Source organism: Diceros bicornis, chromosome 14, assembly GCF_020826845.1.
Source record: "Diceros bicornis minor isolate mBicDic1 chromosome 14, mDicBic1.mat.cur, whole genome shotgun sequence".
NCBI classification, from domain to species: domain Eukaryota; kingdom Metazoa; phylum Chordata; class Mammalia; order Perissodactyla; family Rhinocerotidae; genus Diceros; species Diceros bicornis.
The window spans coordinates 54,910,042-54,982,130 of record NC_080753.1 but is presented as its reverse complement, the minus strand read 5'-3'; the positions used below and the strand labels follow the sequence as shown (position 1 = coordinate 54,982,130).

The window sequence follows — 72,089 nt, the reverse complement described above, 5'->3', positions numbered from 1 at the left end:
ATAAATGTATATGCTTATACATAAATACAATATCTCCAGAGGCATATGCAAGAGATTAGAATTGTAGTTGCTTTTGTAGAGGACAACTGGGTTGCTAGGGAATAAGGGTATGAGAGAGATTTACTTTTTATGCATCCACTATTGTACATTTTGAATTTTACAGTGTGTGCATGTATTAACTACTAAAAAATAATTTTAAAAGTATATTTTTTAAAAAGTATACTGTAATAACCTAAAATGATGGTGCCTTAAGCTAAGCCAGTGTCAATAGAAACAAAGAGAAGTAGAATTGACAAGACGTGGTGAATAATTGGATTGGCAAGTGGGAGAAGGAAGAGTCCAGAATGGTGCTCAGATTCCTGCTACAGGCACCCAAGTGGATAAAAGATAGAGAATCTAAGAGCATGTCTCTTAGAAGAAAATTTATGTATCTGATAAGATGATTAAGTTTTATAGAAAAATCACATTTTAAAATATTCAAGACTATTCTTTTTTTTTTACTTTGCATTTTATTTTATTTTTTTGGTTTATTGTGGTAACATTGGTTTATAACATTGTATAAATTTCAAGCGTACATCATTATACTTCTATTTCTGCATGGATTACGTCATGTTCTCATGTTCACCACCCAAATACTAATTACAATCCATCACTGTACACACGTGCCTAATTATCTCTTTCACCCTCCCCCCTCCCCCCTTCCCCTCTGGTAACCACCAATCCAATCTCTGTCTCTATGTGTTTGTTTGTTGTTATTATCTACTACATAATGAGTGAGATCATACAGTATTTGACCTTTCCCTCTGACTTATTTCACTTTGCATAATACCGTCAATGTCCATCCATGTTGTCACAAATGGCTGGATTTCATCGTTTCTTATGGCTGAGTAGTATTCCATTGTGTATAAATACCACATCTTCTTAATCCATTCTTCTCTTGATGAGAACTTAGGTTGCTTCCAGGTCTTGGCTATTGTGAATAATGCTGCAATGATTCCTCAAAAAATTAAAGATAGAACTACCATACAATCCAGCTATTCCACTGCTGGGTATTTATCCAAAGAACGTGAAAACACCAATGCATAAAGATACATGCACCCCTCTGTTCGTATTCTTTTCTGTACTGTATCATAAGCTTCTTGCGATTAGAGATAATATTTTAAATTTCCTTGCATCTCTCATAGTACCTAGTATGGTGTTTTACTTGTTATAGATGCCCAAAATATATTTGTTAGATAAATGTCTGAAAATTATATTTCTAAAAAAATGTGTTTTATCTTTGTAGAAGGTGAATTAAATATTTGCCCAGATATTTGCGAAGTGTGAGCCTCAAAGAGATTGAAAATAAAATATCTCATCATCTCTTTACCCGAGGGTGAAGGGGCACAGGTGGAAAAAAGATGAAGTTAATGCCGCAAGTTGCTAAATGGAACAAGGCATAGGACTTTCAAAACACAAGATAATCTGTTTTAATATCTCTAAGAAAAAGGAAGAGTCAATTTAGCCACCAGAGGGCTCTCATCATTCCATTTAATTATAGGTCTAGAATTATTCATGAGATAAAGAAAAACACAGTTGAAGACCAGAAGAGAATATATATTCTCCCCAACCCCATTAAATTTATACTACCATTGTAAGGACATCCTGTCAAGTGATCTTATTACAAGATGAGAGAATTGAAACTCAGCAAATGTGCTTTAAATACTCTGTTTCCAAATGTCAAGGGTGGCCTCCTTATCTCTTGTTAATTGAACCATGAATTTATCTCTAGTGCCCTGTAATGCAGGGATTGCTTGGGAGGTATTCCCATATGTTGGATGAGAAGAAGTAGGAGGTTGCAATCGTTTTCTTCCCTTAATGTAAGCCTAGCTGAAGTGGTGATGTTGAAATTTTTGTGTTTTATGAAGACTTAGAGGGTTCTAAAAACTAGAATTACTAGAATTTATGGTATTTACAATTTTTCACTTCCTTCTCCCATTTTTATTCTGTTGGGTCATATGTAATGGTCTCTTATTTGTACTTCAAGTCAGGGAATGATTGGGACACTCTTGTTGATTTTGTGAAGTCATGAGGACAATAAGTTAGTGTCCCTCCCATTAAAATATTCTAACTCTAGTGCCCCCACCAGCTGCTTTGTCCTCTGTGATTTGACAACTAAATCTACCAGGATCACAAATCATAACCTATAAGTATCCCTCATTGGATTAGTAGAGCCTTTGAGTTAAGACAGCAGAGAAGGAAATGGATGTTTATTGAGTGCCAGACGCTGGGCTGTGTTCTAGGTCCATTATCACATTCCATCCGTACATTACCGTTATCCTAACACAAGGTAAGTATTGCACCCAGACTATAAGTGAGGAAACCCAGCTCTGACATGTTGAGTGAGATCCAAGGTGGTAAATGCTGTGGAAATGGGACTGAATTTTGCCTGCCTATAAAACTCATGCTGTTCCTGACACTGCAGTAGCCCCTATAACATGAGCTTACACTCTGGGCTTTCTTTATCCTCTGGCTACCACCATCTCCCCAAGCCATTCAGGGGTCTTCAGAACTGTAGCTCAATTGCGGATCTTTAAGGCAGTGTCTTCTATGGCCCCTGCAATGTCGACTGGGACTGTGGTTAAATGGTGGTTGCAGCAACATCACAAGGCTCCTCCCCATGTGCAGTAGGAATGGGAGGGTAGCATCCCCTCAACCCTCCATCAACCACATTGCATGGGGCAGTGGCGAGACCCTTGCAAGTCTTTTGCAGTAATTGCTGTGGTTTGGCAGTGGCTGCTCTTCTCATTCCAGCTACTAATGGCCTCTGACCCTGGGACAGCCTGCAGGTAAACACAGGTAGGGTTAATGGGCCACCAGATCAGTGATTGTGCTCCTTGCTATGGACTTTACATATTGATGATTTCTGTTGAGTTTGTGTAATAACGGGCCTTGCTCCATGGAGGAAGGCACAGTGGCCCAAGGTCAAGAGGACATATGCTTATGGATTTGCCCTGACTCTTTCATACCTCCTTACCCAATTCACCTGGTAAGCTATGTTATACGAGCAGGATGGTAGCGTGAGGTTGGTTGTAAATTCTGCAGCCACAGAGGGCAGAGGCCTTTAGCACCTCAATCAGAAAGCCACACCCAAGACTGTGGCCTTGTGAGCATCATGAACACATGGGAAGATATGCCAAACCCGGATCTGTGCAGTACAGACCCAGCCCCTTGCAGCCCGGCCTCTAAGGCAGAGCATTTTGAAACATCAAGTCCTCTTACAGTCATGTGAACAGCCTCAGAAGTTAATTTTCAAAGCGACACTCATACATTTTCTCATACAGGGTTTTCTTTCTGAAATCTATTCCACTGAATGGGCTCATCTGAGGGAGGACAGACTGTTTCCTTGATTGGATGACGTGGGATTTCGGGAGACTCTTGAATGAAGAGAAGAGGGAGAGCTTGGCACACGGAAGCTAAGGGCTTATTATAGGCCTATGAGTCACGAAGACTGCAGGCAAATGATCCAGAGAGGGGCGAGCGAGTGAGGGCAGGCAGAGAGAGCTGAAGCGGAGATCCAGAGAAAGGAAAGGAAGCGAGACTAGGGAAGAGGAAAGGTAGAGGAGTGTGTTAGTCAGGGTTCTCCAGAGAAACAGAGCCAATTCGGTGTGTGCGTGTGTGTGTGTGTGAGTGTGTGTACATGTATATGTGTGTATGTGTATAGAGAGAGAGAGAGAGCGATCTTAAGGAAATGGCTCACACTATTATGGAGGCTGGCAAGTCCAAAGTCTGTAGGGTGGGCCAGCAGTCTGGAGATCCAGGAGAGCCAGTGCTGCAGTTCTAGTCCGAAGGCTGACGGCTGGCAGAATTCCCACAAGGAGCCTCCGCTACCTTCCAGCAGCCTGGGCTCTGTCACTGCTAAGGGAGAATATTGAGCTCTGTAGGTAGACGTGAGCAAGCCCAACCAGAAAGCTCTATGGAGCCCTCTGGACCATTCCTAGAGTTGGCCCTGCACTTTGCCTCAAAGTCACCCCTGGTATTGCATCCAAAGAGACCAGACAGTCCATCGTGCCACTAGCTTTGCTAAGCACTAGGATGGCAGGGCTCCAGAAGGCAGCCAGGAAAGAAGGCAGAGGCTCTCCCAGGTGACGTTTAAAACGTGAAACTTATCATATCCAATCAGACCTCAGCTGCTGCCATATCCAAGAAAAATTCAACTCCCATATATCAGTGCTTCCAAATTTGGCTGCACATTGGATTGATCTAGAAGTGCTTTTAAAACTCTCAATGCCTAATCCATAGCCCAGACCAATTCAGAATTTCTGGAGGAGGGATCTGGGCACAAGTATTTCTGTCAGCTCCCCAGGTGACTCCAAATATGCAGGCAAGGCTGAACAGCTCTGCTGTGTCCCCTCCAGCCACACTTTATATTTCCTTCCCCCTCTCCCCACCATGAGACTCCTCTCAATGTCTATTTAATCCGTTTTCATGGCCATTCAAGCTGCTAGGGATTTTCCACAATAATGAGGTTTCCTGGGGGCCTGCACCCTTCCCTCATTGCCTCAGATGGTTTAAAATGAAAATGTTTGACTTCTTGACCTTAAGGAGACAGAAGAAAGGATTGATCTCTAGACAGAACAAAGGAAACAGACATAGCATTTGGTAGAAATCATGTGGTGTAACGGAAGGTGGGCAGGCATCTGAGCTGACCAGATGGCTTGGGCTCCATTCTTCTTGGGTAACTCTTTCTTTGGAAAATCCGTCAACCTCACTGAGCCTCAGTTTCTTTTATTCTTTTAATTGAATAAATTTGACATGTAAAGTGTAAGTTTCAGTTGTACAGTGCGTTACTTTGATACATTTATATAGTGTAATATGATTGCCAATGCAGCGATATTTATCACATTACATAATTATAGTACAATATTATTGTCCATATTCATTATTCTGTGCATTAGATCTCTGTGGCTTATTTATTACCCTTAAACATCATCACGTTTATCTCCCTAATTCCCTGGTAAACACCATTTTACTCTGTTTTTCACAAGTTTAACTTTTTTAGATTCCACATGTAAGTGATATCATGCAGTCCTTGTCTTTCTGTTTGATCTATCTTACTATAATTTGCTTAAGGTCTATCCATGTTGTCATAAGTGGGAGGATACCCTCCTTTCTCATGACATAATAATATGCCACTGTGTATATGTACCACATCTATTTTATCCATTCATCCATTGATGGGCATTTGGGTTGTTTCCATATCTTGGCTATTGTGAACAATGCTGCGATTAACATGGGAGTGCATATATCTCGTCAAAATCCTCTTTTCATTTCTTTTGGGTGTATACTCAGAAGTGGAATTGCTGGGTCATATGGAAAATCTATTTTCAACTTTTTGAGGAACCTTCATACTGTTTTCTATAGTGGTTGGACCAATTTATATTTCTACCAACAATGTATAAGTGTTCCCTTTTGTCAACATCCTCATCAACATTTTTCTCTTGTCTTTTTGGTGATAGGCATTCTAACAGGTGTGAGGCAATATCTCATTGTGGTTTTGATTTGAATTTCCCTGATGATTAGTGATGCTGAGCATCTTTTCACGTGTCTGTTGGCCATTTTGATGTCCTTTTCTTCAGTTTCTTTATCTTTAACATTGGGATAATAGCGTCTACCTTTTAGAGCTATGGGGAGAACTAGAGAAAATAATAGCAAACGGCCATCCCCTAGTGGGCACTCAATAGATGGTATAAATTATTGGTGATTAGTTGAATTAAGACAAACAAGTGAGAAGAATTAACAGCTGGAATTTGATATCCAGTGATCTCTGACCCTCAGTCACCTCATTTGTAAAATAGTGATAATGTGCTGGGTTGAATAACATCCCCCCCAATATTAATGCCCACCTGGAACCTCAGAATGTATCCTTATTTGGAAATAGGGTCTTTGCAGATGTGATTAGTTAAGGATCTTGAAATGAAATCATCCTGGACTTACGGTGGGTCCTAAAACCAAAGACTGGTGTCTTTATAAGAGAAATGAGAGGAAAACTTGGACACAGATTCCAGATTCCCTTTAAGGTAAGAGATATAGAGACACATACAGTAGAATGCCATATGAAGAAGGAAGCAGAGATTGGAGTGATGTGGCGATGAGCCAAGGATTATCAGGAGCCATCAGAAGGAAGGATTTTTCCCCAGTGCCTTCGAGGGAGCATGGTGCTGCTGACACCTTGATTTCAGACTGCTATCCTCCAGAACTGGAGGATAAACTTCTGTGGTTTTTAAGCTGCCTAGTTTGTGTTCCTTGTTATGGCAGCCCTAGGAAACCAATACAGATAACAATAGCTATACTACTTCTAGGTTATTGCAACTATAAATGAATTTATATCATAAATATAATTAAATTCAGTAATGGTAAAATTTTAGCTAAATTTCAATTGGGATATTTAGATACTGGGTGAATAGCCTGATCTCATGATATTCTGTGCCAGGAGCCAAGTCCGCTTTCATTTGGAGGGTCTTGCAAGGATGAGTGAACTGACAAGTGTTGAGTGTAGGAGGGGACAAGGTGAGAGGCAATGAGGCAATAAGTCAAATCAAAGAGCTGCCTGCCCTGGGCACCTCCACCCACCAACCAGGGGAAAAGTCTGGCTGCCCTTTGACCTCAGGCACAGAAGCATGATCCCTTGGAACACACAAATAAGCATGTGTGTTCATGCACAAATAGCTTAGAGCTTTGCTGGCTCTCATTCTTGGAGATCCTTTCAGTGTTGTGCTTTCAATGTCTTCCCCAATAAGCAACCACAGAACCAAGATTCATGTGTGCGTGGCATTTTCATTGAACCTGCTAGAATGCACAGGAAAGTTTCCCTTTATCTTTGTTAATACAGTCATGCAAGTAATCCCCATATTACACGTCCAGCATCTAAGATGGCTCCTAGATGGGCTAGAGAGAAGTTCATCTGTGAGGTATTTTGCAACTGGTTTTTTCTTTCCCTTATTTTGAGGTTTACACAGAAATCTGCATTGCTAAGCAGGGAGACTAGGACTGAATTGGTTGCAGGCAGCTCTTTGGGCCTCCTCCTCATCAGTTGGTGATATGTGAGGGCACTAACAGGTCGCGATGGCAGGAAGAGCCTAGCAGAGGAAAACAGAGGCAATCTATTTTACGATAAAAACAATTTTATTTTACCATGTGACTTTAAAATTGGCAAAGTTGAGTTAATGCATGTACATAAAATGACGATGTGAGTGCATTAGAAAAATTTTCAGATAGAATAAAACATGCCTAGATTGAGAGTTTTCAGAATTGCATACCAGATTCCTGGCAAGGTAAAAGTCATACAGTATTTGTTTTCCTAAGTCTACGTCATTCGGCTTCATAATTTGGATCTTAATAAAATTAAGTGTTGAGTGAAAACAAATCCCTGAAGTGTAACCAAATATATCTGCTCCGGCCAGACTTAAGCCTCAGCGGAAGGTTTTGTAAGCTCTCGTAGTGGAAGCGTTTTTTCTCTTCTTCCTGTCAGCCTCTCAGAGGAGCTGAGTCTAGCAGAGCAGCTGCTAAGAAAGTGGGCTGGAAAAACAAGGCTTGGTTCAGTGTTCCCAAAGGTGCTGCGAGATGAAAGGATGCAAACCCTTAACCCTAAGGCAGATGGCCTGGGCGATGATCACCATGTCCATGCCCTCAGGCCTCGGCCTGCGTATGGCCAGGACCATACACATAGTAGGTACTTCATAATTACTTGCTCAGTGAATCGATGAATCCTACAGTATGATGGAGTGCAGTGTTGTTCAACTTATTGGTTGCAACCCTATTGTTGGATCAAGAAATCAATTTAATGGTCACAATATATTTCAAATAATAGGATAGAAAATAAAGTGATCTATCACACTATTAAAAGCGTATATGTGTTGTGTGTGTGTGTGTTTCTACTGGGCCATGATGTAAAATGTATTTCTGAAGGTATCTACCAGGAAATATTAAAAGCCATTGGTAGAGTGGAAACTACTGGGGCACTTGGGTTGAATAGGTCTAGGTTTGAATTCCAATACCACCATAGACATTGAGCAGGTTATGTAAATCTGAGTATGAAATACGTATTTAAAGTTGATTGTATATTATGCACTGTGCTCTGTGTGGAGGATACAGTGGTGAATAAGATATATTCCTTGCCCTCAGAGAAGCACACGCTATGCCCTTAATGTCAGTCTCTCTTCAACACTTCAGGATCTCTGGGACTGGTTGATAAGATGTTTGGGTAAGAAAGAATCTTGAGGAAGTTCAACTCTGGCTGAAACTCTTCAAGAGCCAATGGAATCCAAATTTTTTTCTTTGCTCTGTCTCATCTCTTCTTAAGAATAGTGACAACCCAACACTAGCTTCTCTCCCTAGCCATAAGGCAAGTTTAAATTCCTGTAGTGCCAGCCAGACAATCAAGACAGTATTCATAAAGAGTGGCATGTCACAGCTATGCCTCCTCTTTCCACTCTTCCAAAGACAAGCAGAATTTTGTTGGCCAAGAATCAGTGGCCAAGATCACTGTCTAGCTCTTTTTCAGGGGTATGCTAACCATAGATTAGCTCTCTCAGGGAGAAGTGGAGAGCCAAGACACATACCTAGTCATGTCTTGGCAATTCACATGGTAAGACATTGTGAACTAGGCAAAGTTTGTCCTCGGAGCCTGCAGCTGGCCCTTCTGTCTTGTTCCTTTTCTCACAATATCCTCATTTTCACTGTGCCAAGCATGCCTCCTCCCATATTAAAACTTTCTTTCAAATCATCAACTATCCTTCACTGATAATTGAACATGAATGAGTGTAAGTCAATAGGTCACCTCATAAGTATTTACACATTAAATTTGTCTCCGTGTAAGATGGAAGGCTTTATGCCTGGTGAAGGATGTTTTTGAACATTAGCAAGATATTTGAGGTGTCGGTAAGAGCAGAGACCCTTTCCAAGGTCACTGAAGAATCCCATTATGGGAGTGGCTGAAGAAGTCTTGGTTATGACGAAGTAAGAGTCAGATTAGATCAGGCCTTAATTATAGCAGATACTATCTGTAAGGAAGGAGTAAGCAGGCACCTAAAGAAAAATAAATTCTGATGTAAACGAGATTTGTCTTCAGTGCTACCATCTCGCCCACTTCTCTTTTAAAGATGAATCTCCCTGACTTGGGGTATCCCACAAACTCTCCTTGGGGTAACCAGGGCCACCCAGTCGTCCAATCTGGAGCTCCCCTGCCTGCAATCTTTATTTTTCAGGCCATCCCTCATCTCCTTTCCTTTTCATGAAAATTTGTCCTGTGTCCTATTCTATCAGTGTGCTTTCCCCTGCCAGGTCACATGAAACTATAATTTGATCATTATTTTTTATAGGATTCTGAGATTTAACATGAAGAGAGTACCTTAAATGAAACAGTAAGTCTAATGTTGGGAATCTCAGCTCCTGGGAGGGGAGGATGCTATTTGGTGATGAAGCCTATATGATTAAGAAGCTGTCAGTAATCCTCAAGTCAGTCTGTAAGTATTTTCAGTACTTGCTAATGGTGTGGAATTAGGCCTTGGAGGGGATACAGACAATAGGCATGACCTCTGGCCTCAAGGAGTTTGCAATCAAGCAGGATGGCATGGGGAATCTTGGATGCCAAGCACTTGCATCCACCACTTTAAATAATCTTATTTAATCATGGTAGGTACTATCATATGACTTTAAGGAACCAAGGTTCAGAAAGTAAACAATTTTCCCCAGGTTCTATATAAATAGTGAGTGCTTTGAATTCAGTCAGGATTTGCATTCAGATCTGGTCTGGTTCTGAAGCTTCTGTTCTTTCCAGCATTCCTTACTTTACGGAAACAGAAGGCAAGAGGATAGATGAAGAAGAGAGTGATGGAATGCTGTGAGGGACTGATGTGGCAGGCTATGGGAGTTTAGAGAAGGGAACAAGCCCAATGCCCTGGAGGGGTAAGAGAAAACTTTCTAGGAGAGTTGGGAAGTGGCACTCCAGAAAGGTCTGAAGCCATGGAGGACAACTTATTTATTTGATAGTAGCTGGAACAAGAGAGGTCTATCTAGGTAGAGTGACCAGTTTAAGGAAAGGCTTGGGAATACAAATAAAAATATGCAGGAGGGCAAAAGGGGGAGACCTGACTAAGGGAATTAAAATCATTCCTTGTGGGCCGCCTTCTCTTTTACCTCGTCTTCATTCAGCTGAGGGAGAGAGAACCAACACAGGAGAGGGTTTCCCTCTAAGGGACAGGAGCTCAGCAAACCCGGCCTTCCCCGCAGTCTTACCTGAAGCCACTGCCTCAAAGGAGGATGTTCAGGGTCCCTAAGGCGAGAGCCGTTTTCTCAGAAGTCCCTGATGACGCAGGTTGCCAGCTTCCAGGGAGGAAGAGCGAGGGAGCCAGGTGGTTCTCCCTTCCCTTTTTGGAATCCTGGCCAGTTTCAATTTACATAACACAGCTTAATCCACAGAAACAGGAGCTGAGAGGCAGGTTCTTTCTCTTTTTCTCCTCTCCAAGACACAGAAACCTTTATTTTCTCCCTACACCACAAACCAGTGCTGTTAAATAATATTGGATAATTGCACCTGTCGTACTCCCCATATTGTGCTGAGGAAAAATAATTGCTGGTTTTCTGCTTTGCAGTTTAGCTGTGACTCCGTCATTTGACTCGGAGCATGTCATTTTCTCCCATTTTAGACTGTGTACAGTCAAACTGTGTAAAAGGACTCACAGATAGCGGCCTTGCGTGTGTGAGTGGGCGCAGGCCTCATTCAGCAATGATTTCTAATTTATACAGCATTGAAAATCCACAGCTATAAATAAACAATTCTGACTGGCTTTGCTGCCTACTCAAATGCTTTATAAAAAAAAAAAAAAAAAGGAACCGCCAACTGCATGAGGAAGGAAAACAATGTCTGGATGTGGACTCTGGTTTCTGACACCTGGGTCTGGGAGGAGGGATGCCCACACTGGGATGGGTTCAGTGCTCAACCAGGTGGGCTTCTGGGAGTCTCGGCCTCATCACTCCTCCCTCAGCCCCCTCTCTCTCTCCACGTGCAGGCGCAACGTGTTTGGGTATTACAGTGTATGAAACGGACTTCCTGTTATGACAAGTATTGCAAATGAGTAGGTGCAGAGGAGCTAAAAATAGCTTGAGAAATGTATGACTCTTTTGGGGGAGAAGATGGGGCTGATGAATTGTTCAGGCAAACAAGTTAATTCTTCTCCCCAAATTCTAAATGGGTGTCACATGTGAGATAGTGCCTCTAGAACATAGGCACGGGTATGGACCGGTCCATGAGGTGGTGGTGTCACTCCTCCCCCTGCCTGTATGGGGAGAGTTTCTGCCAAGTTGGGATCCCCTGATCACCTTCTTTTGTTCAGCCTTGCAGATGTACACGCATTTTTGCTTTTTTAAATAATGGCTTTCAGATAATCACTTACTGCTTTGCTCTGCAATAAAGAGGAAAGAAAGTGGGCTTGGGAATCAACCACCTGTGTGACCTTGGACCAGTCATTTCCCTCCTCTGAATGCAGCAGGATGCTGGAGCCAGCTAGCGCAGGCTCGTGAGGACCACGTGCTTGTGCATAGCTCTCCCCAACTCTACATTCAGCGGCATGTTGGTCGCTTGAAGAAAGCCGTGGTGGAGTGTTTATACCATGGAAATGGGTAAACACTATAAATCAAGGCCTTAATATTGTCTTTCTTTCAGACAGTTGATTTTTAAACATTTACCAGCACATCAATATCAGAAACTCAGTTCACTCATTTATCAAATGAGGACACAATACATTTTCTACTTACCAGATTTTTGTGAAGATAAAATGAGATCATGGAGGTAAGAGTGGTTGTAAATTACATGACACTATAAAAATATTATTGCTGGTTTTCTCATCACTTGGTTTGTATCGTTGCTCTTTTGTAACCACTAAGGGCCTAACCCAGCCTTATGTAGGCAGCAAATACCGTATACCTTTTAATGAATGTTTAATTGGTGTTCATTACAGCTCTTTCCATAGTGCACTAAGGAAGCACTATGGGAAGTGGTTCTGAGGTATTTCTGGTGTTGGAATAGATATTGCACAGTGGCCAGTCAGGCAGCAATCAGGGTTTAATTTGGTCCCAGGGACAGTGAAGCCACAAATAGAAATCTGCAGGCTCATCCCAGCCAGGAGCTTACTATGAATCTGAGACGTAGGCAGCCCAAGTCATCTTTGGGGTGTGGAAAATTTGGGTGGCCCCCTGCGGGCTTCACATTTGGGGAATTTCCACTGTGACAACTGCTCCCAGGTTCCTGCTAAGAGCAGTCAAGAGGCAGCAGGTATAGGAAAGAAGTGGTGCTCCCAGCTCAAGCCAAAAAGACTCAGGCTCATGTTTATATAGCAGGAGAAAAGGAGCAGGGATAGAGCAAGTTTCTTGGCATCTGTCCTAGTCTTCCCTTGGACCACCTGCCCTATTGGAATATTCTGCCCTCTTCTCTAGCTCTTTGAGATTGCTCTTGGTGTTCATTTTAACCAAATTTCTCCTGTTATCATGTTAGGTTGGGAAGCCCAAGTACAATTTACTCCAATGCCCACACCCCAACCTGCATGCACCTGATGACACACCAATGGACTCGAACACATTTACCCACCACTAGACGTTTGTCATTGTGTTCTTTACAAAATGTGCCTGTAAATAAAGACCTGGAAAAATCCACTAGAAAAATCAAAGCAGGGTTCACGAATGTGCTTGTTGATCACCTGACAGTCAGCTTTGCTAAACCACAAACTAGCTCAGCAAAGTGCTTTGTACCAAGGCCATCTCAGCAGGCCTCACAACCACATCACTTCCCGTCCAGATTATTCCCCAAGAAAAGGTACAACATTTATTTGATGAATTAATCAATATTCAAATGGAAGAGATTTTGACACTATCACTATGTTCGATGTTTACACCTGCCCCAAATGCCTGCTCACAAGAGGGATAGGTTTCCCAATACCTTTTATAACTTATTTTTTCATTGCCCCAAATAATTTGCTATCATACCAGGTAGACAGACAACTTAGTAGCAGCCATCTCCCTATATTTCTATTTAGATCGAGGAAAAAAAAATAGATGAACAATCCATGAAAATAACTAGCCTACAAAAATGCTTGTTTTTCGGGAAGTTAGGGTTATTAAAAAATGGCACAGGACTGGGAGTGAGAAGATCTGGGAGACACAAGCTATGGCCTCGGTTCTGACACTAACTCTTCGGCTTCATGTAGGTAACTTCTCAGCCAGGTCCTCAGCATCCTCGTCTGTAAAGTGAAGAGTCTGGATGATCCTGAGTTCCTCTCTCTCTCTAAACATTCTGTAACACCTAGTTTATGAGTTTCTTTGAGTTTATGAGTTTCTTTGGCCTTTGGCCAGATTTTGACCACAGATCATCCTCCACAGATGTCAGACAAAGGTAACAAATTGTGAGACAGCAGGAGTCATTTTTGGCATATCCAGTAAACCTTTCAAAACATCAAGAGTGCTCAAATTAAGCTACCTTCATAACCCTCTTATTAAATTTAAATATCATTCCTTGTGCTTTCTACCTTCCTACGTTGCTCCACCACCTTCCCCCACCAGAAAAAATAATGAAAAAAACTCCTGTTTTCTTTCTCCTTAGTTCTTGGAAAATGGCATGTAATCACTTCCTCTTCTTCCTTGGCTGCATCGTGTCACCTGTACAAGCAAGAACAGAGAGAAAGACCTCAGATTTCTGGGTATCCCTAACGGTTATTCTTGTGTGGGTAGACATCCACCTTGACTTGGAGCAGTGGAAAATCAAGGACACTCTTCCAAGGCAAGAAGAGGTGCTTTAAGGAGTTCTGAAAACCCACCACCACTACCACAATGGCAAGGAGCAACTCTGCTGTCTCCCCTTGGCGCTCGGCTCACAGGTAGCTGGTTGGTCAATGGTGCTGTTTGCCTTCATGTGACTCTGCATATCTAAGATGAGCCACTGATTGCTGTTGCTTTTGGTCATGTGTTTGCAGGCTGCACACAATCTACTGACAAACTTTGAGACTCTGCAGATGGAGATGAAGAGACCACATCAAATTAGAGAGGAAATAGAGGAGTGGATATTCACCAAATTGAGGGTCATTCCGTCACCTCTCACCAAATCAACTTATCATCCTGGGTGGAAAAGTACTAGTGTATTGATTACTTTTTAGTAAGCTCATTAGAGGGGCTTTATTCTACTGAAATTGTAGCATTCAATTTCTAGACTGACTTCCATTCAGCCAACAAGTTGGTACCTCTATATTTAATGATCATAAATCCTTGCATAAGCTTTGAACTTTCTAAAACTTCATTAACTCATTATCCTTCTTGTCTGTTGCCAAATGCTACCAATCCTATTTTGAAAACTTTTTTCAACTCAGCCTCTTCTTGTCCATTCTGGAAGTTAGAGCTCTGTTAGTTCTGATTCAGTATTACCACAGCAATCTCATGCTCCTAATTCCATGCTTCACCCTTCAAACCCTGCCCTCTCCATCAATTATATCCATAACGGTAAATATTAAATATCTTCTATTAATTTTATTTTGCTAGAACTCCCTTTCTTAGAGGCTTTAGTGACCGAAGACTTGAAGTCCTGCTTGCAGCCCCCTCATCACACTGATTTTCTAGGACAGCCAGCTCCTAATCACATAGCCGCCATGGCCATCCTTGTATTCATGTATCACAACATTTTTTTTCCTCCTCAAAGCCCCAATGCATGGTTGTATATCATAGTTGTAAGTCCTTCTAGTTCTTCTACATCCGCTGCTGCCACAGCGTGGCTACTGAGAGACGGGTGGTGTGGTGTGCGACCAGGAAACGAACCTGGGCCCCTGAAGTGGTGAGAGTGCTGAACTTTAACCACTAGGCCATCAGGGCTGGCTCTCTCAACATTTTTAAGGACAGGCCCCTCACTGCTTCTTCTACTCCTCATCAATCCTAACTACCCCCAGTCACTCCAGTGAAGCCTCACAATTTATCCATCTTTACAGGCTTCACGTTCTTTTCAGTTATGCTTCTACTTATTTTTCATTTTTGACATGAATTCTTTCCTCCCTAGTTAGGTCTTTTCTACATTAAGTCTATAAGTACAAACACAGTACCTTCTCTTTTCAGAAGTATACGCTTTGGGCCTCTACTGAATCATTTTTCAGCTAAATAACACATTAATTCCCTCATGTCCAAGAGCTTGATTAGTACAAACTTCTCAAATTTGTTTCCCCTGTAGTCACTCTGAGGGCTCCTAAAACTTTCTTTGTTCCTGCTGTTTATCAAACCCCCAGCATGTCGAGTCTAACTGTAGTCATAACCTCACTCCTTCAACCCCAGGTGGCAATGACTGAAGACTTCTTCTCCATTTAAGAAACACAACCCAACATGAAGGCTTAGAGAGAAGCAGCAGAAGCAGGAGCGGAAGTGGTGGTGGGAAGTTCTTTTAGGGGAAGAGAGCAGGTGGCTCATTCCACTGGATCAGAGTCCCCCACATCCAACACTAAGTAGCTAGATGGAGTATTAAGAAATTCCGTGCCAGAGAAGGCACTGTCCCTAAATGTGTCTCTGTGTGGAGCTCCAACAGTCATTTCATTCTGTAGAGACTTACACGGTGTGAATATCACAGAAATCATATTTTTCTTTTTGTTTCTAGCAGGTGAGGGTGCGTCCTTAGTCCTGAATTCTTATGGGGCTGAACAGTCTCTAGGCTTCTTTGAGTCTTCAGAGTTTATCTCTGACCATGTTTCCATAGTGCATGGCTGGAGATAGGGAACTTCTGACTTTAGCAGTAGATCATATTATCTGACCCAAACAAAGCTTGCAAAATAAATTTTAAACTCTGATTGGGAAATAAGGTTGTGTATCATTACTCTTTACTTCATTGAAGGGAGTGTTTCCCAGTAGAACACCTCCTAGTTGGCAGTTAGGGAATAATTCTCCCCTGACTTATTTTAGTCCTTTCTTTATCCTCTGTTAGGTAGTACCAAAGAGTAGAGATATTTTAGGCCAAACATTTAATGTTCGTCTTGTGCAAGATCCAAACATTTTCTGCTGGCATGGAAAAGGAATCATTCTTTTAATCAACATCACTATGGATACCATATATAATTATATACCTTGTTGTTCCAGGAGTCAGAAAACAGGATAAGGGAAAACATCCTTTTCAAAAAGATTTACACCTATGTATCTACAACCACAAAAGCTATTGCTAGACTTTAAACAGAAAATTTGAAGAACATTTGCCTAGTTTTAGCAGGTTGGCTTGGAAAAGGGTGAGAAGGGTGAGAAGGCAGATGGGGGGATATGAGGTGTTAGAGGAACGAGATTTGAGCATTGATGAGTACAAGTCGCAGTGCAGAAGTAACAGGAAGGAGGTGGAGCTGAGGGCTGGCTGGAGAAGCTCTTGTGGGGAAAGAGGCTGAGGAAGAGGGAGAAGTAATAGTCCAGAGAAGACTCTCTTTAAACTTAGGGAGATGAAGTTAGGACAAGAAAGGCAAAAAGGAGATATATTTTTATTATTCACTAAATGCTGCCCCAGTGGGACCATGCCTTAGAAATACACATGGAGTCAACTCAGGATAAGATTCTTTTGTGATGAAATGATCAGGGAAAACATGCAAGATAGACAGACCTTATATACATTATATACTACATTAAATATGATTTATCTGTTATAAATTATAATAAATTTCTTCATGGATAAAACCAAGGAGGGAGACTAGATGGCCTGTAAGCAGCTTTCAACAATAAAATCTCCTTTAAAGAAAATCTGGTCTACAGCAAATAGTATTAAAGGAAGGTTTTAATGTCATTCTGTCTAAGGCACAATCACAAGGTCACTTGGCCAGACTGGAATTTTCAGCTTACACGCTATCCTTAGGAAGAAAAGGATCTATAGTCTCAGGCCCTGACAAAAGTTAGTCTGACACCTGACACACATCCCTCAGGAACCTAAGGACAGAAGTCATAGGCCACAAGTAAGCTGACTACCTCTCTGGCCACATTTACGTATAAGAGGCCCTCCATTTTGGTCTGCAGGCACTTAGCCTTTCTCTGTGCCTGATATATCTTGTGGGTTGGGTTTCTCTTCCTGATGGACTTGTGTCCTGGTGTCAGCATCCTTGTGTCATATCCAAAAAAAAAAAAAAATTAAGTACATAAGTGGAAGAGAAAGGAGCCTACATTGAGACCCCCTGAGAGCCCCATTCTCCCAGTCAGGGTGGAAAGAATCTGTCTGGGGTATCCCTTGATGCTCAGACATGGTAAGCCAAGCTTGCAATGATCTGCCAGAGACTGCCTCCCCTTTCTGCTTCCATGATTGTTTGAAATCAATGTTCCACCTAACTCTGCCCCCAAAATGGAAACTGAATCTTTCTTGGTGGGTATCTGGTGCCAGTAAGGACTCAGTGCTTATCCAGCAATATATCCCATGACACATAAAAACTAGCACAAGACAGAGAGTGAGATGGTGACAAGTCAGGTAGGTGGCCTCTGGAACCTCTTGAGAGCTTTTTGAGCCACAGCATCTTCTTGGAGGCCAGCAGGACCTTCCTGAGAGCATGATGGCACTTGTCTCCCTAGTACACAGGTCCAGCTCCCTGCATCTATTTACCCCTGGAAAATGTCACACACTTTCCAAGTTTACATTTGATTCCTCATATCACTCCTTATTACGGCCCTTCTCAAGCTTCTCTTCATTTTCACCCACTGAAATGACACGTGAGGAGACAGAAAGTGGGTAGGCATTCAGCGACTGTGGCCGTCACTACCGACATCTTTCTTAGCCCAGCAGCTGACTTGAGCGAACACCACATTGGACAAGGATGCTTGTAGACATGATCATCTAAACTGGGAGGAGCCCAGAGTCCTGTGGCATACAGGACCAGCATCATCAGTCTCGCTGGGGCACATGGTAGAAGGGCAGAATCCCAAGCTTTATTTCACATCTACTGAACGAGAATCTACACTTTAACAAGCTCCTCATTTTAACAAGATTTGCAGGCACATACAAGTTTGAGAAGTGTTGCTCTGTAGCAGTGGCTCTTGACCCTGGCTGCAAATTAAAATAACTGGGAAGCTTTTAAAAATATCCATGTCGAGTCCCCATCTCCAGAGATGGATTTAATTGGTCTGGGGTGGGCTCGTGAATTAGTGTTTTAAAACTCCCCTAGTGATCTTATAACATGCAGTTAATGTCGAGAACCACTGACCGAGAGATACCTGCACGTTAGATGGGTCTTGACTGGTATTTCTTGACCACTCCATACTTGGCTGGTGACTCTCAGCTAGGCCACACTGTGTCTCAAGATTTCAGACACAGACATTCTAATTAATTCTAGCCTCAAGTAGCCTGACCTCCTATTTCACTCTGTTAAGTTTGTCAGGAACTGCACCGTATCTGTCAACTTGCATTCAGTTGGGCTGTTGTTACTTTTAATCACCTTCAGCTGGGGAAACTGGTAATTTATGCATAAAATTGTAGAAGAGGATTAGAATATCCACATAGGCAAAAAGGTTACTGATTTTTGCTGGGGGAGAATGAGATTAACAGCAATAGTGACTAACCCTATGTGCCAGGCCCTATTCTTGGCACTTGACACTTCCCAAGTCCTTTACAGTCCTCTAGGATCCCAGGAGAAGGGTACTAATATTGTCTCCATGACATGTATGAGAGAACACTGGAACACAAGACGTTGAGTGCCTTGCCCAGTGTCACAGGTCTATCATTGGTAAGAGCAAGGTAGGAACCAGGCACTCTGGCACAGAACTTTTCTAACCACTGCCTCCCACTGCATCACCAAAGCACTCCTTTGAATTTCTGCTCTCATCCAAGGAAGCTCAGGCTGTGGAAGGAGGTGAGAAAGTAGGATTAGCCCTAGATTTGGACAAAGTAGGTAGCTACTTACACGTTTCCATAGATCCAGAACAGAAGGTTTGGAGAGGAACTCAGAGATAGAGGAACTACATAATGGATTGTCCAATCCTAGACAATGCTAAACTATATACACCTGGCACAGCAGGCATTAACCAGGACTGTTCTTGGCAAACTGAGATGTGTGGTCTCCCTACTTAAAGGTCATCATATCACTAAGGAGTTGAAGTGTATTGACACAGGTTACATGGTTGATTTGTGGCCAGGTGAGGGACATATCCTAGTTTTCTTCATTCCCATTCCAACTTCTTCCCACTGTTTTGTACTGCCAGCCCTAACACACATCTCTTTTTCAACAGCTCTCCAATCAGTGTACCATACCATCACCCTCCTATGCTCCTCAGACTCCCTGTCCAATACTTTAGTTTCCAACCGTCAGAGTCATTCCTTGACCACTGTCTCCAGAACACCTTTGCACAAAGTTCCATTTAATACCTAGAGAGAAGAGCCCTTGGATATCCTGCCTGCATTGATTGATCCATTGGGTAAGCTAATGGAAATGGGGGATTCAAGGGTGGTTAAGACATACACCTAACCCTTAAGAAAGTCAGGGTCTAGTGTAAAAACAAATCTCTGGGCCCAGGGAAGGCTTCCTGGAAAAGGTGAGTTGAAATAAATGAGTGGGTGTGAGACAGCCAAAGACAGGGAGATGTGAGACAGAAGCCTATGGTGGTAAGAAACATCAACATGTAGGGAAAATAAGCAGTTTGTTGCTACTGGGGTATATATTTAGAAGAGGGTGAGCAAGAACCCAGGTAGGAACTGGGTCGTAGAGACCCTGTGTGTCATTCCAAGGCCTTGGATTTTCATCTGTAAATTGTGGAGAGACTTGAAGTGTTTTAAGCAGAAGAAGACACAAGGAAATGTGTTCACATAGATAGCGCTGCTTAGTTTTACACAATTTAAAAGTGTTCACTGCCACTGGAATTTTAAGTGACCTAATTTCTCTTTTAATTCTCATTCAACCATTTATAATTATGACCTGTTCAGAATTTAACACATTTATGAGACTATTCTGATGCTATATAGGACTTTTTACCCATTCTATTCTTAAGGAGCTAAAAACCTAGAGAGAGGAGATAGACACATGGCCACTTACAGTAGTCTCTGTCAGTCACATGGACATGCATATATGCATGATGTAATGAGGGTCTACATGTTGGTGCCGGCCTGTTTGCTGATTGGGACCTAACTGTAGTGAAACACTGGATATAGTACTCAAACAATGAAGCTTATTAAAAAGAGCTTTGTGTTGAAAACGGTGATCTCAATAATATTAAATATAGTGGAAAATTTGTTTTTCAGTCCAATGGATGTTTAAAAGTCACTGTAGAGTAACAATTTAAAAGTTAATCATTACTGAACTCAATACAATTGATTTAAAAAGTTGTTCTCTAAGATCTGAGTAATCAAGTTCTTCTCTGCATGTCTTATATCTGCGAAATTTCAAATGGATTAGCTTCTTCCTTCCTTCTTTTCTTTTTATTTTTTTATATAGATTTGGGGACGGCATCAAAAATCTTTACCCAGAACTTCAAGGAGCCAAAACTAGTTAGAATTAGATGTCAACACATCTGAAATGTCAACACATTTTTTTTTTTTCTGGATAATTTCCTGTGATTTGGAATCCTGATTTGGGGAGTAATTTTTAGTATTCCATTTTTTAAGTGTTTGCTTTCAAGGAGGATATTGCCTTTGGGACTTTCTTAATCCATTAAATTCTCCAAGAGTAGAAAACATGTGAAAAAGCCAACTTGCATGCTTATTTTTCCTGGGTCTCAGTCTCCTCTCAGAAATATACACGCTTGTACTGAACCTTCTGAAACTGTCAGGTTTTTTTGCATACACGGGCTTATGTTTTCACACCAGTTCATAAATTGGGTGGAAGATACCACTTCTGCCATTTCTATTTTGATAGAACAGAATGGCACGTGGGCGTGTGATGTGGGGGACTGTATGTGACTCTTGCCTTCCTTATACACAAAACCAGGGTAGAGTTCCAGTGCTTCTCCTTGGGGAGGGAAAAAAATCATGGGTATTTTGCAACTTGACTTTTTGGTGGTTAATTTTCCAACAACATAATATTCTGGGGTGGGGGAAGCAGGGAGAAGAATAAAATCTTCCATTTTAAAATCACTAAGTTAATATTATTTTTTTCTTATGAAGTAACATGGTTCTATCCACCTATAATTAGAAAACTTAGCTTATTGACATAATTCACATTGCCCAAGACCTTGTTTAAATGAGAATTCCAGCCTCAAGTACAGGATGTGATTTTATCCGGTAAATGTTTTACTAAGGTTGAGAAGAAACCTAACAGGAGAGAAATGGGAACTCAACCGAAAGGCACTGCTGAGGTTGGAAGAGCTAAGAAGGTCATCGGGACCCACATGGTTCAAAAAGGAAACCTTAACATTTTAATAGCTTGTGTCCCTCAAGCCCTCACTTAAGGGAGGGAGACCCTGAGTCCATTTTTTCATGTCGGGGATGGTGACACTTTGCTTCCTGCGTCTTGAGCTCTCTAAAGATTATTTTTAGCCTTAATGTTAGATGAGATGTTCTTTTAGGAAGGAAGAGAGATAATCTGACGGGGCCCTTCGAGACAGTGCAAACTTCCCCCAGGCTTTTCCTTTGCCCACTTTGGTAGGACCCGTCTGAGTCTTTTGGACAAAGGCATCGAGCATCACTGCCTTCCCCTTTGGACTAGTTTCTCCTTCTGTTTCCAGGAGGAATGGAGAGAGGGTAAGGAAGAAGTGTCTCTGTAAATAAAAGAGAAATAAACTGACCCCATTTCCAGTGGTTGAGCTTCTCTCCTAGTAGGTAGATGCCAGCGCTAAGGATGTAGCTGAGAGAGAAGAAGGCTGCTAGACCCACTGAGCTGAGTTTGGCAAACACAGGATATACCCACATACCCGTCTCAGAGTAGATCCATAGGACCCTGCAGAAAATGACAAGTCACAATGATTAGGACAGAAAGGGAAAAAAAAATAAACTATTTTCAACTCAAGATCAATGGGGTTCTGAAGCCCAGGCAGAAGAAAAGAAGCCATGGGGGACATTTGTCAACAGCTGAGGCGTTCCACAAACCTACCGGAGTGAGTCTTCTCTAGATAAATAGACTTGATTCAAAGAGACATCCTGTTTCATGGGTTGGGCTTGGCTGTTTTACCTAATCCATTAAAATCCAATGTTAATGAAAGAATATGGGAGAACATCAAACACATCATTAGCCAAAGAAAGTGTGTGAGAACATGAATTATTCCTTTCCCTGAGAGATATGACCTGCTGAGACGCTGAACCTGCTAAGATGGTGTCCATTTGCTAGCTCTCAGCCAGACAAGTGAGGTTAGCTTTACAGAGCTAAGTGTCAGGTATAGGTTTCCATTAGCACTCCATTAATTGGGGTGGGAGGGGCAGAGATCAAACATTATTGCTGTAATACAATGTGCCTGGTTTAATTGTGGGCCCTGATTTTAGCTCATGGATATAGCCATGGAGAGAGTGGAATGGATGGATTTACAGGAGGCTCAGATCTTGCTCATGTGTGGATAGAGTATGTCATTTCTGTAAGCCAAGAGAAGGAAAAGAAATGCTAAGAGAGGAGCCACGATGTCTAAGTGAAGCCTAAAAATGCAGTTTGCTGGAAACCAACTGCACTGGAAGATGCCAAAGTCTGAAATAACTTTTAAAATTAAATATGGGGAAGACGAGATATCAGCTACAGTTTATAATTGGTTAAGAGTGCAGAATGTGGAACCAGGCTTCTGTGATTCAAATCCCAGTTCTGCCACCTATTAGCTATGTTGCCTTCAACAATTTATTCAACTTTTCTGCCCCCTGCCCTCATGTACAAAGTGGGGGGGCAAACAGTATACACCTTATAAGGCTATTGTAAAGATTAAGGGAGTTAACACTTGTACATTACATAGAACAGTGCCTGGCACCTTGTAATCATTTAATAAGAGTTTAAAACTTCTCTCCTCTGAGGGATGGTACAGTGGGAGTCTTCTTAGCAACCTTTCTCTGAGGTTGCTCATCTGTTGTAACAATTAGGATAGGCCAGGTTGTACTTCAGAAACAACATTCAAATGTGGATACCGCAGGTTGACAACGGAGTTCAAACGGAAGAACAAAATTCTGTGCTTAATTAAACTTTCAGAAACCCAAGTGTGATCTTGGTTATTTCAAATATTTTATTTCAAGTTTGTCAAATGCTTTGTGGAAGAGACAAGGGCTAATATCACAGCCAGGACTAGGGTGAGGAAAGGGAGTTGCCTATGGCATAAAACTTAAGGGGCCATCGCTGTGCATCAAAGGACACAATCAATAGAGTGAAAAGGCAACTTATAGAATGAGAAAAATATTTGCAAATCAAATATCCAATAAGGGATTATTACCCAGAATATATAAAGAACTACTAGAACTTCACAACAAAAAAAAACTCAATTACAAAGGGACAAAGGACTTGAATAGACATTGCTCCAAAGAAGATAAACAAATTACCAACAAACACATGAAAAGATACTCAATGTTACTAATTATTAGGGAAAAGAAAATCAAAACTACAAGGAGATGCTACTTCACACCCATTAGCATGGCTACTATCAAAAAAAACCCATAAAATATCAAGTGTTGTGAGGACGTGGAGAAATTGGAACACTTGTGCACTGTTGGTGGGAATATAAAATGCTATAACTGCTATGGAAAACAGTATGGTGCTTCCTCAAAAAATTAAACATAAGGAAGTCACAAAAGGACAAATATTATATGATTCTACTTATATGAGGTACCTAGAGTCATCAAATTCACAGAGACACAAAATAGAATGGTGGTTGCCAGGGGCTGGGGGAGGGGAGAATGAGAAGTTACTGTCTAATGGTGACACAATTACACTTTGAGGAGAAAAAAGTTCTGGAGATGAATAGTGGTGATGGCTGCATAATAATATGACTGTGCTTAGTGCCACTGAACTGTATACTTAAAAAAATGGTTAAAATGGTAAATTTTATGTTTTGTGTATGTTACCACAATATTATTGCAGTTTAACAAAGAACAGTTTTAGAGAATAAGACTTCAGTTGGCGACCTACTGGTAGTGGATGTCTGGAGCACTGTGTTGAGAAGGATTCTGAGGCCCTACTAAAAAAGAGTTGTGTTATAATGTAGCAATATCTGCCAATAGCATAAGAATGGAGAGTGGTAGGATATGTGCCATGTATTTGCCATATCTGGCTCAACCCAAAGGAATAAATCCCTAAAGATAGAATATCTGGGACCCAGGGTGGGTAGCAGTATATATCCATAAAGATATTTCTTTCTTTCTTTTTTTTTTTGTGAGGAAGACCAGCCCTGAGCTAACATCTATTGCCAATCCTCCTCCTTTCTTTTCCCTTTTTCTCCCCAAAGCCCCAGTAGATAGTTTTATGTCATAGTTGCACATCCTTCTAGTTGCTGTATGTGGGACGCTGCCTCAGCATGTCCAGACAAGAAGTGCGTTGGTGCGCGCCCAGGATCCGAACCCCGGCCGCCAGTAGAGGAGCGTGCTCACTTAAGCGCTAAGCCACGGGGCCGGCTCCCATAAAGATATTTCTTTGTGTTGTATGTGTTGAGGAGAGGCAGGGTGGTATCTGGCTGATTACGCACATGAATGTCCATACTCTGTTTTTGTGGTGGCCTCTAATCTGATTTACTCTTTCTTGCCAAGTGCAACTTTTGGAGTTCATATGTAAGATAGCACTCGTGACATACTAACGTTTTCTACCTGAGGACTTGGAAGTTGATCATCAATCCTCGTATCTGACCCTCACTCTTTTCCTCCTCTGAGACCAAGAAGGTAAAAGAGCACCTAAGGCCACTGGCATTCTGGGGGGAAATTGGCCACTGGCATTCTGCGGGGAAATTATAGAGGCTGTAAAGACAAGAAGCAGTGGTCAAGGGGGCTTGGCTTGTCAGTGCCTGGGCATGTGCTCCAACAATGCAGGGAATTGGGGGGCTGGGGAAAGGAGGTGCAACAAGATAGGGGTCAGGTGTGAGGCAGCGTGTGTTCATTCAATCATTCATCAGCACCAGGCACTGTGCTAAGATGCAGCGATGTAGAAGATTCCATGCTGCCTTAGGGACTGTCTGAGAGAGAGGAAAGTTACAAAAGAAGGGAAGACAGGGTGATGAGACCGTGAGCATAGGATGCTCTGGGTTCATGGGAGGGATATTGAGGGCTGGCTTCTTAAGGGAAGTGATGTCTAAGCTGATACCCAAAGAATGAGTAGGAATAACACAAAAGAGACATGGAAAAGACTTTCAGGCAGAGGGAACAGTATCTGCGAAGGGCTGGAGGAGCTGAGGGTGTGGCTGAATTGGAGAACAGGGAAAAGCTAGAGCATGAATTCACATCAGTGAGGACTTTTATAGTAAGGGCTTTTCTGTGGAAAAGTTTTAAGCAGAGAAGTGAATGATGTGGCTTGTGTAAGAAAGATGATTACATAGCTGATTCTGGCTAAAGTGTGGAAATGAAAGAGGAACGAGGCAGGGAAACAAGTTGGCGGCATTTGTAGTAACTCAGGAGAATTGATGTTAGCCAACTATGACAGTGTCAATCAATCTAAAAATAGAATCAGAAGGGCGGGTGATGTAAGGCGACTTAGAGATCATCCGGCGTTCGAGACTCAAAGCCTCAGTGGAGTAAATGACATGCCCAAGGTCATATGACTGGGAAAATCAAAGCTAGCACTAAAACCCAGGCCTCGTATTTCCAAATCTAGTTTTTTTCCTACTGTATTCACATGGCCGGGTATTAGCTCAATTCCCCGTATGTGCAAAACACATTCTGCTAAATGCTGGAGGGGGTGGGCATGCCAAAAAATTTAACCTCGTCTCTACAGTCTAAAAGCTTTCATGATGTTATTGTTCCCAGCTCTGCGCTTGGATTAGACATTAAAGTGATGTAACGGAGAAAGTGGAGAGACGGGGTGGAGACCTGTCACCAGCAGGAATGTGACTGGGTGGACCCCCATGGGGAGCTGAAGTGGTTTAGGATTTGGACCTCCTTATCATTAATGAATTACTAAATCAGCATGGGGTCCATCAGGCCTCATTTTTGCTAGAATGAAGCAAATAGACCTGGATGAGGGCATTTTATGCTGTTCTTGACTGAAGCTCCCATACCTCTGTTATCTCCTGGTTTGGGAGCTGAAACTTCTTGCTGCCTGCTGTCTCCGCCCTTACACAATGCTCTGGGGCCCATGGGCCCGCGTGGTCACAGATGGCCACCAACCAGTTCCACAAACTGTGGATACGGCCACAGATGGCCATCAGCAAGCTCCACAAACTGTCAATATCCATGGAGATGTTAGAGGGAAGCGGCTATGCGTCCGCTCTTAGGCGTGCCAGTTTGGATGGTCAAATAGGGAAACAACAGAGCAGAAATGAGGTAAAGAATATGGGCCTGGGCCAGAGAGAGCGTGAGAAACAACCATGAGTCAGAAGAACGGCCATAACTCTGAGCTGGAGAAGCATTTCACGGCTGAAACCATGTTACAATGACCTAAAAATAGCCACCAAGACCGTGGGGACTGCCGTACATGTGGCACTGGCTTTTTGTTATTTTTTCAGATTGCAGAATTGGAGGGCTGGCCCCTAAGTGGGAAAATAAAGCTTTGCAGAGTAGTAGTAACTGCAAATCTTTCATTTCCTTTGGAAAACATTAGTCACCTATAAATATGTAGCTCGCTTACTCCTCCCTTCTCTCTCACCCCAAAACCCCTCACCTAGCTCTCTCTGAGGCAGTGGTGAGGAGCAAGAAAATAGAAATGTTCCTACTGCTGGCTTTTATTCATTCTTTTATTGAACAAATATTTCCCCTAACCCAGGGCTGGGCCCGCTTGGAAAAGCAAAGTGATATTAGGCCAAGCCCCAGCCTGCAGGGGGTTTGTTCTTAATAAGTGGAGATGAGCCACGCATATGAATTATACAAGATGAGAAGCGATAAAATGTCATAAAAAATATGAGCAGCTACAGGGACTCAGGGGAAGAAGTGATTACATCTGACTGGGCGGTGCAGGAAGATCTTCATGAAAGGTATGCGTTGGATGTGCGCTCTGAAGGAATGGATGGATTAAGCAGCAAAAAATGTGAGAAAATGAACAACACAGCACAGTGCCGAGGCCAAGGGAGCCCGGAACACGTTAGAGTGATGGCCAGCAGGTTGCGTTAGCTGGACCTGTTAGTGAAAGAGACTAACAGGAAGTCACCCTGAACTACCCTCTCACGGTGGCTTGTGGGTGGCAGGCTGAAAGAGGTTAGACAGAGTACAGACAAAGTCAGATTCCATTGTTGCTGTGGTTTGTTTTTATGACGATTCTTTTCTTCTATAGTGTGCTCAGGTGAGGTCCCACAACAAAACTGCCTGGGCTTGCAGGTGTAACAATCCTCTAAATTCATGCAACCATTTACACACACACACTTACGCACATAGACATCTTACCCCAGAATACATTAAAAACAGTCCAGAGGGCTGGACTAAGCTGAGTTCCAGGATCAGTCACCTTGCCACACCTAGCATCAACAGTCCCCTCCTTCTCCCACTAGTGCATTGTGATGAATTCCCTCCCAGAGTCTTTGTCACCCTTTCCTGAAGACCATGCACCATAGTTTTCTAATCTTAGTGGGGATCAGAATCCCAGTCCAATTTTCCATAGAAGGACTCTTTAGCCCTCATGTAAATTAATATATGAAAATAAATATAAAGATGTCACCCAACTCCCCCTTATTATCAACATTTGGGATCTAGGCCTGCCAGGATGCAAATCGAAGAGGGGTAGAGGTGGAGGGCTAGGAGAAGAAATGTTACCTATGCTTCCCATCCTTCCTCTCCGACCTCAGCTCCTAGTAAACCAATACGCCTGTTACAGAAATCAGAAACAAAAAGAGCCTGAAGAAGGGTGCATCTGGACAGTCAGGAATGAGGGGCACGCCTGAGACGTATTGTTGAAGTAACAGAACAGGTTTTTTGGATTAATTGGGACATAGGGGAAAAACGAAAAGGAAAAAATCAAAGATAATTCTAAGAATTTTCAGCTGGTAGACTGGGAAAGTGGTGATTCCATTAATAGATGTAGAGAAGTTAGGAAAGAAATAGTTTTGGGTATAAGTAAAAAAGTCAGTTTAAAACCCCGTATCTGGGTCCCATTTCAAAAGATTCCACTTTAATTGGTTTAGGATATGCCCTGGGTATTGGAACTTTTAAAGACCCCCAAGACAATTCTAATCTTCAGCTAAGGTTGAGAACCACTTGCTTAGAGGAACTTCCATTTGGAAATCAGACCTGGCCTTCTCAAGAGAGGAGGGGCTGTGGAGATCCGATCCGGGAGCGAACCCTCCTGGTGGGAAGGGATTGCTGGAGAGAGAGAAGAGAGAGGGGAATGGGGAGAAGTAGAGAGGGAATGCTGGGGAAATGCCCTCATTTAAGGGATGGGTAGACTGGGAAGGTGGTAATTCCATTAATAGACATCACTTCCCTTAAGAAGCCAGCCCTCAATATCCCTCCCATGAACCCAGAGCACCCTATGCTCACGGTCTCATCACCCTGTCTTCCCTTCTTTTGTAACTTTCCTCTGTCCCAGACAGTCCCTAAGGCAGCATGGAATCTTCTACATCGCTGCATCTTAGCACAGTGCCTGGCGCTGATGAATGATTGAATGAACACACGCTGCCTCACACCTGACCCCCATCTTGTTGCACCTCCTTTCCCCAGCCCCCCAATTCCCTGCATTGTTGGAGCACATGCCCAGGCACTGACAAGCCAAGCCCCCTTGACCACTGCTTCTTGTCTTTACAGCCTCTACAATTTCCCCGCAGAATGCCAGTGGCCAATTTCCCCCCAGAATGCCAGTGGCCTTAGGTGCTCTTTTACCTTCTTGGTCTCAGAGGAGGAAAAGAGTGAGGGTCAGATACGAGGATTGATATCAACTTCCAAGTCCTCAGGTAGAAAACGTTAGTATGTCACGAGTGCTATCTTACATATGAACTCCAAAAGTTGCACTTGGCAAGAAAGAGTAAATCAGATTAGAGGCCACCACAAAAACAGAGTATGGACATTCATGTGCGTAATCAGCCAGATACCACCCTGCCTCTCCTCAACACATACAACACAAAGAAATATCTTTATGGGAGCCGGCCCCGTGGCTTAGAGCTTAAGTGTGCGTGCTCTGCTACTGGCGGCCCAGGTTTGGATCCCGGGCGCACACCGACTCACTGCTTGTCCGGCCACGCTGAGGCGGCGTCCCAAATACAGCAACTAGAAAGATGTGCAACTATGACATACAACTATCTACTGGGGCTTTGGGGAGAAAAAGGGGGAAAAAAAAAGGAGGAGGATTGGCAATAGATTTTAGCTCAGGGCCTGCCTTCCTCAGCAAAAAAAAAAAAAAGAGGAGGACTGGCATGGATGTTAACTCAGGGCTGATATTCCTCACAAAAAAAAAAAAAGAAAGAAAGAAATATCTTTATGGATATATACTGCTATCCACCCTGGGTCCCAGATATTCTATCTTTAGGGATTTATTCCTTTGGGTTGAGCCAGATATGGCAAAAACATGGCACATTCCTACCACTCCCCATTCTTATGCTATTGGCAGATATTGCTAAATTATAACACAACTCTTTTTTGGTAGGGCCTCAGAATCCTTCTCAACACAGTGCTCCAGACATCCACTACCAGTAGGTCCCCAACTGAAGTCTTATTCTCTAAAAATATCCTTTGTTAAACTACAAAGATCCCAGGCTGGACAACAGGTTAGATCACTGGAAGCTGGGGGTAGATTTATTAAGCAAATGCTTTCTTCAAGACAGGAGAAGCAAAAAAGACTTGGGATACTCAGGGAAGGAGGGGTGCAGAAGGGTGGGAGGAGCAGACACCACAGAAAGGAAGGAAAGGCAAGGGAGGAACCATCATCTGAGTTCTGGACACAAAGATTACTGGCTCTAAGACAAAGGCTGGTGAAGCCATGGAAGAGGCCCTGCTGGAGGCCGAGCCCTTTGGGATGTGCCCTCTTGCTGGTTTCTGTCTCTGACAGAGTACCGTGATATAATAAACTCCTCTCACGTGGGGGGTTACCCAGACTGTCAGATATGAACAGCCTACGTGAGTCTAGACTAGAGAAGAAACATCATGATTAGCTTCCAATCTTCAGGTATTATGCTTGGCATGCCCCTTTCAGTAACACAAAAGTAAGGGTGTAGATGAGAAGGCTGTAGAATGGAAAGAGGGTTTCCAGTCCCTGGGTGGAAGGCTAAGCACTTTCTCTCGATTACAGACCGTTGGACAGCATTTCTGAGAATTTGTGTTGCCAGGTGGTTGAATGATGAAATCTAGGCCAGCTACTTAAATTATCTCCCGTGCCTCCAGCTAGGCTGTTCTGCATGCCCCTGGGCAATTGCCCAAATGCCCACTAGGAGTTCTATTGCCAGATGTTGATGCAAATAAGCCCAGAATGATACAGGTAACAGGAATGGACCAAACCTAGCATGATCAGTCCATCAAATGCCTTTTCAGATGGAATATATTTAGAGGCTCAGGTCATTTAACCATTCAAACATTTTAATTGCAAATGGAACCAAAGATCAACATTTTCTTGGGGAAAGCAACATGTGTAGCTTTACACGATTAAGTCTTCATGAGAGGGGAGGAACTCGTGACTTGCATGCACACCTGTGTGTTCTTATGCATATGATGTTTCCATGAGTATCAAAATCAAACAATAAGAATCCTTCTTACTTGAAAATTAAAGATGGTTAAACCCCTGTTAACCCAAGATAAAGGCAGCCTAACAGAACAGAATGCTTCTTCTGGAATATCCCTCAGAGTCTTGAACGACAAGTCTAAGTTGATTTTCTCTACACAATTCTTACCTGCCGACGTAAGCAAGGCTAGCAGCAGCCAACACGGTGAGTCCTTTCTTCTTCGATAGATAGTAATGTGGCCTGAGGATGACTTCGGCCAATGAGAAGGGCAATATGGACGTGTGCTGTAGGAGAAAAGATGACAAATCATAATGTCAGAGTGCCCTGGCTGCCCACAGTGTCCCTAATTCTCTCTTCTCCCTTCAATTTACTTTTTTACACAACTTCCAGATGAAACTTTCCAAAACTTGGCTTAGATCATGCTCCTTAGATGCCCAAGGACCTGCAGTGGCTCCCCATTGCCGATCATACTGGTCTAAACTCCTTTGTCTGGCTACCAAGGCTCTGGTAATGTGCTGTCACCCTCTCTGGTCCTGCTTATTGCCCGCTACTCCCCTCTCCTAACACACACATGCACACGCGCGTGCACACACCTGCACTCGCACACATACACACTCCTCCACTAGAACAAGGCTGTTTCCTTCATTCTCCTTTGCACTCAGTGTGCTTGCTCCCAGCCTCACGCTTCTGTTCTCGCCTCAACTCTCTATGCGGACTGTGTCTTCTCTCCCTGTGTTCACATCGTCCATGTTCTTTGCAGCCAACACAATCTTCCATGATGCTGTCTTGGAATTTTCCCCTTGCTAATTTCTCTCACTCAATTCTACTGCATTTATATTCTGTGCCATGTAGTCTAGCACTTATGATGTGTATTCATAAGCTCAGGGGGCCAGAAAACACATCTTAGCCCGTTTCTGCATTCCCCATTGCACTTGGCACTGTGTAACTGTCCTGTTGACGGATGGATAGTAGCATGGAGTGTGTGTGAGCCTCCATCTGAAACCCTCCATGTCCCCGCCTTCCTTCCATGCTTCACCCGCTCCTTCATAACCATCTGTCTTCTCATATCTTTCAAACACTTAACACCAGATTTTTTTTAAGTGACATAATCAAGGAAGCAAGCCTTTAGGAATAGTGGTGTTGTCAGGTGCTATTGAGGTCTGCTCCCCTCTAGGTTATGGGAATTGATCTGGAAAAGGTGACATGAGTCTGTGTGCAATGTCCTTTCATTTGTTAAATACATTTATTAAGCCCCTCTGCCATACTTTGTGCTTATCGGCAACATCTAATAGTCTTCATATTTTATATTTTTTACATTTACAGCTATCATTTCTCTTCCATCCCTGCTCCCCAATTTCCTCAGTTCTTGGCAGCCTCTTGCATCCATAGCCTCCACCTAAGAGCTCCAACCCATTCCCTTTCCTGAGCCCCAAGGCGGCTGTGTCAGAACCTCAGTTATAATAGTCACCGGGGCTCAGGAATGTCACATTGCCCGGGTCACCATGCTCCCATGCCCAGCTATGCTGCTGGAGCCTGGGTGCTGGCTCTGGGTGGCCTTTGCTCTCAGTCATGTCAGTCTCCTGCTCAGAGGCATCCCCAGGAGGCAGTAGCTACCTCCTACCCTACCTGAGCTATAAGGTACAGTCAGGAGATCAAGACCCTCAGATGACAAGAAATGTGACAAGTTTTGGTAGGGGAGGCATGGGAAGAGAAGGAACAAGTCTTGAGTATAGGGCATTACTGGGCAGAGAGGGCCTCCTGGGGGCCATCAAGGCTGCAGGAGGGTGGCACAGAGCAATTCGGCCTCTTAAAGGCCCCAGGTACCCACATTTTAGTAGCAAAGCCTAGAGGAACAGCATTGTGGACAAACCGTAACTTTTATAGACTTTGTCCAAGGTTGGTCCTGAACGTATGACTGGTTGGATATGCAAATGGAGAGACTTCTAGGCCCACTATCATACCTTGCCTCTTTCTTTGGTCTGATTTTAGGCTACAGTTTCAGTGTCTCTCCCTCCAATAAAGGAGCATGGTGCTTAAGGGCACACACTTTCGAATCTGACCTTGGACTAGTTACTGAACCTGTCTGAACTTCAGCTTCCTCGGCTATAAAATGGGACAATAAATAGTACACAAGTCATAGGGTTGCTGCTCTGAGGATCGGGATAAGTACATGTAAAGGGCTTAGTCCTCGTCGCATGAAAGCTTCCAGGGAGCATTAGCTGCGATTGTCACTGTTATCATTGTGATTGTTGTCCTTCATTTCCTTGGTGGCCCAGTGTGGAGTGGGGTGAGGTGAGATTCTGGGATGTCCACAGCACCAGGCACTCGGATGCACCCTGGCCTGTGGCCTGTAGGAGGCTGTGGCACGAAGCAGCTGGAGTGTGGTAGCAGAGCCATCCCCATGGCCACCCCTGGCTCCCTCCTCAGCCCACAGCTGCGCCTACACTCTCAACCATGGCCGCCTCAGAGCCCTGGCACAGCGCTGTGACTGACATCAATGCTCTTTTCACCCAGAGGCTACCTCAGGGGGCAAGAGATGGGGCTGTCTGCCCAGCACAGCCACCTGCCTCTCCACCTGCATTCACTCTGCCACGGCCAGGAAGATCCAACTTCTATTAGGAACCATTAACAGTCCCATTATACTGGCCATTGATCTGACAGATTTTATTAACCCTGCCCACAGTCAGCAGCTTCCGTTCTCTACATTAATGATCATTTGGAACAGAATTCCTGTGGAATAATGTAGTGGTTTGCATTAGGAGCAAAAGAGTTCACAGTGATTAATGCTTTTACAACAAATAACTCAGGAATGCATGACTGGTCACCTCTTCTAGGAGTCTGCCCTTTGCAAGTGACATTCATTGGATTTCCAAATGAATTCTCCCTGATGGCACTACTTCAGTGATGTCATTAGTGATGGGCCATATACTGTGGCTTAATACCAGCTAAAAGGTCTTTAAAAGAATCACATTTTTTGGTGAAGGCTGGGAGTAGGAATGAGGGAAGGAGGAAGACCACATTCTGTGAGCTTTCTAAATATTGAGCTACTGTGAAGAGCCAAGCGTGACATAGGAAACCTCTTGGTATTTCAAATGTATTGGTATTTCACCTCATGTTGATATAAGTTATATAACCTCTGTCAGGCAGCACATATTTTTAAAGAAAAAAAAAAAAGGAAAAAAATTCAGTAAGAGAAAAGTCAAATATGCTCTCTGCTTCCGAAAAATCTAATAATTAGGCTGGGATTGACACAAATTAGAATGCTGCCAAAAATTACTAAAAACAGTGACTCATTCTGTATTTCAATTAACAGTTTCTCAGTTTCCCTTATAAACAGTGAAGCTGACAAAAATTAATTACCTCAGAGAGGGTAAAATTATTTCCTTCCAAAGTAAACAAAACATCATGGACTGAAACAATAGTATATATAAACAGAGGGGATGGAATGAAGCTATCTTTCCTTGTCAATGAAGCCACCATTTTAGTAAATTTTCCTTTAAATATCTCAGTCTGAAAGCATTGGTTAAAAGAACAGTGTTATTCTTTTTCCATCCTTTTCTACTAAATTACACCTTTTCCTCCTGTCCTTGGTGTAATGCCTATTTCCATCTGAATATCTTGGAGACAGAATTATAAGCATGAAATATTCATTTAAGTTTTAGTATAATAATTGCACTTGCGATTCCCTGGCTGCAAAATAGCCTTATAGATAAGTACTCAAATTTACCAGCCCGTAGAGAATTCTTACAAGGTTACGTCAGTGGCAACAAGGAAAATAATGAGAACTTATTTTTACTTGCCTCCTACTAGCAGATGAGTAGCTGTTATAAACAGCTTCCCTGTGTATGAGGTTCATCTTACAGTGGGATGCATTTGCCTGACTCTTGGGAAAGAGGCAAGCCTTAACCACTGAGATGACCCATGGAGACAAGTTCTTCATTGTTGTCATGCAGGATCCAAAGACTGAATCCATAAAGCTAGGATGGTCACATTCTTATCTCTCAGATTCCTGAGGGGCCAAAAGCACTTAATTTTTTCCAGTGAAAGAAATTCAGGGAGGCTATACATTTTAAAAATCAGATAATAACATTTTAAAATATGATCTTTGCTGCTTTCTTCTAGTACATTTCCTCGTTGGACTAGCTCTTGTGTTGACTTGAGTTGAGTTGACCAAGATAAACAAGCCAGCTTCCACCTTCACAGACTGGTCATTGAGACTTTCTCCTTCAAATTTACTTACTGATTAATGAGCTTGCATAATACTGCCCCCTTCACATTTGCCTCAATCTTCTTCTCTCTTCCTCTGTTCAGGCCACACTTGGATCTGAGAATTAATTCCTTACATTGGCTCTTCCCAAATTGAGGTCCTTTCCTCCAAGTCTCTAAGATAATGTCTTTGGTTTGTTTATGGTGCTAATGGGTAGATATTTTGAAATGAAGTTTTATTGCACTGACAAGATCTCATTTCTGGTTACATTAAGGAGGATATTTTTGTTTACTATATATTAAATATATCACTTTTTGAATTATTTAAAAAATGGAAACCTTTACAAAATCTCCTCAGGGGCAAACACATGGTCAAAACATCGATTAAAACTTAAATGTAAATACAACAGTCATGAAAACAGAGGCAAAACAACCTTAATAGAGTACCATTATACCCAGGCTTGTTATTACACTACTGGATCATGTTCCTTAAGATTAAAAACTGCACGCAGTAAAAACACGCAGTAATAGTTGTTTTGTAAATCCTAGTAAAGCAATCTCTGGTTTTGATAATACCATCCATTTGCCAGCTAAAAGCTTTTACCTCGCTCATCACCAACTTCCCCCACTGCCGTTCCTACCTCTAACTCCTACAGTTTAGGACAACGGTGATGGTCTTTCTGGGAATATTTTGCATCCAAAAACAGAGACCATCTGTTTTCTCCATGGCCCGTAAGTTGTTAAAAGTGCAATTTAGCTTTAAGTCAATCTGATATACAGAAATCCAGAAATGTAGACAGAGGTTATATTGCTCATATATCTAGGGGACAACTTCTCTGTTTTAACTCTTCCACCTACACTACCTGCAGGAGCATTTTCAGTCTTAAATACTGGAGTCTAGAAGATAATTGGATTTGTAAAAATTCCCTTTTCCACTTTCTAGGAACTCAAGCGTACCGGCTAGGCACCACTGTAATTAAAGAGTCAATGTTCAAATGCCTGGGGAGGAAGAATTGGGAAGATAAACCACCTACAGAAAGAGCCACAGGCTTCTCTTTGATCTCCACTGTCTACCTAGGTGGGCTAACACAGACCAGCTTGGTAAAAATTCAGAAAACAGAAGTGAAAAACCAATAGTCGTTTACTGTGGAAGAGGAGTAATGTTTGCAGTTTACTCTAAAATGCACCAAAAACAAGATGAGTTGATGGAAGGATAGATGCACAGATTTGTGATAAAGCAAATGCAGGAAACTATTAATAATAGATCTAAGTGGTGGGTGATACAGGTGTTCACTGTAAATTCTTTCAACTATGCTTTATGTTTGAAAATTTTCGTAATAAAATATTGGGAGAAAAGTGAATCGTCTTTACTAATCTGGAAAGAGAAAGGAACGCTCCACTGGGCCAAGGGAGACAAGCACGCTGTTGTTTATGAACTCGTATGTGAATGGCACAGGTGGTTAAATGATAACTTTCTGAATCTTCTAGGGAGAGTTTCTAAGTGATTTTGTACTACTACACTGTTGTCCTTTGGGTTAATATGTAGTTTGGCCAACATCTCAAAGTAGCATTCTTCTACTAGGAAGCTAGTTGGCTTTGACGGCGTCCAGCCTGGTGAAGAAGTGGCTGTTTAGATTCTATCCGGTTAAGGGTAAGACAAAAGAAAGATCTGGGATCTTAGGACGCTACAATCAAGAATAGATCTGCCTCTTCCTGTTCTCCTCCCTCTCTCTCTCATCCTCCAAAGCACCCAAATCCCTTCCTCTAATTTAATTCTCTCTGGCAATAATAACACTCTAGACATCTGCTGTAATCACTGACTCATTCCTCTACTTCTCATATCCAAACTTGATTCACTTTCCCCCTCAAATGCTTCCCATAGCTGCCTATTCTTTTATCTTCCCCAGCATCACCTCCCCAGCTTTCCTCTATTTTGGTACATACTCAACATTACAATTAGACCAACCTTCCTAAAACAAGCTTCATGTTGATACTTTCTGCTCAGAAACCTTCTGTGGCTCACTGTTGCCTTGGCCCAGTGTCTAAACTCCTTCCCTAATCTCATCTCTCTCATTTTCCACAGTATCTCAACCGGCTCTCTCCCTTCAACTCAAATCCATCTCCTCATTAGCCTCGTGTCTCATTCAGTTCCCTTCCCTAGAATTCCTCACTTTTTTCATTTACTTAATTCTTTTCTTTAATTCTTCTCTCCCAACCAGCTCCACACACCTTTGAGATGCCTTACAACCAAAAGCACACACATTAACATGACAAGATATGAAAGAAAATCAGGACCCAGGAGAACACTGAATATACCAACCAGAGGCTTGCTGGGCTGCTGTTGTTGAAATTCAAATTTAGCATTACCTTTGCAGACAAAGTGAAAAGAAGAGATAGAATGTACAGTTTCCTTTTTTTCTTTTTTTTTTTTTTAGGGGAAATTGTTTTCCCCCTAGTAATTAGGCCTCAAAGAAATTTCTACCATTGTATTTCATTTGGGGAGCACTAAGCAACAGTAGCCAGTGCTCTCAACAGTGTGCCCAAAGCAAAACAGTTCAGAGATCTGGTTTCCATAGACTGATACAATCTGAAGGCAAAACAATACAACACAATCTATAGAAGGTGATTCTGCCAGTCAGGAGATAATACTGTGTAATTATGTAGCCTTCAGATGATCAGAGTGGTAGATGGACTCCAGAAATACCACTTCCCCCACGGGTGTTTTTGTTTGTTTTGGTTCCGTTTGTGAGTCAGGCAACAGCTAGTATTTTATTCTCTGTTTAGAGCCTGGAGTGTAGGTATTATACACTGTTGATGACACAGAGATCTAAATACTTGGGGAAATTCAGAGACTCAATGGTAGTGTTGACACCTTTTATTGCAAAGAAGAAGCCTCACTGAGGAAACCGTCCCACCTCTCAGAGCGGAGCGGCCAGCCCTTTCTGCAACACTGGGGCCCGTATCACATCCACATCACACCCGTGTCACATCCTGCCTCTGCGTGAGATGCTCACTCTCCCATCCTTCCCACAGCTCTTCTGGTCTGCTCTAGATTCTGCAGTGCTTAATTATATTCAGTTTTATTTTTTACACTGTCAATTTCATGTATTTTTCTCCTATTCTCAATTAGATTATAAACAATTTGAGGGTAAAGCTCCCATCTCCTATTTTCTCAGGACTCCCATCCACCCGCTGCTTAATATATGCTTTTTGACAGATTTTCCTCATTTGAACCTGTATGTTGCAAAGCAGAATTAAGTCCTTAACACTGCCTGCAGAGCCCCCGTGATGTGGTTACCTGTCCCATCTTACTTCCATGCCCTGTCCCCTCACACATAGCCTTCCCCCAACCCTTATCCCAATTACTCTGCACTCCACCCACAGTTCCCTCTCTCACCACTGATACACTGCACACTCATCCCCCTGCTGTCTCAGCCTCCGCCACCTTCTTCTCGCCTTACAGGGCTCAGTGTACATATCACTGCCTCCAAGGCAGCATCCTGAAACCTCCAGCAGGTGCCCTTCCTTCGCAGGCTGGACCTCCCTGTGCTCTTGCCCATCATAGCACCTCATTATTGCATTCGCGTGATACTGGCCAAACTATCCAGAGATGGAAACAACTCGAGGCTTAGTGCTGTCCCCATGTCATCTCCAGTGCCCAGCATGGTGCTTAACCGTCTCTGGCCACTTAATATGTGGCATTAATGAATGAATCAATGAAATGATAGAGTGGACAGAAGAGGAAGAGGCGGTCTTCTGCATAGCCTGGGAAGACAATCTAGTGCCTTGGTGTAAGAAGACAGGAGTGGCAGGCCAGATTCAACTGACATTGGTAGCCTCATATTGGGCTGTGTCCCGCAGGGTCGCAGAGTCAATCTCCTTCCAAGTTAGTCACCTTTACCCTTTGTCAAGGCTATATAAATGGCACCCCAAATCCTGAAAGAGGATGTTGTGGGTCACAGGGAAACCTGTGAGAAAATGTGACTCCTGGGAACCACTTCTGGGTGCCCACAGCCTGGCAACTAAACTGCAGACTCAATAAAGGGGTGTCACCATCCAGGAGTTGGCAGCCCTGCGGGAAGTTAGAAGACATGTAGCCAGCAGAGGTGTTCGCTGTTCACCTTGGGACCCACTGGCCTGCAGCCCTCCATGCTAAGATTGGGCAGGGAAGAAACTCCCAGGTTTTGCTCAATATCTTCTTTATATCGCTTTTTCTGTATCAGTCTGTAATCTACCCTCCTCCATGCTCTGTGCCTGGCTCCACATGGTACACATGGAGACTTGTTTGTAAGACATAGACAGATGGGCAGCTCTCTAGAAAGCTGCTTCAAGTTGGAGGAAGGAGACTGTTCTTTTCAAGAAAGAGAAAGTTTAGGAAGCATGGAGATCTGCTCTTGCTTTAGATGCACCATCTCTCAGGGCACCATCCCTTCCTCTCAGATAGCTCATCATGATGTCAATAAAGGATTCAGAATGTGTAGGCAGCTAGTCTCCCTGGTAGATATCAGTGATTCAGGAAAGCACCCTGTAAGCACAAGCTCCGGGGCAAAGCTCCAAACTCCCCTGCGTGACTGATCCCATGATAGATCAGTTTCCATACTTTCTCCTTCCTGCTTCTGGCTTTCCCATGCTGACCCATCAGGGAATTCCTAAAGGGACTCACCAGCGATTCTGCAAGAATGGCAGTTGCTCACTGGTGGTTTTCCCAAATGCAAGTACATGTTGACTTAGGGTTACTCTGTGTGGCGGGGGAGGGGCACATGAGCTCACTGCGGAGGTCTTACCAGTAGAAGAGGAGATGGCTGGGAGTGGGGCCTAGAGGCAAGAGAAAAGGAGAAGTTCGCTGGGAAATACCCTCATTCGATATCCATCAACTATCTTATGAGAAGCAGTTATGTTTCAGCACTCTAGGCAATTAAAAGGTATATAAAATATGGTCTTGGAACTCAAAAAAATATTAATAAATTTCAATTTATATTTATTGTAACCCTACAGTGTCAGGCTAGGATAGGCTAGCTCTAAAGCATTATGTAGGGGAGGCTCTGAAACTGTTAGACCATGGTAGGTAGCACTGGGTCAAGCCCTCGGGGTCCACAATGAAAGAGAACAAGTCCTTGTTGAATGCAAACACCTACTTCTCTTTCACTCACTAGGTCAAAATCTTTCTGACCTAACAGACTCAAGGGTTTCTCTTCGACAGCTGTTGTGGCATCTCACACTGTGTGTTATTACCTCATTGAGTGTCACTAAGTTGCGTTTTGTTCTTTCAAAATAAAAGTTAATTTTAATTCCCTTTTATTAAAAAAAGATAACTATATATCAGATTATTTTTTCAATTATGAACATCTTTTTCCTGCTGAGAATCAAAAAACAAAAGGGCTGTCTGTAAGATATCAAACCGGAGACGTTCAGCAAGATGGCAGATACATGAGTGTGGTGCTCAGAAGAGAAATCTAGCCGGAGATAGAGATTTGGGAGCCATCAAAGTATAGATATAACTTTTTTTAGTGGCAGCATATGAGATGACCCAAGAGAGTACATGAATGAGAAGAATAAAGGACCTAGGAGTAAACATCGTGGAACAGCCATAGTTAAGCCAGGGTTTCTCAACCATTGCACCACTGATGTCGTAGGGTAGATCAGTCTTTGCTGTGGAGGGCTGCCTGTGCATTGTAGGACGTTTAGCAGCATCTTTGGCTTCTACTCACTAGATGCCAGGAGCACCCACCCATCCCCAGTTGTGACAATCAAAACTGTTCCCAGATATTGCCAAGTGGCCCCTGGAGAGAAAAATCAATCCCAATTGAGAATCCCTGATTTACATGATGGGCAAAAGAAGAGCATCTTGCAAAAGTGGTTGACAATGAGTGGTCAGAAAGTCTGGAAGTAAGGTAAAGAAAGAAAGAGAATATTTCAAGAAAGACATGGTCAAATGTCAAGGAAAAGTATTAAGGTATGAGCACCCACTCCCCTGGCTGTAGAAACAAGAAGGCTGTAATGAGAATGCAGGATCTTGCTTGTTGTGTCTCAGACTGCTCATTCTTCCTTTCAGGCTGGCTCCGTGTTCCTTGGCCAGTCCCCTGCACCTTTGGGTTTCAACCTCCTGTTCCTAGAATTCGTACAGACCTTGGAGCCCCTGGGTGCCTGCAGAAGGTTAGCACGGAGGTGTCCTCACGGCTGCCATTGCCATCAGTTCCATAAACCTTGAGGGTGAGTGGAAATCTGGAGAAGTTTGTAAGTGTAAAATTTGGGAACCTACACGTGGGGCGATTGACGATAAGTCTGCTTGCTCAGAGCTCTCTACACTCCCAGGAGTGCGAGCCTGGGATGGTGAGACGATCTTCCCAATGCCAAGAAATTTGGCTTACTTCCTTATCGTGATCTTCTTAGGAAAAACAAAACAAAATCTCTCAAAAGGTCACAAAATTCCTTCTCACCACAGAACAGTAAAATGTGGCTTTTATGAGTTCCTAGATGTGTTTGGAGAGAGACACCAAAAACACACTAGCTTTTATTCCCCAACCAGTTCGTGCTAGGAGAGCTCTCCAGAATACCCCTCTGAAATGACTGTGTACTTTTTGGTTTCCAAACTCAGGGGAGAAAAGCACAAAGGTTTTTGTTTTGTTTATTTTAGCTTTCAAATCTGAGTTTTCACTGGTAAAATCTGTTCCTATTAAGGGAAGTGAAATGCTGAAATCTCCCTTGCCGTTATGAGGCTTATTCTTTTTTATTCTGCCCTTAAAATAAGAAGACTCTTGATTACTATTGACTGTTAAAATGTTAGGTTCCACGGCAGCCACCACAGAACTTTTTCTTTCTGTTGGGGTTCCACATTCGTGGATTCATGTTTCACATAAATACACTAATGCACCCCATCTTGCTAGCCTCTTTGCCCAACAGTAGGGATTCTTGGTTGGATATTATCAAGTATCTCTCAAGCATCAGAGGCCAGTGCTAGTCCAGCAATAAAGAGGATGGGGGGAAATGACCTTCCTCACACTTTCAGAGAGATAGAAAGAGGCTGTTTTTCCAACCGATTCTCCTCCTTTTTCCTCAGACCATCTTTCTTTCATCTGGTTACCTCTGTGGCCGTGTCTTCATCCCTCTTCTTAATTTCAGCCTCTGCCACACTTCTTGATTCAATGGCTTTTTTGAACTCTCTTTGGCTACACGACTACTCAGTTACCTAGTTAACATCCGAGAATGGTGGTAACAGGGGAAAGTGTAAGCCTGGAAATGGTTCTGCCAGAGAGCATCCATCTTTGACCCTGGTCCAAATCAGAACAAACATCATCTTTCCTTTAACAAAATATATGTAATTACCATGACTCTGTATTGCTTTGAACACGAATCAGTCACTAATACATCGTATTTCTCAAATATAACAACTAAGCCCCACAGATATTTCAAGGTACCAATAATCTCTCTCAAATTTTCCTCACTTGTAAGATGCTAAAGCACATAATGTCAGCCAAAGACTCTAAAGTCAGGGCTGCTAAAGGCTTCCTCTCTGCCTCCAATGCCCCTTGGCCCCAGTATACCTACTCTGCCTCTAAAGAGGAACTCTGGTGTTGGTCAAGGGCACAGAGAAGCTACCAGAGTAAGAGGTGAAGATGTCATTCATTCTTTCATGCAGCAGTCTTCATTAAGTGCCTACCCCCTGCCAGGTGCTATGTGAGGCGCTGGGGATTAAATGGTAAACAAATACGGTCCCTGCCCTTGTAGACCTCACAGTTTAATCAGCAAGATTTTCTATAAACAAGTAAAAAAAACACATAGATCCCAATCATGATATGTGCTATGAAGGAAACAAACAGGAATCTACGCATCAGAAGAGAAATGGAGGGACATACTTTAAGTAAGGTAATCAGGAAGTCCATTCTGAGGAGGTTATGTTTAAGCTGAGTCCTAAAGGATAAGGAAGAGCCATGGAAGAACAGATGGAGAACATTCCAGGCAAGGGAGATAGCGTGTGCAAAGGTCCTCGTGTGGGAAAGAGCTCCAAGTGTTGCAGCAACAGAGCAGAGGCCAGAACAGCTGTAACATAGTGTATGGAGGGAGAGGCTTGACCCAGGTCTGGAGCATTAGCAGGGGCCGGGTTCGTCAGGCCTGGTGGGCCACAGAAAGAAGTGCGGGCTTTATTCTAAGTGTAAGGGAAAGTCACTGAAGAGTATTAGGAAGGGGGACACTATTTTCCAATCTATTTTGCTACTGTATGGAGAAGGCTGAGAATGGAAGCAGGAAGACCAGTTAGGAGGTGCTGCATGGTTTAGATGAGAAGTGAAGGTGGTCGCCAGGGTACTGGCAGTGGAGCTAGAAAGTCAACAGATATGTTCCATATTTTGGAGGTGGAACGAACAAGGTTAGATAACAGATCAGTTGTGAGGGTAGTGGGAGGCAGGGAGGTGGCAAAGTCAATGCTGGTTTTTGCCTTGAAGAATTGGGAGGATAGTGGATCCATTTCTTGAGATGGAGGAGCCCAGGACAGGTTTGACAGTGAGTATAACATGTCCATTTCTGGACATATTGACTCAGAGATATTCGTGACATGCCTATAGCTGTGTCTATTACAGCAACGTCAAGAGGCAGTTAGAAACGCAAATCTGGAACTCTGAGCTGGACACTCAGCCCACGGACAGAATTAAAGCCATAGGGATGGAGGGGAGTTACAAGGCAAAGAGCACTAGCAAAGACGACGGCCCATGTCAAGCCTGGAAGAACACCACCATTCAGAGGGCAGGTAGAGGACACAAGCAGAGACCAAGGTAGAAGGAAAACTAGTTAGTGTGGTATCAACAGAGCCCAAAAAGGAGAGTTCCAAGGAGGGAGAAGTTTACCATGCCAAATGCTGCTGAGAGGTAAGTCAGATGGGGGCAAAAGCAGGAGCCCTGGATTTGGCAACGCGGAGATAGTTGGTGCACAGAATAAGAATAAGCAGAATAAGCAGAGCTAGCGTGGACCCGTCTGGGGCAATGCTCTTGCGCTCTGTTCCATTCAGAGAGGCATACTTTCTTCTTTTCCCTGTGGCTTGAATGGCAATGTCTGCCCCGTAGGAAGCTCCTAATTAGCCCACCCCACAACCACACCCCAAAATCCTGGTGAGAATCAGGGCAGGGCTCAGGAAAAGGAAGTTGTAACTTGAAGTTCACCTTCAGGCGGTAGAAAGAAGGGATCTTCCTTTCCATGTCTCTCCTTTCATCTTCTCATGGAGTGGTCAGTTCAACAGACTCGATACCAGAGAATGGGAAACGGGTCTCAGAAAAGTGACCAAGCATCAGGCCGTCATTCTGCTTCTAGTGAGGCCTTAAGCTAGAGAGACAAGGTGGCTCAATCTAACTTACAAAATAGAAAGGATTGGGAAATTGGGGGAAAAAAAAGCAGTGCCTGTGGTGGAAAGTCTCCATCTTCGGGCAGCCTGGGGGAGAGCTGAGAGTTTGGTTTCTGGTTAAATCTCTCAATGGGGGAAGCCCCAGTTAATAAATAGGATTTGCAATTCACCCCTCCCCTGGTGAGTAGGTCAACGTTGTTCTGTAGGTTTCTGTACAGAGCTTCCATGTTGATATTAACAGGAAAGTAAATCGAGCAATCCTAAGGACATTAAAACCCAACCCTGCAACTTTAATTATATACAAACTAAATAAACATCATGCACCAGAATATAAAGAAATACAAACTTGGGCTTAATTGTTGCATTGCCTAGCATGGAAGGCAGGCAATTTGATCACCTTCAGAGATCACTTTATGATCAAGAGTCTTTTCTTAGTTGCCAGAAAACTCTAAGGGCCTCCCCTCAAGGGACAGCTGCCAGGATTAGAAAGGAGAACACTCCACCAAATTCAGCTATAATCACAATTTAGCATTATTAAATAGCAGCCTGTGGAATAAGCCTTAGGGAACAGGGCTCTTGTCCCTAATAAAGGGATGAACAAAATGGATTAATCATCGGTTCTCTTTCTCTGCTTATACCTATCATTTTAAAATGTGTACTTTAGGAACTTTGCATTTCCTCTCTCAAATGTATTCTGACCTTCCCATACCAAACCCCCTATATCTGACTACATTATTAACTGGAATAGCTCAGGTAGGGGTTGGGTGCATAATTTAGAGATTTGTGCCTTCAAGAACAGTAGAAATGCTTCCAGCGGGAAGGCAACTTAAGTCTGCACAAAAGGCCTTTCCACCAGAAGCCATTTCTCATACCCATGGGTTTGAATCCGACCCACAGCAGGTGCTGTTTCTGTGCTTTTTTCTACACCTTACAACAGTCTCTGACCATGGATTCAAATTCTCTTCAGTTTATTTTTTTCCTATTTGGTTTTTCCTCTTCTACTGATGTGGAGGTCATACACTCCATTTCTATTATTTCGGTGGTTATTTTAGACATTATAACATGCTTATTTAACTTAATAATGGCCAATATAAGTCATTATCTCTAGCCCCTCCCCACCAGCAATCCAAGGAGGCCTCAGAATGCCTTAATTCCAATCATCTTTCATCCAAATTGCACTCTCTTTTCATCCAGTATTTTAGTTCATTCTTTTTTGAAATCACCATAAGTTGGACAAATTGCTTGCCATTGTTTCTTGTATCTCAGACCTTCCTTCTGAGATTACTCTGCTTTCCTGAAGTACATCCTTCAGCATTTCCTTTACTGCGGGTCTATGGGTGATAAAGTCTGTTCTAGTGTGTCTGAAAATGTCTTTATTTTGCCCCGGTTTTAAAAGATACTTTCAGTGAGTAAATAGGTTGACAGTTTTTAAATTCAACACTTGGAAGCTATTATTCTGCTGTATCCTGGTTTCTTTGTTGGTATTGAGAAATCAGCTATCAGTCTAACAGCAGTTTCTTTTTGGGAAATCCTCTTATTAATCTGGCTGCTTCTGGAATCTTCGTTTTGTCTAAAGTGTCTGCCGTGTCATGCAAGTGGCTAGATGTCTGCCCTTCATCCTGAGTGGCATTTTTTGGCACCTCTTGAATCTGAAGATTAATTTTTCATAAATTCTGGGAAATAATCAGTGATTCTATCTTGAAATATTGCCCGTACCTCACTCTCTTTGTTAGCTCCTCTTCTGTTTTATTGTAGCTGTGGGAAATTTGTATCATTTTCGTCAGTAAGTCAAACATTTAAAAATATTCTTAAAAATATTTTATTCAATATTTTAAGGGTGTCTTGTAGTGTTTGTTTGTTTGGTTCAAGCTACTGTTCCATTCTACAGCCAGAAACGGAAATCACTCGGGACCATGTTTCCTTTGGATGGATAACTTTTGGACGGTCGTGGGCATAATTTGGAAGGAAGCGGAAATTGTATGGCTATGTGCCGGTCAGGGTCCCATCAGGGAACACAGAAGCCCAAGAGAACACAGACGCCAAGAGCCATAGATTCCAAGGAGGAAGGCTTTAGAGGCTTAGGCAGCTGTTGGAAAGGGCAGGGCAGTGAAAGTCAAGGGCACTGCTGCTGGAAGTGGGTGATCAAGGGAGCTGGCCAAGAAACTGCAGCAAATCTCAAAAGTCTCCAGGAGCTGCCACCAGTGATCTCAGCTGCTTGTCATATAAAGTGTGTGATTCCTAGATGCTTGTCCAGAAGCCACTGCTAACCTAGTTCTGCCATCTTCCCACACATCTGTTCTCTAGTGCCCTTAGAGAATAATGGCTTCTTCTCTTCTGCATCTCATAAGAATGACTCTCACTGGCTGACTCTCACCTGGAACCATTTAGAGAAGGGGATTCTAGGAACTGTGTATGGTTCCAGGCTTATCCCCTGCTACACAGAGAGAATGGAGAAGGCGGAGAAGGCGGAATGGAGAACTTGATTCCAAGCTGACAACACTTTGGCATAGGTTATGTATCACTGATAACACTTTATGGTATACACATATTATTTTGTTTGCTTCTAACAACATCACTGAGAATTAAGAACAGTAAATATGTTTTGTCTATTTTAAGGAACCCAACACCCAGAGAGGTCTTTTGACTTTTCTAAAATTACACAGGAGGACAATGGCAGAAATGGAGCCAGAATCAAGGTTTTCTGGTACTAAAGTCAATTCTTACCATGAAATAAAAAATAAACTTGTAGAAAACATCTGAGGTCAATCGCTTTTGCAATTTAGACACACAGCTAACAAATTTTGTTTCCACTCACCCCAATCTGACTTTTAGGGATCAGGCTCCAGCACCTTTCTTCCTAATAATTTATCCCTTTCAACTTTTTTTTTTCTTTTTGTGAGGAAGATCAGCCCTGAACTACCATCTGATGCTAATCCTCCTCTTTTTGCTGAGGAAGATTGGCCCTGGGCTAACATCCATGCCCATCTTCCTCTACTTTATATGGGACTCCGCTACAGCGTGGCTTGACAAGCGGTGCGTCAGTGCGCGCCCGGGATCCAAACCAGCGAACCTTGGGCCGCCACAGCGGAGTGCGTGCACTTAACCACTTGCACCACCCGGCCGGCCCCTATCCTTTTCAACTTTTAATCCGAGTAAACACTTAGATGTGAAAAGACATTTGTGAAAACGGAATATGATTTACCAGATGGTCCATTTCCTGATGACTTGCACCTGGAGATGTCTTGGATTATCTGCACTATGCCTGAAAGTCACCACCTCAACAAAAGCCACTAAGATTAAGTGTCATTCCAAGTGGACATGTAATGCAATACTCCAGTTGTTAAATATCATTCAACAAATATTTTTTAAGCACCATTTTTTCCAGGCTTACAATTTCTGTGATCATGATGATATTTTAATGCTACTGACTCTGACATTATTAGGTTAGCAAAGTATTTAAAAATATGTCAGTAAAAGTGTGCATATTAATTAAAATGTTCCCACATATAAGCCTTAGACTAAACTCCCTGGGCTGCTTGGAGACAAAAGACTTTTATTAAATACTATTTGATAGATTAAGTATTTTAGTATCTCTGCCAATCATTGCTACAAAAGAATATTTGTGAAGCATGAAATGGGTAAAAAAAAAGGGAAATATCACCATATTATTATCTGTTAGAGTCATATGCCCTAAGTAAATGGCAAAAACAGCATTTTCAAGCAATGGCCACACCCTCTTGCCCCTGATCAGCTGGCCTATTATCTAACACCAGGTTTTCATTCTGTTTTTAAACATTCATAATTAGACAGCTGATTCTTTGAGTAGATATGTAGAGTGTGTGCCAACATGCCTGTAGATCTTTGTGTTAATGGAAGTGCTCTCTAATGGCATCCAGTCACTTTTAGTTATCAGTTCACTGTCAAAAGACTGCAAGTATACACTTGGCACTCTGCAGAATCATTGAGCATGAAAACAGGATCCCCATGTTGAGCAAATCTTTTACTCATGCTCCCACAGACTCTGGCAGTCACCTCTGTCTCACACAGCTCAATGCATGAGCTCCCTAGAGAAAGAGCTCTCTCTTGTCCCCATGTCCTCAGTCCTCTTTAGCTTTGCTCTAGGGTAAAATTTTAGAGAAAATGGATGAATCCAGTGAATACACGGAGGTGATAGAAAGAAGACGAAGTTGGTAAGTAAGTACCGCTGGTGGTAGGTTGGAAGAGTTGGTGAGATTTAGGAAGGAGTTGGCAAAGCAATACCTGTATATAAATGAATGTACCCATTGGATTGAGAGAAAGGAATGAAGGGCAGGGCTGGGAATTTAAAACTCAAGACATAGAGCATCTGAGAGCTGGGAATCCATGTGATGGGTGTGTAATATGTGGGCAAGTGGAGTCACCATCAAGAAGACCAGATAATGCCCTGCAGAAATATTCTTCTGGCTGGTAATCCAAAGACCTGGAGGTGAGAGAGAGAGAGGGGACTTGGACAAACTTGAATTCCCAGTTAGGCACAGTGACTGCTCTACAGGCAGAGAAGAGGAAGAGACCAGGGAAAGCGACGTGGGGGCTGAAAGCCTGTCAGCAGCTCCCTGTTCAAGGCCAGGACAGGACTCCATAGCAGTCAGAGTGTCTGCCTGTGGAGTCACGAAGCAACTAGAAGCATGACAAGGGCTTTTCTGGGCTGGCTGTCTCATCAGGAAGGGGATGTCCTTTCGAATCTGACAGAGAAGGCTCTCATTCACCCACCAGGCTGCTCTTGGGCATTTCCATGTCTGTTCTGAGATCACAGGATTTTAGCTCTTTCCTACCAACTTAGATTTTGTTTCTTCCTCTTGGTATTTCAGGGAGGTTGAGGATCTTCTGTTATGAGTTTCTCCATTCTAGTTTTTCTCCAGCCTAATGTCACTCTTCTCATTGGTAGTATTACACATGGTTGCCATGGAAGTAAAGATTAATTACATCACACAGGAGAGGAGATCTACTAGCAAACCCTCAAGTGTACTGAATGATTTCAATTATTCATATTCCTAGTAACTTCTTAGAGAACATGTGTGTGTGTGTGTGTGTGTGTGTATATATATATATATATACATATATATATGAGGAAGATTGGCCCTGAGCTAATATCTGTTGCCAATCTTCCTCTTTTTGCTTTAGGAAGATTGTCCCTGAGCCAACATCTGTGCCAATCTTTCCTCTATTTTGCATGTGGGACGCCACCACAGCATGGCTCGATGAATGGTGTGTAGGTCCGCACCTGGGATCCTAATCCTTGAACCCCGGCCTGCTGAAGTGGAGCATGTGAACCCAACCACTATGCCACCAGGCCAGCCCGGAACATGTATTTTTTTTGATCATTAAAAACCTTTGACCTTGGGGCCGGCCCGGTGGCGCAAGCGGTTAAGTGCGCGCGCTCCGCTGCGGCGGCCCGGGGTTCGCTGGTTCGGATCCCGGGCGCGCACCGACGCACTGCTTGGTAAGCCATGCTGTGGCGGCGTCCCATATAAAGTGGAGGAAGATAGGCACAGATGTTAGCCCAGGGCCGTCTTCCTCAGCAAAAAAAGAGGAGAATTGGCGGATGTTAGCTCAGGGCTGATCTCCTCACAAAAAAAAAAAAAAAAAAAAAAAAAAAACCTTTGACCTTGATTTTGAAATTGGGGCATATTTTGTGCTGGTCTTCTTCTATTTAAAAAGCAGCCTGTGGATAGAGAATCACTGGATAATGGAATTGTAAAAGCAAGCTGCTCTTCAGCATACATTGGAAGTTCTCTGAACTGGGATTTTAAAGAAAGAAGATATACTTTTGGCATTCTGGCTCCTGCTCTCGAGAGATGAGGCAAGCAGGCACTGTGATTGCTTGGTTCTGGTTATATAAAACATTAAGTGGACAGGTAATCCTTTGGCAGTTCATTATCAGAATCTCCTCTGTGAATCTTAAGACTTCCTGAGGGGCAAGATGGCTTTATTGTCCTTACTCAGCTAACTCTGCTTCCTAATCCCAGCTTAGCTTCTGATTTCACTGCTGAGCTTTAAGCATTCATTCAACTCAGTGTTTCCCAGGTGAATGCCACTGGACAGTCTAACCTACCTGAGATTGGGAAGTGAATGGAATGAATAAAGAGACAGCTAGAAAGTGTTTTAAAACAAGAGGACAACCCACAAATAACACTGTAGTAATTAAACCTGAAAAAATATCCTAGTAAATATCAGGATGTGGTAAATGATTCCATTTCATTCTTGCTCATGAGCTTTAGAACAACGCTCTGAAAAAGGATCTTTCCCGCTGTACGCCATTGAAACATCCATTCATTAGCTTACCTAGTGTATCTCTACTTTCCCTAGAGTCACATGACAAATTATTTTTCAATACCATTTTCTGGTCATGGTTGGAAGCCATATTTTCTATTTCTAATGTGGACACCTGATCAACAGTAGAAAATTGCCAGAGAAGATTTTAGAATTTAATGGTACAACAGACTTGAAGAAAGAGGAGGAGGCCATGAACTAAGGAAGGTAGACAGGTTGTGGATGGAAAAGGCAAGGAAACAGATTTTCCTCTACAGCCTCCAGAAGGAATGCAGCTCTGCTGACACTTTGATTTCATCCCATATGACCCATTTTGAACTTCTGACCTTCAGAACTATAAGATAACAAATTTTCATTGTTTTAAGCCATGCAGTTTGTATTAATTTGTTACAGCAGCAACAGGAAACTAATACATCCAGCATTTCCAAGGCTCTACCTCCCCCACCACTCCATCAAACCACTCTCATACAAGTCATCAGACAATTCATGTTGCCAAATCTGATGGAAAATTCTAACTCAAGTCATGTTACAATGTCATCTTACTTGCCTCTCAGCAGCTTCTGACATAAAATACTTCCTCTTTCTTGTACCATTTTTATATTTGTCAACATTGGGTTTCCTCCTAACTCATTGGCACCTCCCTCTCAACCTCGTTTGTTGAATTCCCCTGCTTTTCCTCCCAAGCACTGAAAGTTGGAATGTTCTAAGGCTTAGTCCTGGGATATTTTCTCTAACCATACTTACTCCCTAGGTTTTCTTATTTAGCTTTAAAAACAATTTTTGGTAAAGACAACAAAATATATGTCACCAGCTCAGAAATCTCCCCAGGCTTCTACATCCAACTGCCTATGCTGCATCTAAACTTTGTTGTGTAATAGGCATCTCAAACATGTCCAAACAGAACAATTAATTTCCTTCTCCACAATCCTTGCACCTCCTCTAGCATCTCTATCCATACCCCTTCCCTGGTTCTTAGGGTAAAAATCTTATCTCCTCTTCTTCTTTGCTACGATTCAGTGAATCCTGATGGCTCTACATTCACAATCTATATTGAAGATAAGCACTTCAATTCCACTGCCATGCCCCTAGTCCCAGCCTCCATCATCTGCTGCTGCATTTGGCAAACACCTCCTAACTGGTCTTCACACCTCCCCTCCCCCATCACACCTCCACTGTGCCCACACTTAGAGTTCATTTTCTGCACAGCAGTGAATGTGATGCTCTTGAAATGCAAGCAAGATAATGTAGATAGATCGATGATAAATGGATAGATATGTAAATACTTAGATAGATGATTGATATAGATGCAGAGATAAGTACTGAGGGATATATACATATATAGATATATATATCCTTAAGCACTATTTTATATGTATATATAAAACATGTAGTGTGTTGGGAAGGGACAGGTAAGGCTTGTCCCTCAGCCTTTATATCGTTCATATAGTCTAAACATTGAAGGTGCTCCCTCAGCTGGTAAGGCCTCCCTAAAAAGACGCCCTTCCCCATCATACTCAGAAAACAATCCTAACTCCTTATAAGTCATGTGAGGTATAATCCAAAGCCTGGCCATAGCCTGTCATTCTCCTCTTTATTCACTCTGGGCCAGCCACACTGGCCTTGCTGTTTCCTAAACATGCCAGCATTTCCGTTCAGGGTCTCTGTACTTGCTGCTCTGTCTGCCTGAGCCCTTTTTCTGCCAGAACTTCCTATGGCTGCTTCTCTCACTTTATCCAAATTTCTGTTAAAATATCAGCTCGTCATATAGGCATCCCTGACCACCCTGATTGTCCTACACCCTATTACCCTGCTACCTCTACACGTGTGCGCACACACACACAGATACACACTCACACACCTCACTCTGTCCCCTTACCCTGCTTTCTGATTAGTTTTAGCACTTTAACTACCTGAAATTGTATTATACATTTATCGTTTATACATTTATTGCTTGTCTCCCCCACTAGGATATGTGTATTCTCCACAAGGAGAAATTTTTGGGGGTGGTCTTTTTTATTTCTGCATCCTCAGCTCCTAGAATAGGGCCTGGTACATAGTAGGCACTCTGTAAATGCTTCTTCACACTTCCTGATGGTGAAGTCAAATGCCTTGCTTATTATTATGTATATTAGCTAGAATATATAATATATATAAGATTATATGTTATATAAAATATATGTATACTATAAAGCAGACTCCCTATAGTGAGACAATGTTTTATAAAAATGGTGTCAATAATGCGTGGATTACAAAGATATTTTTGAGAGGATTACTCTCCAGCCATCTCACTGTACAAGAGTTGTACGTTTCCCATTAACTTTGGACCGCGCTTTAGGTATCCTCCAAAGGCTCTCACTTACCACCCCATGAGTACCATGGGCTGGGGCGCTATATCAGCAGAACACACTCCGGCTGATGTCTTATATCCTGTGGAAACAGAAGTGGATGGGAGGCGGAGTCCCCCACGGGAACTCTGACAAGGTCCCTCTTTCTTTTCAGACACAGACTTTCTGGGGAAAAATATTGGGGGTTTTATTTTTGTTTTTTAACTGTCACAAATGTTCTCCTAAAGTTGCTGCAGAACACAGCCTCTGCTTTTGGCAAGTTAAAAGGCTGGGTTTGTGTGTATATATGTATACATATATTATACACACACACTCACAGTCATGCGCCACTTAATGACGTTTCGGTCAACAACGGACCGCATGTATAACGGTGGTCCCATAAGATTAATACCATATAGCCTAGGTGTGTAGTAGGCTACACCATCTAGGTTTGTGTAAGTACATGCTATGATGGTCGCACAATGATGAAATTGCCTGATGACACATTTCTCAAAACGTATCCCTGTCATTAAGTGACACACAACTGTGTGTGTATATATATATGATCTATATTTCTTTTTATATATATATAAAAGATTAGATATATAATATCTATAATGTAAGCTTCTTAAGGTAGGAACCATACCTCATATTTCTCTTGTTACCCCATAGAGAATAAAACAGCACTAAGTACATAATAATAACTTTTTAAAAATGAATAATTCTTGATTTTGTCTTTTGATTTGAACTCAGCGTTAGAAATCATCTGGGGCCCTCTTTTCAAGTATATGTTCAGTCATATCAAGAGAGCTTAACCCGAAGCCCATAAATGGAATTTTGAGGGTCCATAAAGCTTCTAAAATTGTACACAAAATTTTATGGGTATTTGTGTTTTCCTTGGGCAAGGGTCCATAGAGTTCCTCAGATTCATAAAGCAGTCTATTCCTTAAAGGTTGAAAACCACTGAGCTATTCAGACATATCTAGATTGGGTCTCCTCTGCTCAGAGGAAGGGCTGGGGTGAGGAACCAGGAAGACATGGAGGAAGGGTGTGTAATGTTTGAGGACAAAGCACAGCCATCTGGAGCCTACATGCCCACAGCTGACCTTCTTTACTCATCAGGACTCACCTACGTCTACTTAGCAGCCCAACAATTTCACACCAAGCTTATGGGTGGGAAAGAAAAATCTGAGCTTGGGTCTGGATTTAGTGATAGACAACATCTTGCATGCTATGAGTGAGGAAAAAATTGGAAAGTTTAGAGTTTCACTTCTTTAACACTTTGACTCCCCAGCATGCCACGAAGAGGCCTGAAAGGCCTTCCAGGTTGTTCAGTCATGACCCACATGTCAGTCACAGCCAGGCCAGGACACAGGGGGCTTAGAAGCCCTCCTGTCCATGTCGTTCATTTAGTGGCAATCACAAATCACTGCATGACACCACCTGTGTCAATGTCTTGTGTTAGTATTGACTGTTATTTTATTATTTCAACTGTGTGTGTGTGTATTAGGATCAACCAGATTTAAGGGTGCTAGAAGTCAAAACCCTTGTCAAATAATGTGTTACACACATAGTAGGTCCTTTATAATTATTTTTCCAAGTGAATAAATTACAATACATTAAATAACTAAGTAGCTATATTTCATACTTGCTCTAATGTAAAGAGCTAAGGGAAGGCCTGTCTCTTAAGAGCAGATTGTTTTAAAACCTCCATTACGGGGCCGGCCCGGTGGCGCAAGCGGTTAAGCGCGGGTGCTCCTCTGTGGTGGCTGGGGGTTCACTGGTTCGGATCCCGGGCGCGCACCAATGCACCGCTTGTTGGGCCATGCTGTGGCGGAGTCCCATATAAAGTGGAGGAAGATGGGCATGAATGTTAGCCCAGGGCCAGTCTTCCTCAGCAAAAAGAGGAGGATTGGCAGATGTTAGCTCAGAGACCATCTTCCTCACCACAAAAAAAAAAAAAAAACTCCATTAATATCAACAAAGCCTTTCGGTTCTAAAACCCTGTGATGATGGATTGAGAGTTTCCCATGATAATAACTCTATATTTATGCAGTCCTTGATAGTTTATAAAGTTCTTGCACACAGACACTTAATAATCAAGTTCTATTTTCAAATGTAGAGGGGCTCTGAGGGAGTTCTCTGATCTATATCACCTCTCTTTGGGGCAACCTGAACGACTTAGGTTGATTTCCAGAGAAATAAGTTCCCCAACTCCCTTCAGGTTAGGATCTGATAGTTTCCTCAATTACGGAATCCTCTTCCTGCTATTTAAACCTGTCTGCTCTGGTTCTATCTTTAGCAGTCATCTAGATAAGACCTGAGGAGTTCATGTTTTCCCGGCAAAACCTGGAGGAATACTTTGCTGTTTTTTCCCTTCTTTCATGAAGACTGGAGAACTGCTAAGCAATAAAACAGTCAAGTTGATCTACTTTAAATAAGGGAGCATGGCTCAAACGAGAGTTCTTGGGGCACCAGTGAAGGGCAGCCTGTCCATGGTTGATGCAAATGTCTCACTGATGCTACTATTTGGTTTGAATACAAAACAAGGGTAGAAAAATGTCCATTAGAGATGATAGTCAGCTTTGAGTGGTCCTACTGCATTACAGTGAGCTAGAAGGGTTGGGCTGAGAGAAATCCAAAGACTTGATGAATCATGAAGGTTTTAGAAACACACTGTGTCAAAGGGGAGAGTGGTATTTCTTAATCTGACAAATACTACTCATAAAACCTGGGCCGGCTTCATAAATGACAACAGGGAAAATATTCCAAAGCTAAGGCTAGAATAGCAAACAGAAGGACTATTGTGAAAAGAAAGAACATTTCAGGAAAGCATGACACTGGCTATATACAGCAATAATTCTCATATTGTGGAAGAAAAAAAAGGAACAGGACAGGGAGTGATTTCCTTTTAGAGCCAGCCCCACAGGGAGCCAACTAGTGATGACTGCCCATCATCACTCTGGTGGCCACAGAGGTGGTTTCTGGGTATATCCACTTTTTTGGGTTGTCACGGAAGGACACTGTTAAAATGTAGAAAGTGTTAACAAGTTGACCCAGTAACAGCCATTTCCATATTCATTCATACTAGTATTTAAGAAGTTAGCCAAGAGCATTCCTTGAGGCAATAGACCAGGAGGATTTAATAGTGAGGACAGAAAACATCCAGAGTAAGGGACACCATCTGGGAGAGCGGGATGAGAGGCAGTCATGAGGACACTGGATTTGGAGCAAACACCAAAAGGAAGCATGGAAGATTGGGGGTGACCACATTAGGGTCACCCAACGCTGGTTTTGCTGATGCCAACATTTTCCCTAGAAATGGCTCTGTTGGGAATTTCTCCGATTAAGTTAACAGAAACACAGAAGAGTCTGTGTCTGACCCAAGGCAGGTTGCATCCTCCTCTTCTCTCCTTGTCACCATTGTCCCACCTTCTTTGACCCTAGCCCCTTCTCTCTAAGGGATTCAGGTTACTGATTGACTGAAGGACTAGAAGCAGGGTCAACAGAAACACACAGGTTGTGAAGGCACAAAAATATTTAGGATCTCTGTTGGACAGTATCTGCCTTGCTAATTAGCTCATAGATATGACGTACATTTTCCATCTATCTGTTTCCAAAATTACCCAAAATCCATATGGCTGTTTAGCAAGGTCACAAATGCTGGGCATCACCAGCCCAACTATTTGGAAGAAACCCAACTTACTTCCACGTGGAAAATGGAATCCCAAAGGGATAGGAAGTTTGTAATAGTTGTAGGAAAACTACTAGATGAGCTCACAAAGCTTTGAAAAGGCGTTTGATATACGTGTTTGGCTCCAAATAAAAGATACTTTCAATACTCTGCCTTTTTGTTTTAGTAACATCTAGCTCAGTCAGCTGTCCCAAATCACTTCACTTTCTTAAGTCGTGTTTTGGCTTATTAGCATACAGATGGGGATTCCGGATTTTATGTTTTTAAGTGATAATTCTCACTTTGCCATGTTAATTAAGCAAAGTGACATCTTTTTGATTGCCTGAATTATGAAACCAGATCGAACCACAAGTTCTGCACTTACTGTAGTAAAAGGCAATGAAAGCAAATTAAATCCAGCTGTCCCACTTATGAGCTTGGTGGCCCCAGGCAAGTCACTTAACCTCTCTGAGCTTTTTTTTTTTTTTTGTTCTAACTTGTAAAAATCAGGATTATAGCTGTTATCTAAAGAAAGTTGTATGAATTAAATGAGTTCATATATGAGGAACAGCCTTAGTACAGTGTAAAGTGCCATAAAAGGTCAGGAATATTCTCTACAAGGGTTCTCAAATTAAGGTTAATGGGAAATTGGGAAGGTGAGGAGGTGGTCTGACAAGAAGAAGGTGGTAGGAGGGGTCCCTGAGAGTGAGACTTACTTAATATATAGTTTTGGTCCTAAACTCTAAGTTAGATCAGAACTTGTGTATCTTAGTTAATAATCTGTGTCTCACTAAGTACATATTTAAAGTGTAAGCACGTTTTTTTGGGGGGTGGGGCATGTGAAAGGAAGAGCTAACGGACTGGTGGGGCATCTGAAAGGAAGAGTTAATTTGCTTTTCCAAATTGGTAATCATGTGAGTTTTAAGACAATGGAAGGATTAGGAGTAGAAGAAAGTCTGTGAACTTGAGGAGCCTTAATATGCTACTCCCTCCCTGGTGGTTTTCCCCTGGTTTCTTAATGTCATTTGCTTCACAGAATTGGAGACCTCCTGAACTCCTGACGAATGTGGAAATGCAGCTGTAAGAAGTGAGAAACTGAGCTGGGCGTTGAACGATTCCTTCGCGCACGTAGAGCCAGTGACTCAGACCCCCTCCTCCGTCCAAGCCCTGGACGGCCTTGCTCTAGCCCCACTTGTCCAGGTCACTGTTACTAGTACTCAGATACCAGTCATCTAAATATCTCAGAACAGGTTCTGTTCACTATTCAGCCCCTCAAAAATAAACACGTGTATAAAAAACCAAACGGAAGCGTATTCATAGAAATATGGAAATAATAATTCCATTTGCGATGAATAGTCCTGATCAAATGTTAGCTAAGAAGCTGCTGTTGAGCTGCGAGATATTGTTTGGCTGTTGGGGTGGATTTTTTTAAAGCTTGCTTGATTCCATTCCTAGATCAGAATTTTATTATGTGTTGTTTGCTGGAGTCGCTTCTCTTTCAGGACCGCAGCCACCAAGAAGTTGCCTGCCCTTATGGCTGCGTGTCTTTTCAACGACTTCATAAGCAACTTGGCAAAGAGTCTTGCCTGGACATCCCCTCTGCTCTCAGTGACTCTGATTACACTACCAGTTTTTACTCATTTCATATCCTCATTGTGCCCTTTAAATAAATGACAGGATGGAGAGCGAGGAGTGAATGGGATGTTGGAGGTTGAGGAGAAATTTGGAAACACAAATAAGGCACTCTGGAGTTTTCAGTACAGAGGCTATTGCCTTTCTATATTCATAAATTTTGCCCTTACTCACCATTGCATGATTCAGCCACACTGGAAAAATACCATCTAGGGCCTTAGGGTACACGAGTTCTCGATCGTAGAGAAAGAGGATCCAGAATGACAAAAATACAAACTGGAAAATAAAACACAAAAATAGCATCATTGTTTGTTTTCAATCAGAGATTTCTAAGATAACCAAGGAAACATCGCAAAATAAAAATAGATACCAGTTTTAAAGATATCTTACATATACATTACAGACATGTAAAATGAAGAAAAAAATTCCTTATTGTAGAATTGCTATATCCACTCTCTCTGGGGATTCTGGAGAGTTAGGGATCAATTATTTGTCATCGTGGCAGGCAGAGGGGACACAGGAAAACAGGATTCGCAGACCATTAAGTCATTTCATTTTAACCAATGACTTCTCTCTTCTCTAAGCTTTCACCAGGAGTGCTGAGAGCAGCCCCCCAGAAGGGCTTGAGTCTGACGCTTCCCTTGCCCATCCTTTAAATAGGCGTGACAAGGGGAGCAGGAAGCCTGGGGAAGAGAAATGACAAGCTCCCAGGATAATTCACAAGCTAGTTAACTGAGAGTTGTACCTGTTCACTGCTCAGAGCTTTAGGTTGATCCTCATCCTCTTGTACCCCTTGGCTATCTTTTCAAAGTGTCTGTCCTCTATGTCACAAAGTCAATGTAGAGATGGAAAAAAAAATAACTATTAATCTAATCTTCCTATCTTCTTAAATTCCAAAGGCTCCATTTCTAAGCCTTAAAAAAAATGAATAAACTCCATTGTTATAAAAAAAACTTGGCCTTTACATTGATGGGGGTGGAGGAGGAGGTGTCCTGAAAAATAAAACTGGAATGCCAGCACTTTTTCTGTTATCTGAGAGCTCATCAGTGTTTGGAGAGTTTCATTTTGCATTTAAGTTTGAAGTCTCAATACTACGGAAAGCAGGACAATGACAGGTGGAAGGAGGTAGGCATTTCTAATTATAGGCCCTGCTAGGCGGCCGGTGTGCTTGCTCTCCGTTTGTTTCCATTCTAACTGATGAATGAAATCATCAGCAATGTCATAGGAATGTGGACGGTGTCAGCACACAAGCTTACTATCCCTTCATATGTCTGTCTTCTTCCCAACGTCCATTCATTCAACAAAATGGATGAGGCGCCCACCGTGTGCCCCACACCTGGTATTCTAGACAGATTGTCTCCCTCTCCTCAGTTGTCTTTTCCATATGCCAACTTTGAAGGTTCTCATATCTTCTTTTAAATGGTTTCCACTTGCAGAAGTAACATATGCTTATTGTAGCAAGTGAAACAAGATGTATGAAAAGGAAAATTAGTCATCTCCCTCTCTAGCAATTTCCATTCCCATCACCCTGATGGAACCAAAGTTATCTCAGTTGTATTTTGATTAAAAAAGGGCCTTTAAACTTCCCCATTAGACAGCAATAACGATCTTGTATCAAACACTCACAAAGACACAAAATCACAAAGATAAATCTGGTCAGTAATGTGCCCCTTTCCCGAAGACCCTGGCAATGTGGTGCAGTCCTCAGACAGGACATTTATGCAAATGCAGTTGCTCTGGTTTACAAGAATGGGCTCCCAAACAGCCTTGCTACCCAGGAGAAGTGTTCATCCATATGTACATGTGTATTCTATTACATACACATCTTTGTAACTTACTGTGGATATCGGAAAAGCCAGTGTGGTGAAAAGCAGGTCTCTGAAGGCAGTTATGAACTTAATGTCTTTTTTCCCTTTAATTCTTTTCAGCATATCCTCCAGGAAGGCGACTCCATAGAAAATGGCCTGCAAGAGCTAAATTCATTACAACAAATGAGGGCTTTTTCATTTGCTTTAATTAACACATTCTTCACTGACATAAAGCTCCATCCCTCTGGGAGCAATGTTGATTTGAGACGGAGGGGGCTGTTGGCTGTTTTGGTTGGGAGCCAATTCAATGGCTGGTCTTCCAGCTCACTGGGCCCTGACCTTGCTTGCTAAAACTGATTGAGTAAAGTCGTTTAGGGGATAATAATGTGTACAGTATTTAGTGTAATGGACTTGAGCTAAAATGGAAACAAAATAAAGAGTCAGCTTAAAAAGAGAATGTAATTAGATAGATACTCTGGCTGCACAGAGGTGGGCAAAACCAAATAAACAGCACAAGAGCAAAGAGCCAGACACAATCGTGGACATATTCTCGCCTCTTGCTAGGAAGAAAAATTTTAAAAATGCCTGGTGCTGCCATCTCATTAGAGAAGCCAGAATTAGGGTCAGGAGAGCCATGAAGGAGCTCTGTGCTCTCCTGAGGGAGACGCACAAAATGGCGTCTTGCTCATCTGAGGGAGAAGCCAGTGTTCTTTCCTCATTAAAAGGGGGTACCTGAAGACCTTACAAGGAAAACCTGGCTGAGGGAGTGATTTAAATCCACAGGGATAGCACACGCCAGGGTCTCTAGTGCATCACTAAGTACCATGAGGTCACTGAGGCCAGATGAAAGAGAGGCAGAGCCGTTTTCAAGGAAGAAAGAGCAGATGAAGGCAGACTTTGCCCATTTTTACTGTTTTGCATGAACCCGTGGCTTCTAATTTAAGGCCCAGTGGATCTCAACAATACAGAATTGGGGTTGGTTTTGAGCTATGCTTGTATCAACAAACATCTTATTCCTTGCAAGTTCTGGATTGGTACAAACTGGGCAGTCTGGACTCTGCTTTGAGAGTATGAGTCATGCAAGTTCTGGAACCTGAAGAGCTGGACTAATGATCCAACAAGTTGGCTGTTGGGGAATGACCTCTGGAGTCTGAACACTAGGAAAGCTCTAGCAGAGTCGGCCTCCTGCCACTCCTTGGGCTGAAGGGGTGGGTGGGATAGGATACAGAGGTGGATTAGGCCAGCAATGCTTCCAAATGGGTCCTCAGACCAGCAGCCACACTGGTATCACTCAAAAGCTTGTTAGAAATGTAGGACCTCAGCCCCACCCCTGTGGCATTAGACTATGGGATTAGAATCTCTGGGAATGGGGCCCAGGAACTTGTTTTTTAACAAGCTCTCCAGGTGATCCTTATATATGCCAAACTTCTAGAATCACTGGATTAGATATAAATTTATCACTTCAAAATCCTAGTGACTACTCAAAGCTATAATAACTGACTTTTGTTGATCTCCTGTTATGTGCCAGGTGCTGATCTAGTCTTTTAATTTTTCATAACAACCTTATGAGGTAAGACCTATTATTATGCCCCCACTCAACCCATTTTACAGATGAGGAAACTGAGGCAAAGAGAGATGAACAAACTTGCCTAAGGTCTCATGGTTGCTAAATGTCTAGGTCAGGGTTTGAAACCCAAAGTCTTGTTCTTGAGCCAGACTTAAAATAAAAAAGTATCAAGTTTTTAAGAACAGTTCAGATAAAGCACTGTGGAAGGTCAGAAGGGAGATAATTATCTCCAGGTAGGAGAATTAAAAATGACATCAAAAAATATTGATGCCTGGTGACCAGCCACATGGTGTAGTGGTTAAGTTGTGTGCATCCACTTCGGTTGCCAAAGTTCCGGGGTTTGGACACCAGGGTCAGACCTACACCACTCATCGGACTGTGGCAGCGACCCTGTATAAAAAGTAGAGGAAGACTGGCACAGATGTTAGCTCAGGGCTAATCTTCCTCAGCAAAAAATAAATACTGATGCCTGATTTCCATTCCCCCAGAAATTCTAATTTAATGGGTCTGGGGGTGCCGCCTAGGCTTCAGAATTTTTAAAAATCTTCCCAGTTGATTCTAATCAGGGCTGCCAAGGTTGAGAACACTTGCGTAGAGGAATTTCCATTTGGAAATCAGACCTGGCCTTCTCAAGAAAGGTGGGGCTGTGGAGATCCAGGGAGCGAACCCTCCTGGTGGGAGGAGATTGCTGGAGAGAGAAAGAGAGAGGAGAAAGGGGAGAGGAGGGAAGTGGGAGGTGAATGCTGGGGAAATGCCGTCATCTAAGGGGACGGGAGGGGGAAGGGGGGCAGCAAAGAATGATCAGGTGGTAGAAAACCACGAATGTACAAGAAACCCTTGGTCCTTGAAGGGAGGAGGAAGCTTTGAGCCAGACGGGGACGTTTCAGGAAGAGGTGGGCAATAGTTTTAAATGTCATGAAGAGGTGGCCACCCCGATGCTTGGCATCTACTTTTGACATTCAGCCCCTACGGCTGTAGAGTTGAGAGTGCAGTCTTTTGCACAGGATGTTAGAAGAAGTTGCCTCCTTCCCCCTCCCCGCCAGCAGCTCTCACCTCACCCCTGGTTTCACTTCCAGCTGCTCAGGCCGCAGCAGGCAGCTGCTATCATTAGGAAGGGCAGGCATGGGGCCTGGGCCCCGGGTGAGGTGGCCTGCACTGTTCTATCAACACAGCAATTAATCACGTACTGAGCACCGAGCGTCTGCCAGGTGTTCCCTCTTTGGGGAGAGGCCGCCTCCGCCCAGCCTGTGAAGTCCATGTGACCACTTTTCTTAGCGAGAGCTTCTTCGAGTCATCATGAGTCAAGCTCATCCTGACTCTGTCTTGCCTTTCCCAGTCACCGAATGTGGAAACTGGATTGAGGAAAAGAACACATTACTCAGCCTCCGTGGCTTCTCCTTCATCAATAAAAATTTGCTCCACCACAAACTTGCCAATCAGTTCTCCCCCTCCACCCTCAGCTCACACATCATTTCACAGACATATACCACATCATAAAGGGGCCCACTGTGTGCCCGAGGCAGCCTTGTCTCCGTAGATCTTCATCCAGCGTCGACATGCCATCATCTGTATCAACAAGGAATATTTATGGAGTCCACATAGGGGCTCAGGAGGGAGGCGCTAGGGTGTTGCCAAGAGAAATAAATAGGCAAGAACTAGGGCATAGAGGAGCCGCTCAGTGGAGCTGGAGAGCAAGGAGAGGGAGGTACCATGAGCTCACTCAAGGGGAAGGCTTCCTGGAGGCCTCAAGGACAGGTTTGGATCAGCTCACCAAACCCAACAACAGTCTGCTCGTTCTCTAAAGACAATACAATGAAATGCTATAAAACATGCACAGAAACAACAGTCAAGGGGGAAAAGGGTAGCTGTTATGGACTGAATTGCGTCCCCCCAAAATTCGTTGGTTGAAGTTATAACCCTCAGGACCTCAGCTTGTGACTGTATTTGGAGACAGGGTCTGTAAAGAGGTGATTAAGTTAAAATGAGGTCAGGGTTCGGCCCCGTGGCTTAGCGGTTAAGTGCGAGAGCTCCGCTGCTGGCGCCCCAGGTTTGGATCCCTGGTGCGCACAGACGCACCGCTTCTCCGGCCACGCTGAGGCCAAGTCCCACATACAGTAACTAGAAGGATGTGCAGCTATGACATACAACTATCTACTGGGGCTTTGAGGGAAAAAATAAATAAATAAAATTAAAAAAAAAATGAGGTCAGAAAGGTGGGCTGGGCTCTAATCCAATATGACTGGTGTCCCTATGAGAAGAGGAGATTAGGACACAGACCCACATGGAGGGACCACGGAGGGACACAGGGAGAAGATGGCCATCTACAAGCCAAGGAGAAAGGACTCAGGAGACACCGACTCTGCTGACATCTTGATCTCAGACTTTTAGCCTCCAGACCTGTGAGGAAATAAATTCTGTTGTTTAAGCCCCCCAGACTGTGGGACTTCGTTATGGCGGCCCTGGCAGACTAACACAGTAGCATTAAAACAAGATAGCAACAACTGGCCTTCTTTTAAGAATCTTAAAACAAAATTACTGTCGTTTACAATTCTCAACTATTTCGGCTCCCAGAAAAGTGAAGCTAATGGTGTCTTCTTGGTCAGGGTTTGCTTCAGAGCTGCTGCTCTCTGATTTATCTTTTCTACCAGTTCTTCCTTAATTCTGTTTGTTCTTTTGTGCCTTGTTCTGAAATGCTGTTGATCTAAGTTTGTGAGCTGCCTTCCATTTTTGTTGCTAGCTGGCAAACTTACCACCTGGGAGAGCTGAATTTACATTTTTTAGAACCAGTGCAATTTAAGAAACCTTAGCTAAAGGACATTTAGTTTTTACATTTGTGTGTCTTCACAAAATTCACAAAAATCTTGAAATCATGGAAACTTAGCCTTTCTAAGTCATCAAGTGTATTTCTTTGCCTTTAAGCCAGAACCTTCTTAAACTATCCCAGGAAATGAGAATTCCTTCTATTTAAAAAATCATTCCAAAGAGGGAGATTCCACAAGTTTCCTGAGCAAGACATTACAACTCTTATTTGATGAGTCAAGTAATCCAGCGTCCAGCTCAGCGCTCGGGGCCTGACTCGGACAGGTTGGGACTTTCTTAGGTCTCGTCTTCAAAATGATGCAATGCTTGCAGTGGGAGATTATTCCAGAATAAAACAGCAACTGGGGCCTAATTGTGATGAGTATTTTATGTAACTGTGGTGGTGAGGGTGGTGGCATTTGGGGGCAGGTAGAGGCAGCCTTTGCCAAATGTATCTGTATTAATATGTGATATACTATTTCAATCATCATTCATGTGCATTTAGCTTAAGTAAGAAACCGAGATAAAAGAATGAGATACAGAACATAGGAGAAGAAATGACATGAACAACATAAGCTGGAATGATGAGGAGAAAAAAAAAGAAACCAAGAACATTGAGGGACAGGTTGGAAAGAAGAATTATAAGAACGCTTGGCCACTGTTGTGTGGCTGATGGCCACCGGCTTCAGTGTAGCAGTAGGATGGCTGTGGGGTAGACTGTCTTACAGGGGGGATGGCTTCCTTAGAAAGTGGCTCTTACCATTTAGAACCACGTTCTGGTCATTTATTCATGCAACTAACGTTCACAGAGTGCCTATTATGTGCCAGAGATTGTATTAGACGTAATACAGGCCAGGGCAGGCTCTATGTTAATATGTCTTTATTAGGAAGAAGAAGAAAGAGGAGGAGGAGGGGGAGGAATCTTTTCTGTACATTTACTATTTTACACTATGTAGGTCGGGTTCCTTGGGAAACAGAATCTGAGATTCTGAGATCTGCCTGCTGAGTGTTCATTGAGGAAAGCCCTCAGAACCTCTGTGAGAGGCGGGGAAGGCGGGAGGGAGCAGGACTGAGCTGAAAGGCAAGGCAGTTACAGGAATCAGCCGATGCCGAAGGAGCCCTGGGGCTGAGCTGGCCCTTCCGAGTTGTTCTGGAGCCCAGCCTTTGTACCTCAGATCAACCAGTCATAGGATGCAGCAACCCCAGGGAGGACCTAACTCTTGATCTAGGCAGCTCCCTTCTGCTGAGGGCAATTCTGGGACAGGAGCTCAGCTGTGAGTCATCAGCAGCCAACACTCCTCTCAGGAGCTGGGGAATGAGTACCGCAATGCTGGGAGGTGGGGAGATCTGGGTGCCACACCACAGAATCCACTACGTATGCCGAAACTGAGGCACAGAGAACTTAGGTAACCCACTCAAGATTGCACAGTGAGTGAGTGGTGGAGCCAGCACTCACACCCAGGCAGTCTGGATCCAGAAGCTAGGCCTTCAATCACTAATCTCTACACTGTGTGTAAAGCACTTGCCAAAATGCCATCATGATTGCTCAATAAATCACAGCTATTTTATTTTGGGCACTGGTGGTGACTATTCCCTTCTATCAGCCCTTATACTTTCAGCTATCTGAAAGCTAAAAACAGTGCCTTCAGCATTTTTTTTTTTTTTTTGCTAAGTAAGATTGGCCCTGAGCTAACATGTGTGCCCATCTTCCTCTATTTTGTATGTGGGACGCTGCCGCAGCATGGCTTGATGCACAGTGTGTAGGTCCGTGCCTAGGATCCAAACCGTGAACCTGGGCCACTGAAGCAGAGCATGTGAACTTAACCACTATGCCACCAGGCCAGCCCCAGTGCCTTAGGCATTTTTGTGGAATAGACAAGTGTATTTCTGACTCTGTTGAGCTTGGTTTCCACAGATTAATATATTAACCTGATGATGGAAACGAAAGGTTGGCCCCAAGGATTGAAGCAGGTGCTGTAACATAAAGCAATCCCCATCTTCTTACTGTTCATGGGCTGCCTTGGAGTTTGGACCAATAGACCGTCCTCCAGATTCACTCTTCCCCTTGCCCTACTTTGCCATCCCTGAGGACCTATGTAATGAAATCACTGTTGTCACTGTGAGAGCTTGAGGATAATGAGGTCAGAGTTGCCTGAGGCTTGGGCAACTTTGAGAAGAGGGCAGGGAAAGGTCGCCTCTGTGGGTGAAGTGAGGTGGAGGAAATGGGGAGGGGCCTGCCCAGAATCTCCCCTGGAGATCCCAGTTATGTGGCACCACCTCTAGCAATGTTTCAGAAGGAAGTTTATTTTTAAAAAGAGGAAAACCCAGCAAACTGTATAGACTCTGCAAGCCAAATTGTAGCTGCAAGTCCCCTCCATCCCTTACACCCCAGCTTGCATTCCTTGGGGTCAGGGGCAGTCCCTGGATGGAAGTGGGGTGGATGGAGAGGAGGGGACACAACATTTGTGGAAGACCCAGGCACTGGAAGCCTGAGCCAACATGAACACCTTGAGGATGTCCACAGCACTGCGTTGTCTCCATGTCCAGCTTTGACGGTTTCGCACAACTCACTGCCGTCTGCTTGAGCCTGCAAACTCTGCCTCTAGGACTGCCCCAGTGCCTGATGGCATCCACCTGGGCAGCTATAGGGGGGAAAGCACTGGCTCCACAGTGGTCCTTCTTTAGCTAGGAAGCTGGAGCATGTAGTCTGTGGAGGGAGATACTTGAGCAATGAGGTGGGTGGATCTTGCCTGGATCCATGAGCCACCAACTCAGTGAGGGGACTGATGTCCCACGATATCACGCTCCCCTCTGCACCACCTCTACTCAAACATGAGATGACTAGAAGCTCACCACCACCCCTTCATCTTCTCTTTCCTTTGTCCACTGCTTACATTATTTTGAGTGCTTCCCACATGTCAGGTCATTTATCTCTCATGGTCATTCTGTTGTTATACACTATTTTTATTTCTATTTGACAGGTTTGGAAATGGAAGACATAGTCCAGGGTCACAGAGCCAGTAGGTGGTGGAACTGAGGTACCGTCCCAGAGAGCTCATGACCCTAGAACTCATGCTTGTAACCACTAGGCTACACTGCCTCTCCTTTGCAACAGAGAACTGGCTGCCCCTTCCTGGGGTCAGTTTACTCCCTCATTAGGCAGAGACTCATATCTCTCCTCTCCTTCATTTACTCCCCTCAGGTACTAGGCAGGAATTGGTTACCATGACCAATTCTCAGTGGCACCTCCCTACACTCCACCCCACACCACCCCCTTACCACCAGTCCTATGTGTCTTCACTTTGAATCCCCTGGGATAGCTTCAGGAGGCAATGGGGCATGCTCAGAATGCTGACTTGGACTAAGGTGGGCTTTCCTCTTAAAAGGTGGCAGAACTAATATTCAACCAACTGGAAATTACAGCTGTTTAAAGGGGAAGGGTAAAAATTTTCTGGAAAGCAGGATGAAGTACTGACTTCAATAAACTTATATAAAGTAAGTTTAAGAGTGTTATGGCAAGTTATGAGACCTCTATGACTTTATAAGCACAACCATTAACTAATCATTAGTTAACATCAGTTAATCATTAGGAAACACAACCATGAATCAGCCCATGAGACTTCAAGAGCTAGAAATTTTAAGGCCCAACATTTTACCTTAAGTAACATATTTGAAATCTATCCTTAAATTGATCCTCTGAAACACATTCAACCCATCTTAGCCAACTGGAAAACTTTGCATTCAGTCACTCTTACAAGATGACACCTAACAGAGTACAGAAAGGAAAGAGCCACAGGTAAGCCCCTCTCTGCTCATTTCAAGGGTCAGAAGATGTCAGAAGAGACTATATTGCTCAGAAATGCAGAAAAAGCTGAAGTCAAGTCCAGTCAACATACCAAGTCACCCAGTTTTTATTATGGCAGTACTCTGTGCCAGCCACTGTAGCAAATACAACGCATAATCGTGCAATGTTAGGGCTGGCAAGGACCTAGGAGATAAAATTCCTTTTTCGGAGCCATTTACAATTTGATTGGGATGTTAAGACTCACATGTGGATGGAAATTAGAAATTAATACTATACATAAATAAGCAGGGACTGAGAGATGCTGAAAGACTGAGATGTGAAAACTCAGGGAAAGGAAAAACAAATCTGGGTTGGAGCTAGTCAGCAGAGGTTTTAAGGAGAATATGGGATTTCAGGTGGTCTATGAAAGCAGCAAAGTGATGGAGAGGCAGGTAGGCCTTTCATTCAAGGAGAGTGTGAATATAGGTAGAGCAGTGATGGCAAGAAGCCTAGGGACCAACACTGGAGAAAACACAAGGCCTCCTGGCAAAGAGACCAGTCTTCCTGGGGAGAGGGGGACCTGAAGGCTGGGTAGTCAGGTGAGCTCTTAAATCAGGAGTATGGAATTGGTTCCATAAAACAGGAGGGGGCCACTGCGGTATCTTGAGTATCTGACTATTCTTTTCAAGTAGGTTCATGATGTTTAAAATTAAACGAAACCAAACCAGTGCTTTGGGAAGATTAATCCGGGATCTGAGTGGTAAATGGATGGATTGATAATGAGAAGACAATGAAGAGATGATCTAGCCATCCCGGTACAGATTAATAAGAGCTTGGAATGAGACTGACAGTAAGATTGGGGAAGAAGAAATGAACCTAGGAAAAGGAAAAACATAGGATTTGATGGCTCATTAGTCAGGGAAGCAAAAAGGGGATTAACACTAGGAAACAGTGGTTTCTTTGACATGATAAGTGTCTTTTTCCATTCTTGGAATTACGAGGGCTCTGGAGCATGTAACCGAGTAAGAATTAAGAACTCGGGGAGCTGGGCTGTGGGAGTAGGTAGTAAGTCTGTTCTGAGCCATGCTTAGTGTGAGGTGGGACGTCCACACTGGAATCTGGATTCAGTTAGACCACCAATCCTGGCTCTAGGTACCACCTGTCTTTCAGTTGACCCTTTTAAATATAAGGCCAATAGATTCATAAAGCTGAGATTCTTACTGTGTTATTGTTGTTCCACGAAAGCATTTTTGGTGGTTGTTTTCTGTTTTGTTTTTTGTTTTTTTCATAAAATTCTATGATTGAAACCAGCAGTCACCTTTTGAATGCACTGAAATACGCTTGATATTTTCAAGTATACTGGAGCTGGGTTCAGGGCTCCAATCTTTCAGGAGAAAATCAAAGCCCAGCAAATGACCAGAGAGAGGGAAGCAAAACCTCCAGGCCTCTCTGATTTGAACTTTCTGAATTTCCTCTCCTTAGCATTTCGGAGTGTCACTTTTTCTGACCATGTATAACCTCTGCTTTGGATTATGATTCCAAAGGATTGGAATATTTTGTACAGTTTGTGAAATCAGATGTTTATACGGCAACCTATATTTTAGTTAAAAATCTCACACGTTAATTAGCATCCCCAAAAGATGAGCCATTTTTAGCTTTTAATTCTAAAAATATTTTTCTATATTTCCAAAACATCTTTTAAAAATCTATTTTTCTCCCATTCATTCACACTTCATTCATCAGAATGCGGTCAGCCAGGCTAGCAAGACAAGAAGGGATCAAGTCATACGATTGGCTTGTAAATAGTTGAAAATGTGAATCTGCCGCTTGGTTGGGTGATTTGTCCTTTAAATCATAGCCTGAGCCTATAAAAAATTGAAGTGGGATCTGAACATGGCAAAATGTACGTGCTTTTCTTAGATAAATCTGTTAGTCTGTGTGTGCTGTAAAATGGCATTATTCCTTCATTGGAAATTGCACTTCCTACACGACATACGACACGCTGCCTTCCCACACAGACTTCCTCAAGCAAAGTTCAAAATCCCTCCTGCATTTGTAGTCAATCCCATGGTGAAACCATTAACCTAGTCCCCTATTTGGGCTCATCTGAGAAGAGTTTCAAGATAAGATTCTTTTCAAAAGAGCATTTAACAATTAACCAGCACAAAATGTAGCTACGGATAACACCTGAATTGGGTTTCTCAGAGCACATTGTCAAGAAAAAGAGAAAGCCAAGACTTACAAACAATGAAGAAGGAAGAAAAATAATGGAATTTTGTATTTCATAGAATAAAAAGGTGATGTGTGTAGAAGCACCCATATTATAGACAAATAGATTGCTTCTTGGAATGGCCGTATAGACTTACCAGATTAAGCAATGTCAGGAACTTCCACTGTCCATCCTTTAGAAAGATGTTCAGTTTTTGCTGATCCCCACCTTGTTGTGAGGTGTAGTAATGGAGGAAAATATACCAGCTCCAAACAAGGAAGTGGTATATGCACATAGAGGTCCTCATCATAGCTAGCTCTGACCAGGGAACTGTGAATGTCTCCAGTAGCGTCCGTCCCTCTGGAATCCTTCTGTAAGTCACGGCTGCAGTCCTCTGGCAAGGCAGAGAGCTGTAAAACACACACCCCTCAGGGACTGAGAGTTCCAACATGGCTGAATTTTACTTCTCTCACGGGCTTCTGTTTTGATAAACTTGGGAGACAGGATTATTGCTGAGTTTTCAGATGCCCTCATTAGATAACAGCAAGCCATCTACAGACTTGCGTAAGTTAAATTTTAGGCTTTGAGGAGGGCAGAGAGCAATGCAAGAGCTGCACTTTGCACTATTTGCCTGGGGCGGGGGCATAGTTAAGTGACCTTACTATAAAATACCAATAAACTCTAATGAAATTGCATCATGGCCGTACTCTCTTTTCTTTCCTTTTCATTTGGGCAGAACAAGAAAGTGAAATAATATCTCTTGAAAGAATGAGAAGCAGGTTGATAAACCAGGAAGGAGAGATTGAGGGCATGTTTAGGGCATGGAAGGAGGTAAGTAGAAAGGGAAAGAAAGGATATTGTAATCTCGCTCCTAAGGTCTCTGAGGACCTATGAAATCTGAAACAAACTTTGATCCTCCAGGGAGCAGCTCCAAGGGTTTTTTGTTTTTTTTTCAGTTCTGTGCCTATACTCTACAGAACCAAAGGTTACCCAGGGCTGTCCCAGACACTCCTTTTGCACAAGCTTTTCTTTGCCCTGGGAGGGAAGAAAGGTATCGAGAGGTCTGTGGTTGAAGAAGCATAGGAAGAAGTGTGTGGCCACGACCCCAACATACCTGAGTTTAGACATTGCTGGGAGAAAGCGAGGGTCTCTGCATTGCTTTGGAGAGGATGAGAAGGTGCTTAGGCTAGGCAGAGTTTATGGAACTGGGCCCTGCCTCAGGTTTGACAGAAGGGACCCGAGAGCGCTGGAAGTGTGATATCTTATGACATCATATTCTTGATTCCCTGGGCAACTGACTCAGAGGGTTCTGAGCAATTCCCTAAGGAAAATGTTCCTGATGCAGTTATGTAAGTCTGTAGTTGGTGCTGTTCAAGGATTTAACCAGGGCTTACAAGTACTGGGAGAAAGAACCGCAGGTTATACATGGAAACAAAACAGAAACAAACCCACCTCCTAAGAGTCATCAGATCCCAAACATTAGGAACTGTAGATGGGAGGAGGGCAAATCTCAGCCAGCAATAAAGGGTCTACATTGTAACTATTCCCAAAGGAGAGGGTGATCTAGGAAATGGGTGACATAAAAATCTGCACACAATTCTATGGCCTAGGCTAAAATTGCAAATAACAATAGCAGCTAATACTTTTACAGTACTTATTCTGTGACAGGCATTGTTCCAAGTGCTTTACACATAGTAATTCATTTAACACTCTAAACACCACTGTGAAGTAAGTATTATTATGATCCTCATCTTCAGATGTGGAACGGAAACCTTGCTAAAAGG

At 43.0% G+C, this 72,089-nt stretch overlaps 1 protein-coding gene across 1 annotated transcript; it reads right to left on the bottom strand.

Moving 5' to 3' along the window:
- Positions 1-13,558: 13,558 nt before the first annotated feature.
- On the bottom strand, positions 13,559-70,615 carry ADTRP (androgen dependent TFPI regulating protein). Its single transcript, XM_058554038.1, has 6 exons — positions 70,463-70,615; positions 59,977-60,111; positions 58,313-58,414; positions 30,835-30,950; positions 21,718-21,869; positions 13,559-13,686 (listed from the first exon to the last, which is right to left on the bottom strand). The coding sequence occupies exons 1-6, from the start codon at positions 70,613-70,615 to the stop codon at positions 13,652-13,654; spliced, it is 693 nt and encodes a 230-aa protein (XP_058410021.1). The 3' UTR covers positions 13,559-13,651.
- Positions 70,616-72,089: the final 1,474 nt, after the last annotated feature.

Bases quoted from the DNA above. Each gene is read 5' to 3' on its own strand.
- ADTRP (XM_058554038.1), bottom strand. From the start codon at position 70,615: ATGATGAGGACCTCTATGTGCATATACCACTTCCTTGTTTGGAGCTGG. The intron at 60,112-70,462 runs GTAAGTCTATAC...TAATGAATTTAG, and splicing joins TCCTGACATTGCTTAATCTG to CTCTTGCAGGCCATTTTCTA. The intron at 58,415-59,976 runs GTAAGTTACAAA...TTTATTTTCCAG, and splicing joins TGGCTTTTCCGATATCCACA to TTTGTATTTTTGTCATTCTG.